The sequence below is a fragment of the Glycine soja genome, chromosome 12 (assembly GCF_004193775.1).
Source record: "Glycine soja cultivar W05 chromosome 12, ASM419377v2, whole genome shotgun sequence".
In the NCBI taxonomy this organism is placed as follows: domain Eukaryota; kingdom Viridiplantae; phylum Streptophyta; class Magnoliopsida; order Fabales; family Fabaceae; genus Glycine; species Glycine soja.
The window spans coordinates 5,230,544-5,301,042 of NC_041013.1; the positions used below are offsets into that span (position 1 = coordinate 5,230,544).

At 35.0% G+C, this 70,499-nt stretch overlaps 7 protein-coding genes and 1 pseudogene across 14 annotated transcripts in view; 3 read left to right on the top strand and 5 right to left on the bottom strand.

The window, feature by feature from the left end:
* The first annotated feature begins 2,832 nt into the window (after positions 1-2,832).
* LOC114378148 (auxin response factor 4-like) lies at positions 2,833-10,624 on the top strand. Of its 2 annotated transcripts, none has more exons than XM_028336690.1 (12): positions 2,833-3,763; positions 3,896-3,952; positions 4,155-4,340; positions 4,667-4,751; positions 4,980-5,070; positions 5,866-6,030; positions 7,858-7,977; positions 8,070-8,148; positions 8,491-8,653; positions 8,964-9,679; positions 9,770-9,960; positions 10,169-10,624. In XM_028336690.1, exons 1-12 carry the CDS (start codon positions 3,422-3,424, stop codon positions 10,350-10,352), a joined length of 2,379 nt encoding a protein of 792 aa, XP_028192491.1. In that variant the 5' UTR covers positions 2,833-3,421; the 3' UTR covers positions 10,353-10,624. The 2 variants fall into 2 exon arrangements, with proteins under 2 accessions (XP_028192491.1, XP_028192492.1); XM_028336691.1 differs by having other exon boundaries at positions 8,967-9,679; positions 10,169-10,352.
* Positions 10,625-10,914: 290 nt separating this feature from the next.
* On the bottom strand, positions 10,915-24,010 carry LOC114378150 (isovaleryl-CoA dehydrogenase, mitochondrial-like). The gene is made up of 15 exons (XM_028336692.1): positions 23,607-24,010; positions 22,613-22,696; positions 22,468-22,525; positions 21,862-21,986; positions 21,729-21,773; positions 21,462-21,510; positions 21,269-21,378; positions 18,260-18,336; positions 12,980-13,030; positions 12,821-12,885; positions 12,429-12,583; positions 12,287-12,327; positions 12,151-12,205; positions 11,442-11,498; positions 10,915-11,348 (listed from the first exon to the last, which is right to left on the bottom strand). The coding sequence occupies exons 1-15, from the start codon at positions 23,718-23,720 to the stop codon at positions 11,205-11,207; spliced, it is 1,230 nt and encodes a 409-aa protein (XP_028192493.1). The 5' UTR covers positions 23,721-24,010; the 3' UTR covers positions 10,915-11,204.
* Positions 24,011-26,782: 2,772 nt separating this feature from the next.
* On the top strand, positions 26,783-30,681 carry LOC114380295 (annotated as a pseudogene).
* Positions 30,682-33,056: 2,375 nt separating this feature from the next.
* Positions 33,057-42,049, bottom strand: LOC114379205 (E3 SUMO-protein ligase SIZ1-like). 4 transcript variants are annotated; one of them, XR_003659442.1, is made up of 18 exons: positions 41,889-42,049; positions 41,658-41,781; positions 40,886-40,966; positions 40,415-40,457; positions 40,111-40,186; positions 39,727-39,889; positions 39,399-39,529; positions 38,704-38,772; positions 38,044-38,131; positions 37,883-37,958; positions 37,634-37,707; positions 37,406-37,513; positions 36,573-36,734; positions 36,384-36,488; positions 36,214-36,294; positions 34,904-36,125; positions 34,248-34,357; positions 33,057-33,840 (listed from the first exon to the last, which is right to left on the bottom strand). XR_003659442.1 is itself a non-coding variant. In XM_028337806.1 (17 exons), exons 2-17 carry the CDS (start codon positions 41,679-41,681, stop codon positions 33,701-33,703), a joined length of 2,643 nt encoding a protein of 880 aa, XP_028193607.1. In that variant the 5' UTR covers positions 41,682-41,781; positions 41,889-42,047; the 3' UTR covers positions 33,057-33,700. The 4 variants fall into 4 exon arrangements, 3 of the variants coding, with proteins under 3 accessions (XP_028193607.1, XP_028193609.1, XP_028193608.1); XM_028337806.1 differs by lacking the exon at positions 34,248-34,357 and having other exon boundaries at positions 41,889-42,047; XM_028337808.1 differs by lacking the exon at positions 34,248-34,357 and having other exon boundaries at positions 40,004-40,186; positions 41,889-42,047.
* Positions 42,050-43,298: 1,249 nt separating this feature from the next.
* On the top strand, positions 43,299-47,476 carry LOC114379206 (pentatricopeptide repeat-containing protein At2g27800, mitochondrial-like). Of its 3 annotated transcripts, none has more exons than XM_028337809.1 (4): positions 43,299-43,800; positions 44,396-44,583; positions 44,805-46,248; positions 46,438-47,476. In XM_028337809.1, exons 3-4 carry the CDS (start codon positions 44,916-44,918, stop codon positions 46,500-46,502), a joined length of 1,398 nt encoding a protein of 465 aa, XP_028193610.1. In that variant the 5' UTR covers positions 43,299-43,800; positions 44,396-44,583; positions 44,805-44,915; the 3' UTR covers positions 46,503-47,476. The 3 variants fall into 3 exon arrangements, with proteins under 3 accessions (XP_028193610.1, XP_028193612.1, XP_028193613.1); XM_028337811.1 differs by having other exon boundaries at positions 46,934-47,476; XM_028337812.1 differs by having other exon boundaries at positions 43,300-43,800; positions 46,406-47,476.
* Positions 47,477-51,535: 4,059 nt separating this feature from the next.
* On the bottom strand, positions 51,536-52,299 carry LOC114379254. Its single transcript, XM_028337882.1, has 2 exons — positions 52,121-52,299; positions 51,536-52,026 (listed from the first exon to the last, which is right to left on the bottom strand). Exons 1-2 carry the CDS (start codon positions 52,204-52,206, stop codon positions 51,840-51,842), a joined length of 273 nt encoding a protein of 90 aa, XP_028193683.1. The 5' UTR covers positions 52,207-52,299; the 3' UTR covers positions 51,536-51,839.
* Positions 52,300-55,596: 3,297 nt separating this feature from the next.
* On the bottom strand, positions 55,597-64,974 carry LOC114379180. Its single transcript, XM_028337781.1, has 3 exons — positions 64,797-64,974; positions 64,414-64,628; positions 55,597-56,318 (listed from the first exon to the last, which is right to left on the bottom strand). Exons 2-3 carry the CDS (start codon positions 64,608-64,610, stop codon positions 55,808-55,810), a joined length of 708 nt encoding a protein of 235 aa, XP_028193582.1. The 5' UTR covers positions 64,611-64,628; positions 64,797-64,974; the 3' UTR covers positions 55,597-55,807.
* A 1,481-nt stretch (positions 64,975-66,455) lies between these two features.
* The window catches only part of LOC114379178, a 4,424-nt gene continuing 380 nt past the window's right edge, over positions 66,456-70,499 (bottom strand). Inside the window, exons 1-7 of one of the 2 annotated variants that reach the window (XM_028337779.1) lie at positions 70,441-70,499; positions 70,103-70,300; positions 69,730-69,966; positions 69,151-69,368; positions 68,272-68,523; positions 67,594-67,710; positions 66,456-67,029 (exon numbers count right to left, since the gene is read on the bottom strand). The exon at positions 70,441-70,499 is cut by the window's right edge and continues 380 nt beyond it. In XM_028337779.1, the coding sequence (XP_028193580.1) occupies positions 66,799-67,029; positions 67,594-67,710; positions 68,272-68,523; positions 69,151-69,368; positions 69,730-69,966; positions 70,103-70,300; positions 70,441-70,499 (1,312 nt within the window). In that variant the 3' untranslated portion in view covers positions 66,456-66,798. The remainder of the gene's footprint in view (positions 67,030-67,593; positions 67,711-68,271; positions 68,524-69,150; positions 69,369-69,729; positions 69,967-70,102; positions 70,301-70,440) is intronic. The other variant, XM_028337780.1, reaches the window with a different exon arrangement.

Genomic DNA, 70,499 nt, shown 5'->3' on the forward strand with positions numbered 1-70,499 from the left:
GCCTGTAAATATATCTGTATTGGATTGCATCTTAGCTTATAAATAAACTTTTAATGCTCCACAAAGGTTGTTATATATAAAATATTAGACTCGCTTCTTTTTTTTTATATAACAAAAAAAATTATTGAGTGCCTCAACTTTAATCTAGCCAATTAAGGGCATTAAGTTTAATTTTTAAAAACTTAAAATAAACTGATAATATATAGGACCTTTTATACCTTTACTTTTTCGGAAGTTCGTATTTCTTAGTGGTTGGTGAGTGCTATATTTCACTCTTATGAGATATAATATAAATGTACAAAGAATAATATATTTTAAACAAAAGACACATGAAATCATTAGTTGTTAAATGTTTTGTTACTTTCTTAATAATAAAGTACCAATGAACCACTTAATATTAATCAATTAAAAAATTTAGATCATATATATCATGATTTAGACTTATGTGTATTTAGTTACTATAAATATAACTAAATTTTTTTTTTTAAATGTTGATGTTTTTCTTTTTGTACAATGCAAAAGATAGAAAAGAAAATAAGTAACTATATGTTTTTTATTTAAATACTCATAATTTTTTTTAAATAGTCTCTATCAGTAATAATATGAAGAGTTTAATATGTATATAATGCCGATGTTAAAAAAATTATGATTTCAATCAATAAAAAATTATTATTAGTATAATTTTTATAATAATTATCATAAAAATTAATAAATTTATTATATTTGATGATTTATAATTAAATAATAATATAAAATTTGTTTATCCTGTCAACACATATTTATTATCTACTTTAATATGAATATTTTACATCAAACACCATTTTACATCAAACACCATTATAAGGTGACATGTGACATGATATATATCTAAATACATGTCAAATTTTCAATAAATTAATTGAGATAGGAATTATTTTTAAAAGTTAAAAATTATGAGACTAAAACTAAAAAAAAAAATTGAGAGATTACAATCAAATCTAATCACATTTACGTGAATTAAAAAAATATTTTTATCCCCCTAATAAAAAAACATTTTTATCCTTTTGATTTATTATAAAGGTTTTAATCTCCGCGTAATTTCCCTCTACTTAATAATGTATCTAAGCAAATAGTTTTTTAAACAATGTAAGTATACATTTAATCTTAATCGTTTACAGGTAAACTTGTCCTATTTGATAAGAGGTAATCTTCTTACTCGTTCGTATTTTTTGGAACATTTTATATTTGTTTTTTTTAAGTGCAAAGTAGCTAATATCTTAAGTTAACTATTCATTTTGGGGTCACGTTAGAGTCAAGGTCAAAGAACTTGGACTCAAGATCAGACTGACGAAAGAAAAGACTCGATTTGTTTTACCAGCAATGATATTTTTAAACCTAATTCCACAAAACATAAGTTCAATATTAGAATTAAACTTTAAATGTTTATTTTTTAAATATAATTTAAACTTTTGGTCAAGATCAAATAAAGGAACTCAAAAATTAATTTGTTTATATAAGCTTATGCTATAAAGCATACAAACAATTTCTTAAAGGGGCCAAATTATTTTGTACACCTTTATAATTTTACTGAATTTTAAATCTTTGTAAGTTAAATATATATATTGAATCATTATACTTTTTGAATTTTTCAAATAAATTACTACTCTTCAATAATGGTTATTTTTTGTTAGATTATAAAATTTTAATTAAAACATAAATAAATTACATAAAAACTACTCAATTGTGTTTTTCGTCAAATACTTAAGCTCCTAATTTATCTGAATATTCGAATAAACCATACGATTAACAACATCAACAAAATGTTTTTTTTTTTTGTAAATGTGAGATTAACAGAACATTAACAGTTATTTTTTAGTAAAGACTTACTAGTATTTTTTCAAAAAAAAGTATCAGGGTTCATTTACTTCTTTTTAATGATTGAGACTTATTTAAAAATTCAATAAAATTATAAGAGATTTATTATAGTACCCCAAAAAATGAATAATTTTAGTATAATCTTTTTTCTAGGCCAATAATTGAATAAACTTGAACTCACTAAAAAAAAGTATCCTAGTAACAATATCAAATCTCTTAAATTTCCTAATCTAACCTTTTTAAAGATTATATATATTAACTAATTGTTTCAAAGTTGGAGATACTTGTGAAGGTTCAAAGAAGGAAAGAGTGATAAGACTGAAGAATTGAGGTGTGTTGTAAAGGAGTGCAGTGCTGAGTGGAAAGGGATTTTGTGAGTCCATGACAACTAAACTAAGTCCAGGACAGTTACTGCCAAAACCCACACCACACTGCATTTTTCACAGTCCCAAAACCCTCACTTTCTTCTTTTTTAATTAAATGAAGCCCTGTAGCTATAGCTCTATTTGTCGGATATTCATGTTACACGCCTCCAAATCATATCAAATCAACTGAAAACCATTACTAACTTATTAATGCTTATTTTATGTATATAATACTACTACTATAACAATATACTAGAATATAGACCATAGAATACTATACATATATGTATTTTTACCTTAGCATTATCCTGTTACTCATGCCTTGAAATTCACCAACCTATATTGTAGGTTGGGTTGTCAGATTATGTTTTCCTTGGAATTGTCTTTTTTTGAGAAAGATATGATATACAAATTCAAAGGAGGAGGTAAAGAAAGAAACCTTGTTAATGATTGTTTGGTTTATTTATCTTATCTTATACATTAACTTTTGCTGTCTACTAGGGGGAGGGCCTTAATCAATAATCCCCACAAACAACCACAGTGAAAGAAATTATAAATAAAAAAATTAAAAGATAAAAATAAAAAGCTAAGGCAAACAAAGCAAAGGAGACTGAGAGTGGGGAAGTGTGGGTTCTGTACTGTCTTAGCCTGTCCCCCCCACCCAACACAGACACACACTCTTTCTCTCTCTCTCTCTCTTTCTTTCTCTCTCTATCTCTATGAGCTTAACAGTCTAAATCCAAAAGGCACTACCACATTGGCTTTTCTTGCCTTTTGTTTATGTGCTTCCTATGCAATTGTCTATGTCTGCTGCTTCTGCTCCCTCTTCTCAGTACCTGCAAATGGGGGTGGAATCATACGTTGAATTTCTTGTTATTATTTAATATATATTCTTCTCTCTTCTTTTCTTATCTTTTAAAAAAATCCTGTCTTGGTATCCTTCTCAACATGACTTTCTTGTTCTTTTCTGTTCATCCAGTTCCACTTGATTTAACACTTCTCCAAATATGAATTCTTTCTCACAATCTAACCTCTTTTTCCATGGTATTTATACTTTCCACTTTCTGGGGTTTCCTTTTCTCAACTCCACTTGGTGACACACTCTTTGTTGCCTCCCTTCAAGTTGTGAATTTTCTCGTGGGGTGTTTTTGTTGCTTCCTTGTTCTTTTGGCTTCCATTTGAGCCTACACCACTAGGTGTTCATGGAAATTGATCTGAACCATGAAGTGACTGAGGCTGAGAAGAATGCATTCTGTGATAGGGAATGTGAGAAAGGTGCTGGTGCTGGTGCTGGTATTACTTGTTGGTCCTCTTCCACTTGTTCGTCCTCTTCAGCAGCTTGTGTGTCCTCTTCTTACCTTGAGCTTTGGCATGCTTGTGCTGGCCCTCTCACTTCTCTTCTCAAGAAAGGAAATGTGGTTGTCTATTTTCCACAAGGTCACTTAGAACAGGTTGCATCTTTCTCTCCTTTCACACCGTTGGAGATTCCCACCTATGATCTTCAGCCACAGATCTTTTGCAGGGTTGTCAATGTCCAACTACTTGTGAGTACTGAATACTTTTCTTAGATTCACTCGTGGTTACTGAGTTTCATTTGAAATCTCACTATTTACTTGACCCCTTGCATTGCCTCTATTGTTCACTTGGTTTTGCTAAATTGTCACTTCCTGGAACAGGCCAACAAGGAGAATGATGAGGTTTATACACAGGTTACTTTGCTTCCTCAGCCGGAGGTTGGTTTTCATTTTTGTTTTGGTGTGTCCTTAATTTTGTCCCTTCCAACTAAATAGACAAATTTTGAGAGCTTCTTTCATTGTTCAATTAGTACTTGGAATATTTGTTTCTATGAGCTGAAAATGTTAAATGATGTACCAATTGTTCCTTTGCTGCATTACATTAAGTAATTCTGAATACACTGAATTCTTTTCTTTTCAGTTGGAAGGGATGTATTCAGAGGGCAAAGAACTTGAGGAATTGGGAGCAGAAGAGGATGGAGATGAAAGATCACCAACTAAATCAACCCCTCACATGTTCTGCAAAACACTAACTGCCTCTGATACCAGCACACATGGGGGCTTTTCTGTTCCTCGTAGAGCTGCTGAAGACTGTTTTCCTCCTTTGGTGTGACATCTTTCACAGCATAATATTTGTTATAAACACTTACAAAGAAGAAAGTGAAAAGTGTATTCCACAAGTTAAAATCAACTTATGCACCTCAGCTTTTGGAAAAGTTAGATAAGAGAGATTCTTTAAAAGTTAAAGTGCATAAGTTGTTTTTAACTTCCTTTAAAAAAAAGAAGTTGATTTTAACTTATGAGAGAAACTTAACTCATTTTGTCCTTTTAGTTTTTTTCTCCTGTAAGTGCTTAAGTTTATTCAAACAGAACTAAAATCTGATTTTCTAGCCTTGCTTAAATTGCTGAACCCTTTTACTTTGACTACTACAGGACTATAAGCAGCAGAGGCCATCACAAGAGCTTGTTGCCAAAGACCTGCATGGTGTGGAGTGGAAATTTCGTCACATTTACAGAGGTACTAGAAAAACTAGGTGTGAGGTGTTGTGAGTGTGTGACTTCAAATATTGACTAAGGCCCCATTTGGTTTACATTGAGAATCAAATTATCACACTGTACAATATTCGAATATAAAATCTGTGGCTACAACTCTAAATCGTGTCCAACTGTTCAATTTCAATTCTACTTAAAATCTAATCCAAACAGACACTAATTGGTACACAAAATCAATGTGGTAACATGTCAGGTCAGCCAAGGCGGCATCTACTCACTACTGGCTGGAGCATTTTTGTAAGCCAAAAGAATCTTGTCTCTGGTGATGCAGTGCTCTTCCTAAGGTAGTGTGTTTTAGCCAAGTGTACGTTTATGTACAGAAAAAGTTTTAGCTACTCTCGAAGCATGTTTTTTCTTTTTGTATACATCTCTATCACCTCAGCTATGTGATTCATGATTGTCTCCTATTTTATTTATCCTTGCTTAATACCAATACATATATATTATTGTACCATAAAGTCTCTTGCTGCACCTATATAAGAATCCTTTGTGTGTACGTGTGTTGAACTGGACGTTTTAATTGACATTAATTCTTATATTGTTGAATACGAGGAGCAACCAACCCCTCAAGTCTCAAGCTCCTAAACGTGGATTAATCTCACCTACAATTACGAATTATTAATAATGGTCTTCCAATAATTTAGTAGAAAGTGATTATCAATTCAAATGGCAAACAGAAACGCATGGATGTTATTAGTTTTGTCTTTTTATTTGGATAATTAATAGTTTTTCTATATTGTATTATCAATATTAAGTGGTAGTTTTTTTTTATGTTGTATTATTAATATTGAGGAGCTTCATTGTCTTGGAGACCGTACAGTGCCAAAAAGGGAGTTGGAAGAAAATATGTACTTGCAAAAACATACCTCATAAAGTCAAAACAGATGGCCTTTTTTTCTTGAGAATCAAGAATTTAAGTCTTACCTAACTTTGGAAGCATGAAATATGAGTAATAATAATCATTTGGAAGCCAATTAAATCAAACTTGAGATTCTAACTACCCAGTCTCAGAAAAAAGAAGGGTCTATCATTCATTATAGTACCTTTCAGATCCTTACTGCTTATTAATGCCTTTGTAGGGGTGAAAATGGTGAACTGAGATTGGGAATCAGAAGAGCTGTTAGACCTAGAAATGATCTTCCTGAATCGGTTATCGGTAGCCAGAACTGCTATTCCAATGTCCTTTCTTCTGTGGCAAATGCAATATCCACCAAAAGCAAGTTTCATGTTTTCTACAGTCCAAGGTACTAATACTGATTGATCATGCCTTCCTGCTTTGCAAGATGAATGAAATTCACACTGTAATTGTTTGTCTTAGATTTTAGTTCTGGCCTGGCAACGTAAGGGCATGTTTTTAAACAGATGTAACTTTTAATAAATAAATAAGTAAAAGTAAATAGGTCATAATTTCTCAAGTCAAAGTCAAATGTTAATCTAGAGCAGTTTTTAGAAAACACATTCTGTCCCTATCCACCAGAACCCTAGCAGAGCAACCGGAGGAGAAGTTCTAGAGAGAATCAGAGACGTCACAAATTGTTAAATGAGAATGTTTGATAGACTACATCGAGGTAAGGATGAGTTATTTATGCTTGGGGATTAGAATGAACATATATAGGGATCCCTATAAGATTAATTTTTGGATATTTTGAGTTGTTTTTATAAAATTTAATTCATGAACCCTTTCAAATTGAATTTTTATCATTGAAATGAAAAATTTGATCTAAATAATTGTATTCCTTTTTGTTTCTAATCAAATTTTATGAACCACGCTTACGTACTCGGCTTTGTTGAGAATATTATATATATATAAAGTAGATATTAAGTTTTTTTGGGGTGAAAGTGTCTGTACGTTATTCCTTGTGGTATCGTTTTGCTGTTTGAGATTTCTATAAACGGTACCATGAGGAATCACGTTTGTATATGTACAAAACCAATGTACGCGTGGTTCATAAAATTCGATTTCAAAAACAAGGAATACAATTATTTGGATCAAATTTTTCATTCCAATGATAACAATTCAGAGACACATTCTAAAAAATGGTAAATTACAAGCGCCAAACAACGAAAATCATACACGTTAATATACAAAATAAATCAAGTAATAACAATTGACAATTTAAAAAAATTCTGATATACACTAAACAATGTCATATCAATATGCGCTAAACAGGATCATAGAATTTCATAATAATAGATATTACATTCAATTTAGTGTATGAAAAATTCAATTTGAAAGGGTTCATGAATTAAAATTTTATAAAAACAACCCAAGATACCCAAAAATTAATCCTTTAGGGATCCCTATACATGTTCATCATTCTAATCCCCAAGTGTGAATAACTCATCCTTACCTTGATGTAGTCGCTCAAACATTCTCCGTTAGCAATTGTGACGTCTCTGGTACTCTCTAGAGCTCCTCCTCCGGTTGCTCTTTTAGAATGCGTGTGTAGGAATAGAATGTGTTTTCTATTAATTAATTTTATTTATTTATTAAAAGTTACAGAAATGACACTATTTTTTTATTGTTTTTTCCTCTTTATTTTTTTATAAATGTTTGAAACCAAAAACAGAATAAACTAAGGTGGTCTTCTCATATTAAAAGTGAAAAAACTGGAAACATTTTCTTAAACCAAATATGTGGTTTTTATGGTGGCACAACCAAAGTGTGAATGTGCAAAAAAATGATGCGGAACACCAACCGTAATCATACGGTAAAAACTATAGATGTTAGGATATATGTCTGTAAGCGTGTAGGTAGCAGCACTATGTCTATGAAACACTTTGAATAATGGATTGCCAAACACTCCAATGATGTTGATTGGATGGAAGAATAGGAAACCCTCTGATTTGGACAGAAATGGCTCATGTCCTTTATAGAAACTCCAATGATAATATCTTTGCACCTTACTTAACTAGCTTTGATCCTCTGATAGGCCTTCTTAGAAATGAAACCTTTTACCCTAATCTTTAATTTCCTATGGATGTAATTTCTTCCTTCTTTGGTTGCTAACTCTTGATTGGTAGGAGACTAGCAATAAATTTATAATGTGTTTGAATTTGATATAATACAGAGCAAGTCACGCAGACTTTGTTGTTCCCTACCAAAAGTATGTTAAAAGCATCAAGAATCCAGTGAGCATTGGAACAAGATTTAAAATGAGATTTGAAATGGACGAATCTCAAGAGAGAAGGTAGACTAGAACATAATTATAAATCTTCACTCTTATGTCTTCCTTCAAAAAGCTTTTTGCTTGTGTCATGATACTATCTTCCTATCTTGCAGGTGTAGTAGTGGGACGTTGATTGCAACGAGTGATTTGGATCCTTATAGATGGGCCAAATCAAAATGGAGGTGTTTGATGGTACATCTTCAATTGCTTTGTTACTGATGCAGTACTCTTGTACCATATTTATACGTTTAGCATTGCTTAAGGACAGAAATTGTGTTTTTAACATCAAACTGAATTATTGTGAAGCAACTTTCTTTGTGAACATCACAGAAATCTAATTCCATTTCTCCAATTTTTCTACGTAATATTTGCTCGTACAATTTTCGTGTCTCTCTCTAAATAGTTTTACATATCATCACATCAATTTATATGAAGGTTGCATTAGCAAGCCACCTAGAAAGCTCATTTATGAACTGAGTGAAGGACCACATGATGATCTCTGCATTAATGTAAGCCTGCTGTGATATGCAACAGGTCAGATGGGATGAGGATATTGAAACTAATCATCAAGACCGAGTATCTCCATGGGAGATTGATCCTTCTGCTCCTCTGCCCCCCTTGAGCATTCAGTCTTCTCCAAGACTGAAGAAACTGCGGACAGGTCTACAGGTTGCCTCACCTAGTCACCTCATCACTGGTATGAGTCCTAACACTAAAGTAGAATAAGACTTTGTTTAGATAAAGTTCTCCATAAATACTTGTAAAATACATCGATCTTCTCCCAGAAGTGAAAATCAATTTACGCACCTTAGTTTTTGAAGTTAAATGAAAGAGCTTCTATAAAAGTTTAGTGCATAAATTCATTTTAGCTAGTGGTAGAAGCTGAATTCATTTTACCTTCTTATTTTCTTCTATAAATGTTTGTGGAGAAATTTATCCGAACAAGACTTACGTCAATAGTGTATGTTAACTTCATATATCCCTATTATCCTCTTTGTTCCATGTAGCAGCACGAGGCAGTGGATTGGTAGGCTTTGAGGAGTCTGTAAGATCACCCAAGGTCTTGCAAGGTCAAGAAAATGCAGGTTTTGTGTCATTCTACTACGGATGCGACACAGTAACCAAGCCACCAGGTTTTGAGATGAGCTCTCCGAGTCATCCAAATCTTGGATCAGCTGAAGTAAGAAAGGTTTCCTCTTCTGAGCTGAGTAGTGCCCACCCTTTCAGTTATGCAGGCTTTGTGGAAACTAACAGGTTTCCGAGGGTCTTGCAAGGTCAAGAAATATGTTCATTGAAATCCCTGACAGGAAAGGTTGATTTGAACCTTGGTGCTTGGGGAATGCCCAATCTAAGTTGCACAACTTTCAACCTCCACCAGGCAACCAAACCAAACTTTCAACCTTCATTGTTTCCTTACGGGGATATTCACCAAGCCGGTCAAGCTAGCTTGTTTTGCTCAAAATCCACCACTTTCCAGAGAGAAAATGTCCCATTTAACAAGCCATCCACTCAGGCAGGGATCATTGTAAATGAAGTTGGAAGATCAGATCTCCCAAATGAGCATAAGCTGCAGGACAATATTTCTTCTGCTGCAAATATGGGGGTTTCTAATGACAACAATGTCCAGGGAAAGGTAAATGCCTGCAAACTATTCGGGTTTTCTTTGTCTGGGGAAACTACTGCCCAAAATTTACAGAACTCTGCTAAAAGGAGCTGCACCAAGGTGAGGGATGATAACAACAAAATTATGTTATGATATGCCTTTTTCTCTCTCAAGTTTTACCCACCTATATATAACATACACTAAATGAAGGTTCATAAGCAAGGCAGCTTAGTTGGAAGAGCTATTGATCTTTCAAGACTTAGCGGCTACAATGATCTGCTAAGTGAACTAGAGAGACTGTTTAGCATGGAAGGCCTTCTAAAAGATCCTGATAAGGGATGGAGGATTCTCTACACTGACAGTGAGAATGACATAATGGTTGTGGGGGATGATCCTTGGCAGTAAGTTTTCTTCTTTCTGAACTCAAATCAACACTTTAAAGAATGCTTCTTTTCCACCTTTTAATTAGTTATCAATGATCAACACATGTCTCAATATAAACTGATATATCTTGTAATCTAATCATATTTAAGCTATCTAGTGTCAAATTAATGTAATATACTTTCTAGGTGACACTAAAAAGTTTTGCATGTTTCCTTATGGCTGCAGTGAGTTTTGTGATGTGGTGTCCAAGATCCACATATACACCCAAGAAGAAGTGGAAAAGATGACAATTGGGATGATCAGTGATGATACTCATAGCTGTTTGGAAGAGGCACCAGTGATTATGGAGGCTTCAAAGTCTTCCTCGGTGGGTCAGCCAGATTATTCTCCAACGGCTGTTAGAGTCTAATAGTTTCAGGGTTGTCTTAAATATTTTATATGTTGGTCCTGTCTCTGTACAAGATTAATCTACAAATGTTTTTATGCTGTGTTTGGTTGCTACCCTGACCTTTGAGGTTGTAGGCCCAGCAAAAATTGCATGGTCAGAGCATGAAAGACTGACAAATGAGTGCATTAAATTAGCTAAATAAGGGCTAGCCTTGACATCATATAATACGCCATTATGGCTTACGTACTATGGAATAATGCTGATGGTGATGGGTTTCCAGATCTTCCATTCCACCATGGTTGCGTATTATTGCTACGGCTGTTAGGAACCTCTTTGAGGTGTGATGCGGGTTTAGAGGTCCAAAAATGTGGCCATAGAATAACGTGCAAAATATACTTTGGTAAAAACTTGAGAAATGCACTCTAGTTCTGAATCAATCAAATATAAATTTTCACAGAAACCGCAAAAGATAAAACATTCAATATCTATTACGTTATTTCAGCGTTGAATGTTTTTGTATCGGGTCGAATCAAGTTCGTGAGCTCTCATTGTAAGCCTTACCATAGGGATTGGGGTCCCGATGTGATTTGTAACGCATCTACACACATTACTTTTGGCATCAAATTATCGAATGTCAGACCTAAATTTTTCTTTTTCCAACATTGTTTTCCAAGATGAATGATTGCTTTGAAGATTTTCAAAGCATATAAAAATGTAATATGGGAAAAATTTTATTCCTTGGACCAAATGATCAATTCTCGTGACTATAGTTCTATCAGTTTGATGAATGTAGCATTTGTTTCACAAACATCTGCAAGGGAATTCCCCAAGTGGCTCAGCACCATCCAATATGTAAGGTATCGTGGCATGTTATTACTCCTTGAAGAGCTCACGTCCAATAATCATTCTTCTGATCTCACTAGTTCCTGCACCAATCTCGTAGAGTTTGGCATCTCTCAAGAGACGACCAGTGGGATATTCATTTACATAACCATTCCCACCTAAACATTGTATAGCCTGAAAATTTGGTGGGGGTAAAAGCACTAAAAAATGTGAATAAAAGAACAACAGTAACAACTATAACCGATGCGAGCAACTTTGTTTATTTACCTGCAAAGCAACCTGGGTTGCTCTTTCAGCTGCACAAAGTATAGCTCCAGCACAATCCTGAAAATAGTAGTCTCAGCATGCTTTAGAACTCAATGAATAGGGAAACAACCATGGCGCGAAACAGAAAAATAGAAGTTCGTAGGAATGTAGGATTGAGGACGAGGCTAAAACTGAGGCGAGTAAAATTGTAATGAACCAACATCTTAGCTTATGTTTATGATTAAGTTTTAAAACAATTGCAGAAAACATGAACATATCAAGAATTATAATGTTACACTTTTAATTGCATGTCACGACAGCATCATAATATTACTACTAACAGATGTCAATGCACATTGTATTCATGTTATACCAAGCAAAATAGACCCAAAACAAATAAACAGAGTGAAAAAACAAAACAAACATACAAAAAACAAAAACAGAACCAATGTTAATCCTTTCTGCAATACATGTAATATGTGAAAAAAAAGGAAGGTAGTTTTTTTTTTTGAAAGGCCAATGTTAGTTGTTAATTCATTAGTGGGAGGGATTCAAAACCACGACCTCTCGCTACCCCCTTCTCCCTTCAACTACCAAGTCAACCTTATAGCTCATAAAATAAAGTAGTTTTGTAAATAGAAAAAAAAAATCCATTTAAAGAACCCAATGATTAAGCTAAATAGTACTATTTCAACCACAAGATAAAACTGATAAAGACACCTGGATGCACCTTTGGGTCAATTTTTCCGTTGTCGCAGTCCCGAGCTACTGAATACACATAAGACCTGAAACGAAGACTGTTTATCTACTGCCATGCAAACTTATATTGAAAGAGAAAAGAGCACCATGACATTAGAATCTTCTACCTTGAGGACTGTAATGAAGTATACATGTCAGCAATTTTCCCCTGTAACCAAAGATCAAATGAAAATGTGATGGCTAAGATTCACGTACACATAAAATACACACGCAGGATAATTGCAAAAAACAATGTTGTGCATAAGAAACCTGTATAAACTGAAACTCCCCAATAGGACGACCAAACTGCTCTCGTTGTCGAACATAAGGAAGGACAACATCAAGACATGCCTGCATAATACCAAGAGGACCAGCTGCCAAAACAAGTCTCTCCAGATCCAGCCCAGACATCATGACATAGACTCCTGAAACAAAAGAATAAGTGGTAATAAATGACACTTGACATGCAACAATAACAAAATGTCCTTCTCTTTATCAGTATTTGCATGGAAAAAAGAGAAAGGAAAACTAGTGGCCCTACTTTGGAGAAGCTTCTTTTAACTTACACAAATAGTGCCACTAAAAACAAAATTCTGGCACCAAAGTAACAAAAATAAGAACATTATTTTGCAAACAATAAAGAAGACTACAAAAGCAAATACCTTTCCCTTCTTTCCCAAGAACATTTTCGTCTGGAACAAAGCAATTCTCAAAGACAAGCTCACACCTGCCCGCAGAATTCCATTTTATCAGTTAAAGTGAGGGAAAGTGGTTAGGAATGGATTATAAATAGAAATTTCTCACAGAACATGCATACATACGTATCACTTCCTCGCATCCCAAGTTTATCCAATTTCTGGGCAGTATTGAATCTGTAGTCAAACATAAATAATGTTAGATTTTCATCTTTCATCTCTATTTTTCTCACGGTTAGATTTGCATGTTATTTATGAGTGATCATGACTCTTTCTTTCTCCATCATTTTCGGAGAAGGATTTTTTGCAAGCTATTGGAGTATACTTACTCGATACTGTATTTTCTTTTTAGCTAAATCAGTAAGTCTAACTATAGTTAGTAGTTAGACTGCTGTTAGTTGTTAGTTAGGACAGATGTGTACAGCTGTCACTAACTAACTCAGCTTAGTTGACAGTTACATAACTATAACTGTTATATAAACAGAGTTGTAAACTGTTTTCAGTTGGGTTGAATTCCTTAATACAAATCTCTTACTCCTCTCTTCTCTCTAAATTCCTTTATGGTATACAGAGCTAGGTTGATCCTAAGTTAATTTTCATGCTTCCGTGTTACATGACTCTATTGGTGGTTCGCCACCTCCTCATCCTCTGCAAGGTATCTTCTTCTCCGGCTACGTTCTCACACTCCATCTTTGAGAAGCTTACGACTTCCAATTATCTTTTATGGTAAAGTCAAGTGCAACCAGTTGTTAAAGGTCATGGTTTATCTCACTTTCTTGTTGCTCCAATCATTCTGTCACGATTTGCGACTATTGCCAATTGTGATGCAGGCATAGTGTCACCGGAGTATCTCAGCTAGGAGAAGCAAGATCAGCTTCTTCTTTCCTGGTTACAATCGACGATCTCTGGATCTGTTCTTCCTCTTCTTGTAGGATGCACTACTTCATGGCATCTCTAGGAGAAACTTCACTCACATTTCCATTCGATTGCTCGCACAAGGAAGCATCAATTTCAACGGAGCTTTGAAACCTCTCTCTCGACAATCGCAAAATCACTGACTATCTCCTTCATGTTCAAACGCTGGTTGATGCGCTTACTTCCATTGGTGATTCTGTTTTGCAAAGCGAGCAAGTTGATGTCATTCTTGGAGGATTCCGACAGAGTATGAGACCACAGTATCCTATATCTACAACAAATCTAAGCCTATGTCTGTGGATGATGTAGAATCACTTCTTGCTCATGAATCACGACTTGACAAACTCAGCAAGAAGTCTCTAGGTGCTGGAAATCGTACTGAATGAAACCCTAATTCTACCCCCAATTTTCAGTCTCAGATCAGTGCTGGAGTTAATTCTAATCCTCAAGCGTATGTAAATCAAGTTTCTAATGATGCTGCTAACAATTACAACAATTTTGGCAGCAATTCCGGCAGAGGTGGTGGCCTATCGTGGCAGCCATGATGGAGGTCGCAGCCGTGGTGGGGGTCATGGCAAATTTGCAGATGTTCGGTGTCAAGTCTGCCATAAATTAGGTCATGAAGCATCTTTTTGCTATCATAGGTATGATGAAAATTATTTTGCTTCACAACCTACGAATTACACCAATAATCAGACATCAACTCAGCCTTCACAGCCATATGATCAAACACCTACCCAAACCTCACAGTGATCTTCTGTCACTTCATCATCCTCTAATCAAACCCCAAACAGTACCTATCCACCACCACCACCACCACCACCTTTTAATCCCTATAATCCTTATCCCTTTTTCCCTTATCCACCTCAATACATGCCACCTCAATATCAGTCTCAGCCCATGAACCCTACTTCATCATCACCATCTCCACAGGCCCATGTTGCTAGTGTTCAACCAGTGCAGTCTGCAAACTGGTATCCTGATTCTGGTTCTTCTAACCATGTGACTAATGTGTCAAAATATTCAGCAAGCTACCCCCTTTGAAGGTCCAGATCAAATCACCATAGGTAATGGTCAGGGCTTGAACATTAATGCCTCAGGTGTTTCATCTTTTTATTCTCCCTTTAACTCAAAGATTTTTCCTACTCGTAAGAATCTTTTATTTGTGGCTTCTATCACTAAAATCTTAGTGTCAGTCAATTTTGCAAAGATAACTTAGTTTTCTTTGAATTTCATCCCTCCTATTGTGTGGTTAAATCTCAGGTTTCTAAAGAAGTTCTCCTTCATGGACTGGTGGGTCATGATGGGCTATACCATTTTCCTGACTTGCTTCAGTCTTCAAGACAATCTTCTTCATCAAGTGATTTTGTGCAATCCAATTCTTCCTTTGTAAATATGCAGAATAATTTTTCATTTGTAAGTGTTGCTTCCACATGTAAAGATTCCTATGCCATTTGGCATTCTAGACTTGATCATCCAAGTACTGAAGTTCTGAAACTAGTACTCAAATTGTGTATTATTCCACTCATTAATAAAACAAGTTCAGATTTCTGTTCATCTTGTTGTGTTGGCAAGTCTCACAGACTGCCTTCTTCTCCTTCTCTTACTGTTTACTCAACCATTTGAGTTAGTTTATACTGATCTTTGAGGTCCTGCACCCTTTACTTCTCATTCTGGTTTTAAATACTATGTCACATTTGTAGATGCTCATTCTAGATTTACCTGGATGTATCTGTTGAAAAACAAGTCAGAAACTGAGTGTTTTCAAACAGTTTCATACTATGGTTAAAACTCAATTTAATTTTCCTATTAAAGCAGTTTCATACTGTCACATTTGTCACATTTTGTTTTTCAAACAGTGTTATTCGTAGACTAATCCTTCCACATACTCATCACCAAAATGGAGTTGTGGAAAGAAAGCAAAGACATATAGTTGAAATGGCTCTAACTATGCTTTCTCAAGCTAGTTTACCTCTAGAATATTGGGATAATGTTGTTGTTTCAAGTGTTTACTTGATCAATAGGCTTCCTTCATCTGCCATTCAGAATGAAGTTCCTTATCAAAATCTTTTTGACAAGCTGCCAGACTACAAGTTTCTAGTTTTTGGAAGTGCTAGTTTTCCTTTATTTAGACCCTATAACTAACACAAGTTTCAGCCCAGATCTCAGGAATGTGTATTCCTAGGATATTCCTTATCTCATAAAGGCTACAGGTGTCTCTCATCTGATGGCAGAATCTATATTTCTAAAGATGTTATATTCAAGGAGGCTAAGTTTCCTTATCCTCAACTCTTTGCTGAGCCAGTTACTTCTTCAACACAAGCATCAAACAGCACTTTATCTGTTCTGCCTTCTGTTTTGAATCCTGTAGCTCCTGCTATGTCTCAGTCTACAGGAAATAATTCCACACATGAAGTTTCATCTACTTCAGGGACTAATTCCACAAATGAAGTTTCATCTTCTTCAATTAGTCCTGAACCAGCAGCAACTAGTTATCTATCAGCATCTACTGATCACTTACCATCTCCTCAACCAGAGGTATCTTCTAATCCTGTGATATCTGCCCCAGTACCTCCTACTTCAGTGCACTCCCCTGCAGAATCTCCTCCTTTGCTGGTCAGACCTGATAATACTCATCCAATGTGTACAAGGGCAAAAGCCGGAATTATAAAACCAAGGCTGCAACCAACTTTGCTTCTCACTCATGCTGAACCTAAGTCCACCAAGTCAGCTCTATCTAATCCTACTTGGCATGCAGCTATGAAGACAGAATATGATGCTCTTCTTCATAACAACACTTAGACACTTGTTGATCTCCCCTCCTCAAGGTCTCCTATTGGTTGCAAATGGGTCTTTAGGGTCAAGGAAAACCCTGATGGTACAGCCAGCAAATATAAAGCTAGGCTTATTGCCAAAGGCTTTCATCAAAGACTAGGTTATGATTACAATGAGACCTTCTCACCTGTAATCAAACCAATTACAGTCAGAATTCTTTTGACTCTTGCTGTTACTAACAAATGGAAACTTCAGCAACTAGATGCCAACAATGCTTTTCTAAATGGCATTCTTGAAGAGGAAGTCTACAAGACTCAACCTCCTGGATTTGAGGACTCCAACAAACATCTAGTTTGCAAACTAAACAAAGCTATTTATGGCCTAAAACAAGCTCCTAGGGCTTGGTTTGAGAAACTCAGAAATACTCTTTTTACCTAGAGTTTCAAATCCAGCAAGTGTGATCCTTCTTTATTAGTGTATTCAGACACTAGTACTGTGGTTTATATGCTGGTCTATGTAGATGATATTATTGTCACAGGCAATAATCACACCTTTATTAAATCTCTGGTTTCTAAACTCCACTCTGAGTTTTCTCTCAAAGATTTGGGTGATCTTGACTATTTTCTGGGAATTGAAGTCAGCTCTCAACCTAATGGATCTCTTCTACTCACTCAGTCCAAATACATTAGAGATTTATTGGCAAAGACTACTATGGATGAGGCTAATTCTATCTCTTCTCCTATGGTTGGTGGCTGCAAACTAACTCAAACAGGGTATGAATATTTTTCAGACCCCTCTCTTTATAGATCAGTTCTGGGTGCTCTTCAGTATGCTACAATAGCAAGGCCAGAAATCAGTTTTTCTGTCAACAAAGGTTGCCAGTTTATGAGTAAACCTACTGACCAGCATTGGATAGCTGTGAAGAGGATACTTAGGTATCTCAAAGGGACTATCAATTTTGGACTAGTATGCAGCCTAATTTCTCTTTCTCTCACTATTCTGTTCATGCCTATTGTGATGCTGACTGGGCATCAGATCCTGATGATAGAAGGTCCACCTTAGGTGCAGCAATTTTCCTAGGACCCAATTTGGTCTCTTGGTGGTCCAAAAAGCAATCAGTAGTGGCTAGGTCCAGTACTGAAGCAGAATACCGAAGTTTAGCTAAGTCAGTAAGTCTAACTATGGTCAGTAGTTAGTTAGGACAGCTATGTTACAGATGTCACTAACTCACTCAGGTTAGTTGACAGTTACATAACTGTAACTGTCATATAAACAGAGTTGTAAACTGTTTTTAGTTGGGTTGAATTCCTCAATACAAATCTCTTCCTCTCTGCTCTCTAAATTCCTTAACAAGACTCACTCAGGAATCAAATATGAACTATTTGATGTTAAAAGGTTCCAGCACTTTTTTATTTTTTTATTAAAACTATTTTGCATTACTTCTACAGCACATGATAAGTCCCACTGAACGAGTCTAGCATTAAATGATACATGAGAGCAACTTGGTTTAACATACAATTTAATATCCATTAGTTGGAGAAGCATCACTTGTCAAAGTGAAATTGCAGCTTAAAATCATGTGATGCCAGTAAAGATTAACAACCTATGGTGGCATGGCAAGTGGTCACATTATTGCCTAAAAATTAACTAAGTTGAAATATAGAGGTTTGTCCACTTAATATTGTATAACTTGTTGTCAAGATTTAGAGCAATTACCCAGGCATTCCCTTCTCAATGATGAATGCAGTAATGCCTTTTGACCCAGCAGTTATGTCTGTTTTAGCATAGACAACCTGATTCAATTCAACACAATCAAATACGTGTTATGCATTCTCAGCATATGTCTGAACTATAATAAAATATAGTTTTATATTACATGAGCATCCTGTTTCTTGATATAAGTCATAAAGATATTGGTCACAAATACAAAAATTCTCTTGGATCTGTGGATATTAAATTGAAAAATATGTTATCCCGTTTAAATATCAATTCCAATGGTTTACTTGGAACCCAGGCATTACTTTTTTTTATCAACTAAAATATGTATACATATTATTAATAATGAATAATAATTGTTAGCAGCACCAGAGGTACTATTTTCTGTACATACTACCACACTATTACCATCACTGTTCCGGTTGGGGATTCTAATATATTCTGAATGCAGTGTATATTAGAGTGCCAAAACGCTGTGATGTAAAGCATGATATATCCCACCTACAAAAGACCTTATCCCCCTCCACACAAAAGCCCAGCTTTAATATTGCTGGTTCATACATGAGAAGGTGTTTCAAAATCATTTTCCATGTTTTTCAGCCACAACCAACAAAAGAAAATCACCTCCTCCATCACTTTCTGATCATCAAATTCTTCATTGGAGAAAATCAACCCGTTCCTATGGTGCCATATACACCATGTCAAAGCTACCCACAGTGTTTGCCACCTATTCTGAATCACACCATCCATACAGCAGTATGAGTGCTGTAAGAAGTGTTCCTTTGGTGTCTGTGGCAATATTGTAGACACTCTCAGCCATGAGAGACACTCCCACCACATTGGTATTATCCTATCACAGTTAAGGAATAAGTGTGGAGCATCTTCATCCACAAACAAACACAGCAGACATCTAGACTCCTGCAGATCCACATTTCTTCCTAAAAGATTAATCCTTGTTGGAATTCTGTCCTTCAACAACCTCCAACTGAAATGCATGACCTTGCTTGCAACCTTCAACTTCCACAACCTGCTGTACACCCCATTGTTGTCCTCAGCCTCTTCCCAATCACCCCCATCTTCACAAAGAATTTTATATGCGCTGCTAGCTGAATACTCCCCACCTATGTCCCCCAACCACACCCAACTGTCCTTCTGCAAAGGCCAAATACAAAGAGCCTCCACTTCCGCCATGAAATTTGATGCCAAGGCCAGCTCACTTTCCATCAGATTCCTTCTCCATAATAGATTCCAATCCCAAGTACCATCTACCACTCGCCCCATCTGATAAATGAACTGCTGTCTTCGTTCTGAGATACAAAAAAGGCACTGATATTTATCCATCATACAGATTCCTTCACCAGGCCAACCATCCTCCCAAAATCTTTTGATCCACACCCTATACTCTATTTTATATTCTCATTAAACCATCTTCCCTCCACATTAAAGCCACATCCTGCATTTAGATCATGCACCATATGGATTCTTTGTTACTTCTCCTCTCGCTAACTAGATTCCTCCATCCACCGTACATCGACTCCAGTATTTTCCCCCATAACTCACCTTGGTAGTGGAATAAATTCCAGCGCCACTTTCCAAGTAAAGCGCAATTAAACTTTGTCAGTTCCCGAATGCCCAGTCCTCCCCTCGCCTTTGGAAGACAAATTGTGTCCCAACTGATCCATGGGATCTTCCTATGCTCCACATCGCCACCCCAAAGAAACCTTCGCTGCAAACCCTCTAGCTTTGACACTACCTTCTTAGGAACCCTGAAAAAAGAAAAATAAAAGATAGGAATTGAGTTCATGACTGACTTTATCAAAGTCACCCTTCCCCCAAAAAGAGATGTCTTTGTCTCCACTTATTTAATCTCTTTTCACACTTCACAATGATTGTTTCCCATGTTTCGCTCCGCCTTGGGTTAGCCCCGATGGGAATCCCCAAGTAAGAAAAGGGCAGCGACAGCAATCTGCAATTCAACGTGTCTGCAGCATTTTTCACCCACTCCTTGGACACCCCGAAGGCCCCAAAGCAGCTCTTGGCAAAGTTGATCTTCAGACCTGAAACTAGCTCAAAGCTCCATAGCATAGTCTTGATGGCAGCCACATTAGACATGGAGGCGTCACTGAAAAAGATAGTATCGTCTGTGTATTGCAGTATACTGCTTCAACTTTATCACTTCCCACCTCAAAAGCATCATACAAATTCTTCTTCTGAGCCTCCCTCATCAATCCCAATAGCATTTTCTTCCTTACATTTTTACCCATTCATGGTGTAATAATGGTTTCTCTTCATTTTAGCATTATGGGAAAAAGTGATTGAGCATAGATTAAGAAAACAAACAAGGATTGCAGAGAATCAATTTGGATTTGTACAGCCAATTATACTCTATGGTAGTCAATGTTGCGCTTTAAAACAACATGAGAGAAAAGTAGGAGTAGGGGAAATTATAATGTTAAGGTGGATGTGTAGTCACACAAAAAAAGACATTATACAGTATTGCATACAAGGAGATATTAATATGGCACCTATCAAGGAGAAGATGATAGAAAATCAGTTTAATTAGTTTGGATATGTGCAAAGCGGGTTATTGGAGGCACAAACAAGGAGTAGATTGCATTGCTTTTAGCCCTACAAAAAGGGTAGAGGGAGACTAAGAAAGACATTGGAAGATAATATTAAAAGAAACTCATGGTGAATATATCCTGGAGAATTTGGCTTTTGACCAAGGCCTGTGACATTGTGTGATTCATGTATCTAACCTCACCTAATGGGATAAGGCAGTTGTTGTTGTATGGTGCAATAAATCCTTAAGACATTGATATTTTTCATCATTATTTTGCAATAAGGTCCTCAAATTATGATAAAGATATGCTGTTACAGTGAAAAATAATCCATTGAATTTACCAATTAGGGAAACACTGCCCTTTTAGTTTTCCAAAGGCATATCAAGCACGAATAAAGTCAATGCAAAGAGCATGGGAAAATGCAATGAAATTTAAAGAATCATACTAATGTTTGAGCAACTGGCCCATTAGTACACCACATCTTGTTCCCATTAAGTACATAGCCCCCATCTACACGATCAGCCTTGCATTTCATGCTGACAACATCAGAACCAGCTGCAGAAAAGTTCATTCACTTTGTAAATTCCTTGGAATATCTCAAAATGCAAGATATTATAATTCAAGTTCACACATCTTACAATTGGGCTCGCTCATTGCCAATGCTCCCACATGATCCCCAGAAATAAGCTTCAAAATTGAAGAGAAAAAAACAACTTAGCCTATAAATAGAGAGATAAATAGACACAGAAAAGTTGAGAAAGACTACTAATCAGCACAAGAAATGGGTAGAAAGCTAAGAGCATTTTTGGCTGATAAAGTCCATCTTTTACGCATCATCGGCAAGAGGGCTAGGCAGCAAACATTTCACTGAAAATAAATAAGATTAAATTGCACAGAACTAGAACCTTTGGTAAATATTTCTCTTTCTGAACAGGGCTTCCATTCCTCACCTAAACAAAACAGGAGGTAGCAATCCTGAAGACTCATTAGAAGATCATAAAGCATATAAAGAAAGAGACTTAAGTTCTCTTCAATTACCAGCTGATTGATACACAAGTTTGAATGAGCACCATAAGAAAGACCAACAGAACCTGAAGCACGGCTAATCTCTTCCATTGCTATACAGTGATACAAGTAACCTAGGCCAAGCCCTCCATATTCCTCTGCAAATAAGCAGAAATAGAATTGGAAAAGTTTGTTGACATACAAGACATGGCCATATTGTAAAGATTCCAAGTATACTACCAATCTTTAAGAACACCCAAAGAAGAAGAATTTCATAAAAAATGATTGTCCATATGACTCCATTTATAAAATAATACCGAAGAATGATGATTTGAGAATATATGAATAATTTGATTAATTTCTACTCAGCCTGCAAAATGAAATAGTATCTGGTACCTACCCTTTCTTTGGGGAGGTATATCAGACACCTTTTTCAGTGATTGGATGTTATGTGCAGAAAGAATTGTGCTTTGTTAGCATTTATTATCTTCACAATTGTATCACAAGATATACAGGGAGAATAACAACTGTCAAATGGAAGTCACGGTAACAGATAACACCAACAGCTTACAAATCTAAAAAGGAAATTTTTTCGACAAATCAGAAAATGGAAGCAGTGAAGCAAGAAAAACAAACTACCTGGTGCAGTAATCCCAAGGAGATTAAATTCTCCCATGCTTTTCCATAAGTTCACCTCCTAAAATTACATCAAAATGTAATCAGAATGTGTAATATACTATGAGTTATGTTCATTGGCATGATAACAAAAGATCCTCATACTGACCTTTGGGAAATAATTTGTGTGGTCTATTTTGGAAGCATGAGGGGCAATATTTTCTGTTGCAAATTGAGCAACACTTTCCTTAAACTGCACCATGCAATAAAACCTTCCAATCATTACAAGCATGACATAGCTCAACTTTTTAGAAGCTAGTACACAATACCATCTTAAGCAATAAACACATTCTGTAAAGCGTCTTGATGCAGAAAACAACCTTTAAAATGAAAGAGGATCTTAAGATTTTTCTCTCACTAAAAAATTCCAAAACCAAACAATTAAAGTTGTGTTTGGCTACCCATTGGGAAGCTGTTGCATGCATTACAAGTGAGAAAACATCAAAGGAAAATAAATTCAATGGGCCAAACATCACTTAGTCTCTATTGACGGAAAACACATGTGGGCACGTGCACACACACACACTCTAATTTGTTGTTATTACAAAATAAACAATTTGATGCAGATAGGGCTTTAGGTGTGGGGGGCTTGTCAATATTTTCAACGCAGTTGAACATAGTGTGAACTAAAGGGATATGCTTCAGCCAACCAAAATTCTCAAGCTAGCTTCTGTAGGTTGCCAAAGTACAGTAACTTATGGCAATGACATACATTCCAACCAAATAGCAGATACCAAGGTCAAACATCATGCTAAAAGTCATTGGATTTTCCTTTTCTACATCCTTGACAGACCAAGTGAAATGAGTTAAAGAGAAAATGAATAATTAGCCAGAGCTATCCACATTTAGTGCTCAACCATGTATCCAGCAGAATTGTCTCCTACAGAAGATACGCCTAAGTAAGACCATCCCCCCCCCAAAAAAAAAACTTCCTATCCAGTAAAATAGTTCATTTATCTCATTTTATTGATCATATAATAATTTCAATCAAGACTCCATTTTTCACGCACCAGTTTATAATAACAGTGGTTTCAAGACAACCCAGATGAAAAGGTCATACATTTTGACTAAGCTTTTCAAACAAACACTGAATATGAAGGAACCTGTATCTGAGTTTCGTCGAAGAGCAAGGAGGTGGAGAAAGCAGCAGAGTGAGGCTGAGATTTCCTTCTGAAAACTGCAGAAAAAATGTACCCTGCGGTGCTGATCCTATGCATGGTGGCAATAACAAAGATGGGTCACAGTTGAAAAATGAAAATTGATCGATTATTGCCACTAATACTTAGCTAGTGTTACCACTCTGACACTCTCCATCGGTATGGCTTAATTATATATTCATTTTTGGTGCTAAGTAAAAATGATGATAATATAAATAAATAAATTCTAAAGAAAGTACTAATATATTAGTGGCAGTTTCAGATAAGGATGGAGGTTGTAGCCACCGTGGATCATCTTCAGAGTGAGAGAAAGTTATTTCATTAAGAAGCGTTTCTCAGTAAAGTGTCTAGCTACTTTCCTTGTCCGAGTCAGGAAATATATGAATTGTCTGAGAGATAACTGCACATGTACTGTTCATATACTCACAAGAGATATATGAATTCTCTATAATGTTCATTTATCGATCCAATTGAATGTGAAACGAAAAAACATTTATTGGATCAGATTTTAAATTTGATTTTAAAAATCAATTCAAACCAAAATCATACATACTATATATTTTTATTCATAATGATTAAAAAAATGTTTCAAAAGGATATTAATAGTTAAGATTTGAAGAAAAAATTATATTTTTTACGAATACACATAAATTTATAAATAATTAATATCCTTTTGAAAATAAAATTATCATATAATTTATAATGAAAAAAATATTTAATTAAAGATAGTTTGCTAATTATTTGAGTTAAAATGTTTAAATATTCTATTATTAATTATATATTGATAAATAAATAAAATATTTTATATTTTATATTATTTTTTATTATATATCTTATCTTTTATTTTTTTTAAAGTTAAAATTAAGATTAAAATAAAAAAAATTGATCCAATTCAAATCATTTTAAATTGAATTGAATTTGATTAAAAATTTAAATTAAATAATTGGATGATAACTTAACAAAATTGATCTAATCTAATACATGAACACTCCCAATTATACCCACTATTCTCCGGACTGATGTCCTTAAATGGGACCCATCATTCAATCGATTTTCCATGCTCAATTGTTTAATATAACAGCAATTAAATCAGTAATGAATAAATAATATTTTAAATTTTTTTAATATGATAGTAATATATCATATAATATTAAAAAGTTTTTTTTTATAATAACTCACATTTTATTCATCATCGGACTTGAATTGAACTTCATTGGTATATTAAAAAGTGATATAATATTTATTTTATAGGATTGAAAAAATTAAAAAAAAATAATATATACATCATTTATAAATTATTGTTTATAAGTTTTGATAATCAGTGTTTTTACGGAAGAGATATTTTGTTTTTTAATAACAAATATTTTCAGCTTGGTAAGAAGATATGGTCTTTTAAGTTTTAATAATAAAGAAAGTGTAAGCCAAATATATTTAGATGTTAATTAATATACGAAGGTTAGGAATAAGATGTTATTCAGTACCTTTGAGATAACTTTACTAATTGTAATCCATATAAAGTTAGGGATAAGTTGTTTTAATTTCTATAAAGAAAGAAAACAATTATATATATATATATATATATATATATATATTACTGGTGATATATGTAAATCTTCAATTCATACAGTAGTTAATATAATTTTCATATTACCGATGATATGATAGATTAATGATGTATTTGGTTGAGAGGATGAAAATAAATATCAAAATAAGGGATAAATATTTAAATCAAAATAAAGTAGGAAAAGTATAAGACCTACATGGAATCTATCATATTTCTTCTCTACTTATCTCCTTCCCCCTCAATCAAACAGGGCAAGTCCAACCATTTTAAAACTTATTTTTCCTCCACCAAACATGCAAATTTTATTTTCATCCTTCCAAAAACCAAACACAACCAGATTAATATTGCAATGGTAAAATGGCATCATTTTGATTATTGAGCTGTTATTTTTTTTTTCTAAAATTATTAATGTTGTTTTGGTGCCTCCTTTTTTTTCCTAAAGACATGTCACCTTTTTCCTTACCTAAAGTTCAACTAATGATTTATTTTGTTTCTTTTGTAATTTTTTGGTTGAATTTGTGTGTTGCTCCAGTTTATGTGGAAACGATACGTTACTTGCGATTTTTTTTTTCTAAAGACATGTCACCCTTTTCCTTACCTAATGTTCAATTTGTTTTGCTTCTTTTATAATTTCTTGGTTGAATTTGTGTTGCTCCAATTTATCTAAAAACGATACATGATTTAGGATTTATTATTTGTTCGACCAATATATTTGTTGTACTTAAATTGTATATTTTGAAATATACATTTCTATGAGCACACTTGCATTTTTAACAAAAGATTTTGACATTATATTAATTTGAAGAAATATCATCTTTGAAATTTGAGGAATGACTTGTAAAATGTTGTGTTTTGATTATAATAAATACACCTACTTCAATCGCAGTGTATGTTATATCTGTTTTTTTTTTTCAGCTGTCGTATGTGAAAGACAAACAAACGATGACGTCATTGAGGAAGGAGTGCGACAACTCTTTGACAACAACAATAATGAGAGAGGAAGAGAGGCGAAGGAAATGATCAGATAAGAGGAAGAGGTTGTGAAGGCAATGAGGGAAGGAAGTGACATAGAGGAAGAGTGATTGGAGTCAACTAGGAGGAGTAGTTGTCAAAGTCTAGTGAAAGGAAGATAAATTAATATCCAATTGAGCAGGTATAAGAAAGGTGCTTGCAAGCCATGAAACTAGAAAATGAGAGAATAAAGATATAAATGTCCAAATTTTATTGAACAATCATACATGTAGGTTTCAATTCATTCAAATCTAATTCTTGACAAAAAAAAAAATAACACATTATAATTTTATAAGAAAAAAAACAAACAAGTTTTTTTACATAGACGAATTTGGAACTTTACCAATTTTCCAAAACGAAAAACATAATTTAACCTAGTTTTTTCTTAATTAGATTTTATTTTTAATTTTAATTTAATTTAAATTATTATTGTTGCTGTGTGATTTCATACTCTTCTCTCTCTTTTAATTATCCTCTTGTAAAAACCACAATAAAAATTAATTACATAAATTAGATCACTCTTCACTCCAACTCTTGTTATTATTATCAGACGAGGAGTAAAAAATTCAAAAATAAAAGAAAGGAGTGAGGTGAGGGAAGAACTGAGTATGTAAATTGAAATGTGAAAGCTTAAACCCCCAAAACCAAAACCCTAGCGAGGTTGGTTCCCAATTCCCATGGTTTCTCACCCGAAATCGAAGTTCAGTGTCTATCAAAACCCTTCCTTTTCGGCGGTTCTCACTTCCAACAGTCTTCAACCTTCCAAGTTCACCATCCTCTCCTTCTTCTCTGCCTCCGCATTCGCTTTTCTCGCTGTCTTCTTCAGGTAATTCACTCTCACACACTCTTCTCTTCACAAAAATTCACTCTGTATAATATTCACACATTGCAGGGAAAACGGCTTCGTCCACATTTTGAGCTTCGCAGCTTTTTCCCCTGTCACAGCTTGTAAGTTTCCAACCTCAATTTTTTTAATTAGGGTAATTTCTGATCCCTTTATTGAACTTCAGATTGGCTTGCCAAGACGCTACAAGCTATAGTGGGTTTTATCTTCATTGTTTCTGCACTCTTCAAAGTTGTGTTTCTGCGTAGAGTTAGGTATGCTGGTGGAGGTGTTGTTGCGGCTAAGTCTCTGTCTGATGCTAACAGCGTTCATAGGAATGAGATTTTGCTAACAAAACATCAATTAGGGCTTTTAGGAGTGAAGCCAAAGGTTGATTTGGCTCAACCTGATTCAGCAAAGAAGCCCCCCAAGTCTAAACTTCAACTGCCTTCTTCAGATTTGCTTGTTCCCCTTCACCGGCCAATTCCCAGTCCCACTCAGGGTTCTTCGTCTAGCATTGATGCCGATGGTTCAAATTCTAATAGGGGTGGTGCTGCTCGTTCTATTGGTACTCCATCGAGGTAGTCAGGTTCGGTGTCATTCTATCTTTCGCCAGGTTCGGTTTCGCCTCCAAGGGGTTCGGCTGGAGTGGATTCAGCAGTTTCGAGTCCTTGGTCTAACAGGCAAGCCTCCTCTGTTACTAAGATAACGGCTGAAGAAAAGCTGGAGAAATTCATAGCTGAAGTGGATGAAAGGATCAATGAGTCTGCTGGGAAGATGTCTACCCCGCCTCCTATTGTTTCTGGTTTTGGCATAGTGAGCCCTATTACAGTTACAGGCTCAACCAATACCTCTGGAACTGCTAGGCGTACGTCATTGAGGCTTGTGAGGATGTCTCCGGGCTCGCAAAAGTTTAACACTCCCCCTAAGAAGGGTGAGGGCAAGTTTCCTGCACCAATGTCCATGGAAGAATCTGTTCAAGCTTTTGAACATCTTGGCATCTATCCTCAAATTGAACAGTGGCATGATCAACTCAGGCAATGGTTTTCTTTGCTTCTGCTCAATCCTTTGCTTAACAAGATTGAGACAAGTCACATTAAGGTTTCTTTTATTCTTCATTTCTTCTCTTATGTTCAAAGCAAGGTTAAACAAACAAGAAAAATATTGACTTTGGAAGTCAATATATGTGATGGCAACAATAATTTTCAATGACAGACAAAGTAGTATTTGATGTAAAATTTTCGTGGAGGGTTTCAGGACCTCTCATTCATGTGCTATGATAAGTGTGTAGAGCTGGTTTTGGAGAGAATTAATTTTGGGTCAAGTTTCTTTTTAGAGTGTGTTTATCTATTCATGTTATAAGAAGAATGAGTCTTGTTTGGTTAATTCGGAAAAATTACTTAAGGTTTGCTATGTAATTAATCACCAAGAAAAATGGATATCACTATAAAGTGCACTTTGCATTATTTGACTAATATAGATTATGGCTGGTAATACTACTGCAAAAGGTTGAACTTTCAAAGAGTTTTTCTTTTGCTGAAATATCAATTTTTGAAGTCTAAGCAGCTCAAATTAATGTGTGGCTGAGCCACCCAAACTAAGCAAAAGCAGTCAAAAACTCATTTTGGTACTGTATTCAAACGAGCTCTTGTTAATTTAAGTTAGAAGCCCTGAACATCCACAACATGATTGGGGCATCAACTAATTTAATTCATTTTCTCTGGCTCTAAGATTTCCATATTGATAGGTTATGCAAGCAGCTGCTAAACTTGGTATTTCAATCACGATTAGTCAAGTGGGCAGTGATATGCTGTCTACTGGCACCCCTTCTGCTTTGCCAACAATTAATAAGAATCAAGAGTGGCAACCTGCAATGTCTCTCAATGAAGATGGATTACTTCATCAGTTACATTCTACTCTTGTGCAGGCCATAGATTCTTCCAAATGTATGTTGCTTCACAATAATCAATTAAATGTGATTTTCTGACCTCCCAATTGTATTATATTTGCTGATAGCTTCTGATTTTTACAAATTCCTCTTGGTTTATATTTATATACAGCCTTGCTTGTATCTAATATGCAGCAGTCTCCACAGCAGATTCTCTAGTTCCTGTTATGCAGGATTGTGTGGATGCTATCACTGAACACCAAAGGCTTCAACCATTGGTTAAAGGAGAGTGGTTAAAGGTTTGCTACCTCAAAGCAGTGTCCGTGCTGATTACAACGTCCAAAGGATCTGAGGTTGATAGAATTATGGATATATTGCTCTTATTTGTCATTAACCTTCATCGGATTTCCTAAATAAATTGAAGCAGAAATTAATCTAAGATTGGTTTCATGGCCGGCATACACCAATGTAATCTAACTTTAGTTGCCTTGTCTTAATTTTTAGAGCTCGCAGAACGAACATGCTTGAAGAATTATGAGTACCTGGGAAGTGGTGAGGTTTATGATAAAAAGAATAAAAAGTGGACACTTGAGTTACCTTCTGATTCTTACTTGCTGTTGTATCTGTTCTGTGCTTTCCTAGAACATCCAAAATGGATGTTACATGAGGATGCCATGTCATATGCTGGAGCTCAATCTGGCAAAAACCGGCTATTCTTGGGAGTCCTTCCCCCAAAGGAAAGGTTTCCAGTGAAATACATTGCTGTAGTGTCTACTGTCCCTTCTGTGCTTCACCCAGGAGCATGTATACTAGCAGTTGGAAAGCAGGGTCCCCCAATTTTTGCCTTGTACTGGGATAAGAAGTCGCAGTTTTCTCTTCAGGTCAGTAATGCCTGTGTAGCCCCAACTCATGAACTAACATCAAATACTTTTGAGCTTTCTTTGATGCTACTATTATTTAACTCATAATGCTGTTATTTTCCAATACATATTTTGTCCATTGTGAGCAAGAATGCTACTAGCCTACTGTTATTCTTTTATGTTGGTTTGCTAACAGCCATGGATTTATGTCAGGGAAGAACGGCACTTTGGGATTCCATCTTGCTTCTGTGCCATAAAATTAAGATTGTGTATGGAGGTGTTATTAGGGGCATGCATTTAGGCGCTTCAGCTTTAAGCATTCTCCCCGTTATGGAAGCAGAATATGAAAGATAAAGTCTGTATGATTGACAAACCACTCTGCTTCTATCAACATTCAGCAGGCGGACGACAACTTCTGCAGTAAATTGCATTTCTCAAAGCCAGACATTGCAGGAAAGAACACGCTGGAGTTGACCTCCTGATTGAGTGTTGATTTGAATTATGCTGTATCCTGTATTGTAGAGGCCTTTACAATTCCCGGCTCAACCATTTTACTGTACCTGGGAATATTGCACTTTGTCAGAAATGAAATTTGGATAGCTCATGACCAAAAGATTTACAGAATCTTTGTATACCCTTCCTTTCCAAATGCAGTTCGCTACATACTCGATGCTTTCCTTGGGGAAAACTTGTCCCGTGCCATGTGATATGGTCGATAAAACTAAAACAAACAGCAACTAAACCGGAGCATATTTTAATGTATTTATTTGCATTTTTCTGTTTGTAAACATGATATAGACACCTTATTTTTTAGGCAAATGCTAACAAGTGCCCCAAGGATACTAGTTAAGGAATTAAAAGTAGAAAGTTTTTGACTGGAAGGTGCAAAATTGCGTTTTCTACTCCTATGATTTACATATTAAAATTTTTCTTCGTTTAATTTTTTAACGAATGTCCTTAAGGTGCTGGTTACTAAGATCTTATTATTTGGGTAGCAAAGTAAATGTTTCACTTGCCATAATAACTGAATTAAATTATACTAGTTGTAAGCTTGGAATGTGGATGGCCATAGGAAAAGAAAACCATAGGTTGGGTGGATTTTTTTGTGTGCAAGAAACAAAGATTTAAAACAACTCATGCACCCGGTCATGGGTTGGGATTTTGAGTTTATTAACAAGTACATAGTATGAGAAATGAAATTATGATTAGTGTAACTAGAAATGAAATAATTGGTTAGGTGCTTTAGTTTAAATGGAACTAGGAATTTCAAAGCAAATCTCTGACTTCTTAGTTATGTGCAAGATCAGTCATGATATTTTATGGGTCCAAGACATAATAATAATAATAATAATAATAATAATAATAATAATAATAATAATAATAATAATAATAATGACGACGGTCCCTTATATACAAGTAGTAAAAAATATAAACATGTATTCCTTTAAAAATAGATACAAAATTTCATTAAAATGATGTTTCATTACATTAACTGATTAACATGATTTTAATAAATCTCAAGAAATTTCAATTTATTCATGTTATCATCTATCATTTGATTTACACCTCCAAAAACAATTATACACAAAAAAAAATTGTACAAGTTATCCTCTAAAAGAAAAAAAAAATACAAAATATGTATATATAATTTTTAATAATGATTTTATGCAATTTTTTTTATAATTTCTTCTCTTTTTTATTTTCTTTCTATGTCCATCTTTTTTCTCGTCACATCTACTTGATCTCATTTTTTTATCTCTTCCACAATATGGATACGCCTCCTAAAAAATATATATAATCATCATGTTCAATAAGTTTTAACACCTCTATTTTTTTTCTCTAAATGTTTCTTAACAAAAAAATATTATTCCATTGTTTAAAGTAGAGAATATATTATTCTTATTATTATCAAGTTAAAAATTAAATTTTGCTTTAATAAGAATTGAAGGTCAATTATGTTTATAAAACTTTAAATGTGACATCTAAATATAATAAAATAAAGTTTTTTTATCATTAGAATTGTTATCTTGAATTTTAAAACAATCTCCGTTATCCCTTTGTAGCGCTATGATCTTACACCTTTTGTTTAATTTATGTAAATTTGTTTTTGTGATGTGGTTAATTATTATAATTTTTTAGTTGTTAGCTAAATTTAATATATTAATTTTAAAATTAGAATTTAATTTTTCTATTTGATCCCCTCAAAGAAAATGTTCTAGCTGTCTGTTGACAAAATATCATCATTTTTAAATTAAAACTTATATTTATGTTCCTTATTAATAATATATTAACTTCTAGTTTAATTCTTTATAATTTAAGTTTTGATTTGTGTTTTTTATTTTGTTAAAAAAGTAAACAATTTAAGTTTATTATTATAGATTCATTATATGTTGATATCATAATTAGTTAAAAATTATTTAACATGAATTTTTTAATATAATCATTAGAGGAAAAACTAATGATGAGAAGAATAATACTATTTAATAACTTGTCTTACTTTAGTTTGAATAAAAAAATATTTCTTTTAGATGATAAATAAAAAAATCAATATATTAATGAAAACAACATAAAATATTATTACATAACTTTTTTTAAAATGTTGATCCCTTTTAATCGTGGACACTGGTTGTGTGTTTGAACATGTAACATATAATCAAAGAAATAACTCATTCTACTCAATAAACTGAACTAGACCCTTTGATCAATTTAATTTAGTGATAAGTAACAACACAAATTAAGTTTAAAAAATATTCTCAAGATATAAGGAATTTAACGAAAAACGAGTATGCTAAATTTTGATGACAGGGTAATGTTTAATGAGTTTGCAACTCATTAAAAATGTCCCAGGAGGTCTTTGGAATATCTATGAGAAGCTTAGAAAATTTTCTCTTACTCAGCATACACCCCTATTTTAAAAAAAAAAAATCAATTACTTATTCAGACGTGCCTCTAGTGTGTCTCAGCGTCTTTTTCATAGCTTATCCATCATCCTTTCCTTACTACGTATCAAAAAGTTACAAAAACTTGAATTTAATATAAATTGAATTCACTACATAAACAACCAGCACTAAATGAACAGAAATGGCAATGGTGACCATAACCAAACGATGTTCCTCCAGTGTCTACTTTTTTATACAGCAGATATCAACCTATATTGATCCGCCAAACGAGCTTAAAATAATAGCTTAATCAATTACGTTTAGGGGGCTCTTTTCTCTTTACTCAACTATGCAAACAAAGAAAGCTCATCTGAAATCAAATATAGATCCTTACGGGGAGGCATCACAGATGCCTACACATGTTAAACAAATATCAACGTCCAGGTGTCATGAAATAGGCGTTTATCATTCTTGGCCAATCATGAGGCATGATACTGACACAACAGAGTATTCTAGAAAAATGACCAGAAACAATATCTTTGATTTCACTGTTGGATCTGATATGGCTAAACATTTACAGGTTATTGCTCTTAGCAGAGACAAAAATGCAGATATAATGTTCCACCCAACTTTTTTGAAAGTTTGAACTACCAGATTTGAATGATTAACTATACAATAAACCAGCACTATAACCCCGGCATACACCCTCATAAAAAATTGACGGGAATAATAGCTCGAGCTTGATCTATCAACATCTGCCACAAGGACAATTTAGATATCAAGCATAAAGAATCATTACGGCCACAACATCTTTGCCAATGGGGGTGGGTGCAAGCATTTTGGCACAGGGTAATTTGTAGCTCTGTTCCACCAGAGATGCCTCAGACCCATTATCATTATGTATTAATTGCCATTTCATGAGGACCAAAAATGCCTCTCAACTTTCTTCAATTTTTCTAAATTCGAAATCTGGTGTTAAGAGTACCTAAAATTCTTGAGACACAAGGTATGACCTTTACTCTGAATCTGAATCAATGGAAAGGTACAAGCGGGGCCTTACTGAACGTTTTTGGCGAGGAAAGGAGAAAGGGCTATCTGATCTTTGCCTTCTTGCCCTGTCAGATCTAACATCATTCATCCCAAGGAGTAAAGAAGCTGCATAAAGAGGAATAACTAATCAAGAAAAGTAATGGAAAAGTAGAATTTCAAAACAGCATTAATGATCATTAACTCAGGTCAAAATGCAATTATCTGATAGGGAGGCAAACAAAATGAAGGTGAGAAGAATGGAGGAAGGTGCAAAATGCATATAGATGTAGAGAACACCAACCTCCTCAACTTTATTTAGAGATTAACATCCTCCACATTTTCAAGTAATAAAAATAACCATTTATACTTTCTAATTTCTATGTAAGTAAACAAATTATGGGCATTTGGGTGATTTTAGGAATAGAGTTCTAAAATTTCTTTTTCTGACACAAGGATATGATGCATCAGCAGATTAACACAGCCATATAGTGTATCTTGACAAATCCACAACTAAACATTTGAAGGTTTCTAACCATTTAACAGAAGGTATAGCAGTGCTCGATGCAAAGAAACTGAATACCCAGCTTCCAATCCTCCTTCATAGCCCCTCTCAAATAAACTTGATATGAAGCTTAGGGATGTACTAAAAATCACGCATGAAAGAATTAAAAACTCTCCATCTCAGAAGAATTAAAATCTACGGTAGAGACACATAGATAGCAGAGACAGGTGTCCAAGAAAAAAAATTAACATGCTTTTAAGAATGCATACATTTTCAAGTGTTAAAAGGATGCTAATAAATATTCTTGTCCCAAAACTCAATTGTTAAGGCCAATATGTTCTATTTAGCAGAGTATGTATTTTATCAAACTACTTTATAATTTTTTATTATAAATTACATCTATCTAAACTAAAATACATTATGATGTATTACATATATAACAAGGACATACTTTTATTTTATAAAAAATCTGCTATTTATTTCTTTTTACTTTTATTAATTTAAAGGATATGGTCAATTTTGCTTCATTAAATATATTTTATTATTCTCTCCGTTGAAAAAATGCTCCACTTCCTAGCTATAGTCACACTCAACTGCACACTGCCATGAAATAAAAACTAGTTTCCAACAAGAGTAACTTCCACTAAAAAATAAGGAACATTTCAGCAAGGTCAGAGAGCAACAAACCAGTATCATCCAAAGTATTCGTGGCACCTTCTCTGGTTGGGATTTGATGTCTAGAATTCAACCCATTTTGAGTGGAAGCATCACCATTGTTACCACCAGTCCCACCTCCAAGACTGAGGGATATCCAATCCTCCTCAGTGCAGACACCATTAGCCACACTTGCTTGATCTCTCAATTCATTGTGCATGGATGAATCTGCTGGTCTTGTGGGGAGAAAAATCTGAAGTGAGGGATCATCTCCACCAAAGGCCAAAGGATTGTCCACCAAACCACCATTCAAATCAGCATCTGACCGACCAGCAGAGGACTCTTGCAAGATACTACCAGATCCCAAAGCAGTATTGGGAGCCAATGCATAACCATTTAGTGACGAGGAGCAATTCATAGGACCATGCTGCAGATGGACCAACGCATCAGACACATCCGCATCAGAACCAAATAACTGGAATCCAGGACCAGCCTGACTTCCAGAAGGCAATGACCACAGGGAAGACATCCCAAATTCATCATCATTAGGAAAGAGTCCTAAGCATGAATTTCCACCAAGATTATGCTCTTCAGTATATGAATCAACAATTACAGGTGGTGGTACAGAGTAACCATCTGTAGCATCATTTCTGTTGTTCTTATAAGCAATTGCAGGAGATACCAACAAATCATTGTCTTCTTCAGAATCACTAAGAACAATAACTTCTGCACCACCCACCTGAGCAGAAGTGTTGGGTTCATTATATTCATATGCTAAATCAACATTATTGAGACACAAAGAATCCATCTCAATCCCATTTGTAGTGGAATGGTCAATATGCCCACCACCACCCTGATTTACACTAGGGTCGTCACCATCCCGACCACTTCCAGTGGCACTGCTGCTCATTGGAATAACAACCTGTTCGGGATTTCCAAAAGCCCCTTTCAATTTATTACCAGAAGAGGTGTTTGTGCCCTCAGGTTTACTGACTTCCCAAACTCCATTGCGATTCTTCCTTATGCCAAGTTTTAAACCAGCCGGACAGTCTGAAACACCTTCCTGTTTAACCTGCTTCAATGTATCCACTCTCTTGACATCTCCAGCAGTTGACACACAGAGGGTTCCATCAGGAAGGCGCCACTGTGCTAGATTCCCTAATTCCAGGCGTTCACTTTCACTCTTTACCTTAACACGCCAAGAACCATCAGGCTTCACCTCAATCTCTGCAATTTCTTCACCACAATTCATCATCTGTACCACCAATATAATTTAAATAACTACAGAATTTTGTCGAATGGAAGATTTATGAACATAAGAAATTAAATTTTCAAGTAACTACCATAGAAGTGATGCGATTGAAATAAGGGTCAATGATGATATTCTCCAACGCATAGTTTTTGAGACATATAGGACATTGCCACTGAACAAACAATTCAATTCATCAGACTTAAAAATCACAACTTTGGGGAGTGGACACTTCATGCAATATAACATTTGTTAGAACCTTACCTTCCTTGATCGTTGGTTCATTTCCACAAACACTTCAAGATCAAAGCAACCCATGTGAATACAGGGTTTAAATCTTCCAGCAATCTTCATTCTTGAACCACTCATCTAAAATTTTCACCAAAAAAAAAAAACTGATTAGTAGGACTTCATGAATTGCTAAAATAATTCATCTATTGATGAAAGCCATACAGGACAACGAAGGTTGACAGTGAAAGTATCTGAAACCACTTCCAAATCACTGTCACTATCAGCATCATCAACTGCATTTCCACCCCCAACACAACGGCAGACACGTGCAAGGGCGTCTTCAAATTTCTCGCCATCAGACTCCTTTGGGATTGAGTTTAGGATCTAGATAACAAAGACTCAACTATTTAACAATTTACAAGAGTAACGGAAGGGAAGAAGTTGTATGTAAGCATATTCACAACAAAGTAGGAACAAAAAATTCAACACCAACATTTAAAAACAGACTGATAGGACAGTTCAACAATAGACAACCAGGCTTCCAGTCTGTCTCAATAACAAAAAACAAAAAGTTGAGCCAAAAGCAAGTCAACCAATTAAAACCAGAAAACTTGGTCAAAACCCAAACCAGATCTAGTTATCATTATGTGAAAAATTCAACATTTTTTATTCAAAAAAGTCTCATAAGCCAGACAACTTAAGCCAAAATAATGCTCAAGAAACTACAAGACAAAAATCAATACAAAATAACACTTTCTGAAGCCCATACACATGCTTTCCAATTTATAGTGGAAGAAGAAACATCTTCCAAGGTTGAGTGTGGTTAGGTGTTATTCAAAATTGTCAATAAAGATAATTGCAAAAACATGTCATGATTTGTCAAGTTTCAAATTTTAAGAAATCAATCAAAAGGGACCACATCAGGAACTTTGCCCAACATCATACAGGGAAATACTTCAAACTTGATTATTCAATATCACAAGGATGGATTAAGGAACCAACAGTAATTCAAAATAGTTTGCTTATAAATTTATCAAGCCAAGAGAACAATCTACCTGCTGCATACTGCGCCTTTTAACAATACGAACCCCTAAACAAAAAATGCGAGCATCACATCCTGTTAAGGAAATCTTATTAATTCCATCTTTTGTATATGGCGTGATCTGACAAAGGAGAAATACAAATAAGAAAGTGAATAAAACAAATACAAATAGTAAATGAACTAGTGTCTCACAATTTTAAATAGTTGTACAATTCATAACTGTATATGACAACAAACTTACAATTGGACCGTCATCCCGACCATTAGCCCCAAGCAACTGTGAACCAGGTCTGTTAGTTGCACGAACAGGAACACCTATATAATCATAATGGTCAAATCAAGGAAAATAGATTTCATCACAAACAGATATTTGGTATTTTACTTTAAAATTATGTGCTTCTAGTCCCATAACATACCATGAAAAATAAACTAGACTTCCAACATGAAATCTAACTCCAAATTAGTAAGGAGAGCATGACTTAAAACATACCATTGACCTGCAGGTCTGTATACTGTGGCCATTGCATCCTGAATGGAACCTTGTCGTTCAGGAGCATACACCAAGCCTACAAGTCATTTGTTCAATAAGTAAGCAAACCAATGCATAGAAGAATATGCATTAATATACATGCACTGAAAATCCAAACCAACCTCAACATCAAATTCTGGTTTTGATACCAAGTCCTTGTCAGCTCTAGTCAGTTGAAATGTTCTCTCCACACTCTGCACTGGGTTGTTTCTGAAAAATTCAGAAAGGAATATGGTTAACTTAAGTCATTCAGGAAGAAAGCCACATTGAAAATTTGGTTTTAAACATCAATGCAGATAATTATTTGCACGGGGTTGTGTCTTGGAAACAAAATGAAGTTTAATAGCCAAACTCCACCTAATAAAGATTTAAGGAAACATTGAGATAGAGATAAAAGAAAAGGAGAAAATGTACAATAGGTTATTTTCCTGAGTAAATTCCACCACAGAAAAGCAAATTCAACACCTAGAGAATTTTAATTAACAAAACATACAGTGCACTGCATCAACATAACTCAAAAGCAATTAAAAAGCTTATCATCAAGCCAAGGAACTTGCACTCGTGCTCAAAAAGAATTAGACAATTCCCCCCACTGCACTCCCCCCCCCCCCAAAAAAAAAGAGGAAGAATTCAAGCCAGAATGAAGGACATTTTAGTCTCTTATATGCAAATTAGATAACAAACAGTATATTTAAAATCCAAGATATATATTAACAAGGCATTCAGAAATAAACCCAATTACACCAAATTAATTTCAACAAACCCACACCACGTGTACTCACCCATCAGTTGGATTACTGGTTGTGGTCAACTTCACAGGATGCAAAGGGTGCGCCACTGAAACCCAAAATCTGTAACAGAAAAGAGCAGAAGATACAAAAGTTGAGTGGAAAAAATATGAAAAATAGTAAATAATATGTTCTTTGTCCATTAGGCTATTTTTTCCTCCAGGGGGTTGCACTTGTTTTAGGCTAATTGAAAAATAGTAAATTACAGCAACACCCCTTGAACTTCCAGCTTTTATTCAAAAACATGGTGGGGTTATGAGTAACAGAAATCACAAACAGAAGCCCAAAACGAGCGTCGATAAGGCTATTTTTTCCTCCACCACTGAACTCGCTGACTAGCCCACAAACTCACGAGTTTAAGCAATTCTACTCAAGTCTGCACGAATCCACCAAAAAACAAGTTTGCTTGCGAGTTCACCCGGTTGGTGGTTGTGCACTCGTAAACTCGTGCAATTCTACGAGTCAACTCATGAATTTGATAACCATGCTCACAACTACAGAAGCCCAGTTCATCATGTAATCATAAGGAAATGTAAACCATGCAACCAAAGAAGAAAAATGGCATGCTAAAACCCTTTAACATGAAATTCAAAAATAAAAATTCATCACAAGGAAAACCCTGTAGACAAATCATTATTGCTCACTCCGCATATAGCTATTAGCTAAAGTAAGAAAGAAATTTGACATACGGATCTGCACGAGTGAGACGACAGAGTTCACAATAAAATTTATCAGGAACTAGTGGGATGCCTTCAGTAGGTTTCTCTGGAATAATAACGCAACTGATGTGTTGCCACACATGGCATCTTGCATCATCACACTGCAATACGACAAGGAAAATTAAAATTCCAAAATTATCATAGTAAGCAACATATAGGAGCTATAATGAAAAGTGCATCTGAACACCAAAAAAGCGGATGGGATTATAAATTGACTGAATAAATAGTATCTGCATGTACTGATGCAAAGTGTTTCTCTTTATCATAAAGAAAGAAGAAACCATATTTAATGGTACACCTTGACCAAATTCTCTGTTTCCAATCTACTTCCACATAGACAGCGAATCTTCACATCTGGTTGAAAGGCATCATCAAATTCACTTTTAACCTTTACACTACTGCTATCTGATGCACCCTGTCCCTTAGAAGCTAGATCAGTGGCCCCTGATATCTGCATTTTCCTGCATAAAAGGAAATACAAGAATGTGAATAAAAGATAACAAAGTCAAAGACAATAAATTACAGCATATATGGAGCACTATAATCGACTTAAACCAGACCTAATAGTAAGGTACCAGATCATTTATGTGAACTCAGCCAAGTATGTTACGTCACTGCATGCATCTGAAGCATACAAAAGCTAGAGGAAAATATTATCAAGAGTGTTGTTGCTAAGACTGACCTATATGTATCATCCACTAATTTTGCTACCTGTTCTTTTCCACCACCAGCATTCTTCTTAGCCCAGATTTTTGAAACTGGGAAAAGAGCAACAAGTTGCTTAGTTAACAGGAAAAAGGAGGAAGGAGAGAGAGAATGAGGCATGTGAGCAAACTGTAATTGGACACACTACAAAGTAAAGTGAGCCTCATATTTATTCCAATGTATAGGCACAATCACAACTCAAACAGAAGAATTGTGAAAATAAAACAGAATTAGACCAAAGGTTGACTCCTGTGGGTCTGTGCATGTGTGTATAATTGTACCTTGTTCATCTGAGAGAACAGATAATATGCGATCAACAAGATCCTACAAAAAAAGACAAAACACAGCATCAGTATATCATCCAAAAACTGAAAGACAGCATATTAAATTTAGGATTAAAAAGGAAATAATCCATGGAGTCCAAACCAAAGATACTACAACAATATAATGAAAACTAATGTCATAAATTGACAATATCCATATATTTTATGAGTTATGAAATCACATTATTAACCATTAAGTATGATGTCTAACCATACAGTCCAAATACAATGATCCATATATTGCATGTAACATGTTGAGAAAATGCAAAAGAAAAGAAAATTATAAACAAAAGAACTCATTATAAACAGCAATCAGGGAATAAATGATATTCAACAGGGTGTCAGTCAGTACAAGCGTTCAAGGTTTCATCATAGAAAAAGCCTCACAATAACAAAGGCAGACTAGGTAATAGTATTTTATTATCTCACCTGCTTCTTTCCCTGCTTTGAAAGGTGTAACTGAGTGAGCACATCTTTGAGCTCTTTTATACGAAAATAGTTTAATTTTTCCTACAAAGAGATGTCAATAAATCAGGAAAATGAATAGTATACCCCAATGATTAATACAACAGTACACAAAATCCAATACTCAAATAGAAAACATTAAAAGCAAAAGAAGAAAACAAAAATACCACCGTTTGCAGAAGTAATGCAAATGAAATTCAAGTGTAGCTAAAAAGTAGTGCAGGATCAAAATTGAATAACTAAAAAGTATCTAACCATGGAATCACATTGTCCACAGAGTATCCAATAATATCATTATCAATCACAACATAAATAATGTCAAAATAGTAAGTACTGAGTAGTTAAAATCGCAGGAAAAAATAAAATCAGTTACAGGATACAAAACCAAAAACTATATAAAGAACAAAAAAAAAAGAGCTAGAAGTCCAACCAATCAACAAGGCTCATGTATAATTTTCCAGTAAGAAAAGCCCCTTCATCATCCGTGCAAATCCAATTTTAATAACCTACACAATTTGCTTCATCGTGTACTTCTGATTACCAAATAAATCATAAGTGTTTATTTTTATGAAAAGTACAAAGCAAAGTTAATTAGCAACACATGCAAAATCAACGCGTTACAAAGAATCCCCCAGCGGAGGGAAAGTGCTTAATTGTTCATCTATAAGTCAATTCAGAACGAGCGTGCGTAAGAGACACTAAACTTAAAAAATCAAGGATGTATCGAATCGTATACCTTGACGCTCGGTACCAAATCCATGCCGTCAAACCCAAAAATTCTGCCCGAAAAGAATCACGAGAATCACCAACCAAAAAATCGACGACGAAGCTAGCGCATGCTGACCCCAACAGCACTCGGTCTAATTAAAAAAAAAAAAAAAAGAGGAGAGAGAGAGAAGCGAATTATGGAACAGAGCGAATTGAAAATGGAACGGTGAATGATCGATGGAAGGGAATGAGTTGCTACCATAGAAACGAAGGATTGGAGGTGGTGGCGATTAGGGTTTGGGGGTTCACACCGACTATTGTTTGCACACGGCTTGTCTCGTGTTTGTTGGGGGTGACTGGGTTTGCTTTGCGTGTTCTTTTGACCGAGGATCAAAACAATACCAGAACAAATCTCTCTCTCCCCACTTGTAAAATTCGGACCTATCGCCAGATTATCCAATCCGGTTTTTCTACGGCAACACGTCCGGGTTGGGTTTCGGTGCGCTCACGTGTACGACCACACCTATGTCAATGTTATTATTTTAAAATAATAAATATTACTAATACGCTTCCAAACATATTCTTTTATTAGTTAAAATTTATTGAAAATTAAAAAAAAATTATTGGATCTTATATTATACTTAATGATTCTTTTTTCTAATTTTATAATTTTCAATGAATTTTAGTCTATTGAGAATAATGTATTCAAAAAAGTAAGTAAAAAATGTGTAACTAACACTTCTCTTTTCAATAAAAAATATTGACCAAGATAAAAATGTAGAAATTAATAAAAATTTGAAAATGATTGGTTAAGTGGAACAATACATAACTCTGTACTTTTAAGGTTATAGAGAGGAGTGTTGGCATATTGGATTAGATTGAATTAGTCTTAGAAAAAAAATCATCTAGTCCAATCATTTTAGTTTTTTTTTGGGTAGTAAGTAGGGGTGTTTTTATATTAGATTCGATTGAATTAAACTTGGATGAAAAAAAATCATTTAATCCAATTATTTTAGTTTTTTTTAATTCATCATCCAATCAATTTTGTTTAAAATTTTGTTTTTAATTTGTTTTTGATTGGATTGATTTCCTATTTTAATCATGTTTTTTTAAAAAATATATTAAATCATGATAAAAATTAATTTAAAATATCAAATATTTCATTTATGAATCTTTATGTAACTAAATTTATTTATAATTAAATATATTTTATAAATAGGTATTAGTTATGTGATAATTCTATAACTATACAAGAAATAAAATAATATAAACATGAGTGATATTATCAAATTATGAATAAAAATATATGCATATATATGCAAATTTGGTTTGTTGAATTGGGTTGGATTTAAAAATTAAATTTGATTCCATCCAATAAAAAATTTCATTCGATTTACAGTTTTTGGATTAATTTTTTCGATTCTTATTATATTGGACCGGTTCATGAACAGTCCCTGGTTGCAAGTTCAAGTCCTTACCTGGCTCTCCGGGATGACTTGCTTTTACGTTTTCATGTTCATTGAACAGTGTTGTCTTCATTTCTTCTATTTATTCATATTGGGCTAATTTTCATTTCTTCTATTTATTCATATTGGGCTAATTTGTGATCGTGTCTCATATTTGAGTTGTTTTTTATTTCATTATGGACCATTAATAGATGATGGGCGTACAGAGAATTGGACGCAACTATTGGCACTACCAAATTGACTAGTGACACTACCAAATGGAGTAAAAAGACATCCCTGCCCATGCCTATTTATCATCCACCCCTCCATCCTTCTCTTTCCCTTCACCTTCCTCGGACCTCCTATTCTTCTTCCCTCACGCAACTCACGTCATCCACACCAACACATCCCACCGGCGAGCTCCAAACAGAGTCACCTCCTCCAAGTTGCCCCCAAAGACAAAATCGCACTTGTGTCACACCCCATCGTTGAGTTCGAAGCAACCATTGAAACGTTCCCATCAAATCAACATCGCCCCACACCGACCATCACCCAACAAGATCGGTGTCACGCCGCATCGACCTCCTCGCCCCCACCATATCTATGTTGTGGTGCATCAAGATCTAGGTCAAGCCACCTACGCCATCAAGATCCGCTTAGCACCACACACCACTTGCCCTGTCGAGATTCAGCACCCGTGCTTCTCGTTTTGGGATTTTATTAAAGGTTTTGTTGTTATTCAATTTATGTTGTTGTCAATGGTTTTGGGATGATGCTTGAGTTTATGATGTTAAGGTAATTAGAGATGTTGAGTCAACAATAAAAATATGATTTCATTATCATATAACAAAATTTATATTTTCATTGCACACATAGAAATGGAAAAATAAAATAACAAAAATACGATTATGCTATACATTGAATAACAAAATTGTATTTTCAATATTGTTTTCCACCCCACTCAACAACCAAAACCAAGAAATTGTTTCGAACAAAGACAAACTAAAGGGAGAATTTTTATTTAGATATATTTATATATTTATGTCATTTTATAAATATATTATTTTCTTGTTCTCTCATTCTTTTCTCTCTTTTCTTGATCATCCATTTCTTTCTCCCTTTGAAGTTAAAACAAATAAAAATGGTCAAATAATTTTTATTTTATTTTAAATTTGCCAAATAAATCTTCCGTATTTATTTTCTTTGTTATACGTAATTTTTTTTCATCAAATATTGGTACCAAATTGTTAGTTTATCAATTATTAATTAATTAATTTCAATGAAAAAAGAAATACCAACTGGACTTTTTTGTTTCTCCCAGTCCCATGCAACTCAACTCGGGTGCTAATTTGGTGTGGCGGGTTGGGCCGGGTATGAAGAAGCTTGCCCAAATACGGTGCCGTTTCAGCCCAGGTTTCATTCCTTCCCTTCTTTTCCCGTCCAAAGACCCTCCCAAGTGACGGTGACGGCGCTCGACGGCGACGGCACTCTGTTTCAGCGTTCTAACTTGTAAATTTGTTCTCTCCTATTCTTTTTATTGATCCTTTTGCTTCCTCGTTTCCATTTCACGCTATTATTGAAGCTGTTCAAATAACCGAAATTTAAAATTTCGTTAATCGAAAACATTCTCGTGCAATCCTCGTATAATGATGTCTATGCATATTGCTTTTTTTCTCTTAGCTCATACTCATTTTTCCTAATAATAATTTAATTGCATCCTTTCACTGCAGACTGCACAAATCCTAATCCCCTCTGTTTTCGTTTGGATTGATTAAGGTTGTCACAGCAATCAAGTAAGCACTACACAACCACACTCACTTTTCCTGCTAAACTAAACAAAAATGTTATCCTTTGGTAGAAATTGCTGCTTCAAATATCCTGGTACCTACTTCAGGAGGAGGAATGCCTCAAATCATACTAATACTATACTCTCCACAAACTCATTTTGCCCCAAATTTCCTGACCCCAATTACCCTTTTGGAAAAAATCCACGGAGTACTCATTTCTTTCACCATGCCCACAAACTTGACCTCTTTTTATTCCAAATCAACACTAGTTACACTCAATTTCCCATCCCATTTGCACCCTTTAATTCTCACTATTCAACGAAGGCTCCTTCAAGATCTTACCAAAGACGAGCTCGAAAGAGGTTGTTAAAGTCCTCCAAGCCTACACTAGACCAAGCCCAATTTCAGCTGGCTCTGTCCCAACTTCCCCCGAGGTTCACTCCTGAAGAACTCTGCAATGTGATTGCTCGACAAAATGACCCTTTAGTTTGCTTAGAATTGTTTCACTGGGCGTCTCAGCAGCCCCGCTTTCGACACGATGTGTCCACGTTTCATATCACCATAAAGAAGCTTGGCGCTGCAAAGATGTACCAAGAAATGGATGATATTGTGAACCAACTGCTTGCAGTTCCTTTAATTGGTTCAGAGGCATTGTTCAACATGGTTATATATTATTTCACTCAGGCACGGAAATTGACTAGAGCTGTCAATGTGTTTAAGCACATGAAAAGTAGAAGAAATTTGAATTGCTTTTTTAGGCCTTCTATCAGGACATATAATATTCTTTTTGCCGCATTTTTGGGTAGAGGGAGCAACTCTTATATAAACCATGTGTATATGGAAACAATTAGGTGTTTGTTCAGGCAAATGGTCAAGGATGGCATTAAGCCTGATATTTTTTCATTGAATTCTATGATCAAAGGATATGTGCTATCTCTTCATGTTAATGATGCGTTGAGGATATTTCATCAGATGGGTGTGATCTATGATTGCCCGCCCAACGCACTAACATACGATTGCTTGATTCACGGTTTGTGTGCCCAAGGCAGAACAAATAATGCTAAAGAATTGTATTCTGAAATGAAGACGAAAGGTTTTGTTCCTAGTAGTAAATCTTATAATTCGCTTGTCAATTCTTTGGCACTTGGTGGAGAGATTGAGGAGGCAGTAAATTATCTGTGGGAGATGACTGATAAGCAAAGGTCAGCTGATTTTATTACATATAAGACTGTACTGGATGAGATATGTAGACGAGGAACAGTTCAGGAGGGCACGAGGTTTTTGCAGGAGTTGCAAGAAAAGGACCTTGTAGACGGGCATGCTTATAGGAAGCTTCTATATGTGCTTGAAGATGACTATGGGAATTCAGTGAGCAGAATTGATTCAGGTACTGTAATCTTCCATTCTTTTACTATAGTTGGCTTTTTCTTTAGTTTGAAAGCCAGGAGTTATATTTACAATTTTGCATGCTATGTGCCAAGTTCATATTGTCTTTTTGATATCACATGTATAGTAAGGCACATCCTAATTTGTGTGGCTAACAGTGGGTTTATAACTTCTTGGGCTGTTTGACTAGCTTCCTTCCTATCATCCCTCTTCCCGTCTGCAAACACCTTGCCCTCTTCTTGGGCTGTTGGATGATGGGCTAGTCAGGCTGCCCAATAAGCTGAACATGCTGAGGCTAATGTTGACAATCAAGTCCTGGATCAGATCAAATGCCTCAGAATGGAGTCAAATGAAATAGGTTCAAACCTTAATGGATGAAGGATTATGAATATGAAGTACTTTAGCCTGTTTTAGTGGTGAATTTGGAATAAAAGATATGGTCTGCGAGGAGTTGTTGGAGTGAGTCCTGAAAGGAGTTTGTTAGGGTGGTTATTTTGTATTGTTGTATTGTGTTGTTTGCTTGCCTGTAGGTTGTATTTTTCATTAGAGGGGTTATTCTTATGTAGGTGATGCAATATATGGAGAAGCTAGTGAATGAAAATATTCATTTTCTCCCATTATTGTTTCACTTTTGTTGTGAGGAGTCTCCTCCCCTCAGAGAGTTAGTTCCCTTTTTTTCCTATCAGATGCCGCCTTCTTGGTCAGCACAGAAAATTGACCTTACACGTGCTTTTCATGGAAGCAGTATTGTTGAAGAACACAAAGGTTGTATAGGATGGTTCATGCCTTATATTCTGTGCTACACCAATATGCACACCCACACACCCACACAATGAAGGACAATGCCTGAAATGTACAGCTTGTAAAAGTTCATTTACTGATTTAGTTGTTTTCATTATGCTTAGAGCAAATGCAGTTTTGAGAAAACTTTCTTAGCATTTGGCCTTGTTGAACATTTACACCTTGCTTTGACTCTCATCCTATCAGCAAAGATGTTGAGCTAATCCAAAGCATTAACTCGGGAGAGTGTAATATTTTCCTCAGTCATTTCTGCTAGTAGTTGTTTTGTTATGGATGAACTGTTAGTTAGTGAATCTGTCAGCTTCTCTAATTCTGTTATAGTAGTAATTCTCTCGAGTTAGGGGCTCAAATGTAAAAAAATATGAGCATCTCAACTTCTATTGTATCTGATTTTTCAATTCAGAAATACATTTTCTCAGTTTTGCTTACAAAATATCTCTATTTTCTCTGAACTCAAGATCTGTAGTATAGCTCAAATCTATTCCTCACACCACCCTTGCCAAGAAAATATGCATTCCTTTTACTTTAACTCAACGTTTATGGAAAAATGAGGTTCCCAATGCCTTGCCAAATGACTATTACGTAGATGATCACATTCTAGAGTGTGGAAAATTAACATCACAACTGTATCATGAATACAGCTTAATTAAATATTCAGTTTATGTTTTTTTATTGAGTGGGATTTTTATTCACAGCTTATATGTGAACTTTACTGAAATCAGTTAAAAACAAATTATTTTTGTAAGTTTTCTAGTGAAGTTTATTAAAATAAACAAAAAAGAGTTTATAAAAAGAAGTACTTGTTTCTAGCAATCGGAGGACCACTTTAGAGTTAGATGATTAGATCACTCGAGTTCAATCATGGCCCTAAGATAGGCCAGGGTTGCCAAAAGCGTTGCTCTCATCATTTATTGGTATTCCTCACTGAAATAACTGAAAACCAACTTAGACAAATGCTATTGTGTGATATGACTTGTCGTAAATTTAACGTGGCAATATCTTAATTGTTCGTGTTAATGAATACCTTGATTTTTAGATAACAATTAAATTCATTCAAGCTAATAAGTAAAATCGTTTATCGGTGTAAGCAATCTTAATTACCATTCAATATATATGAACTAAAGTTAAGAATTTAATTTAAATATATTGATAGTGTAAATATTTTCATCTAACTATCGATTGTTATGTACAGTAATTTTATAGAGTTTTAAGACAATTTTGAAAGTCATACTTCACATAATTTCTGATTAGTTTGTAAGTGTAAATGATTTTCCAGTAATAATGCATGAAAATAAAACTCAAAAGTTAATAAGTAAAAACTTTTATATTGTTAGTATATTAAATCAAATCATTTTGTTATGCTGTGTTTTTTTTAAATTAATAAAATGTATTGACCTAAATAGAAGAGAATAGTATATTCTACACAAGGTTATATTGAAAAGACTTTTCTACCCAAACGGTGTAATTTTTTTTCAAAATTAATAAATTAGTGTATTTTTTTTTAAAAAAATTGGGATAAGTGGTAGTTGATGAGTATAATGTTGGATCGAGTGGCCTTACAATTAAGAAAGGGGGTGAATTAATTATTCCTAAACTTTTACTAATTAAAAAATTACTCTTCTAAGGGTTTTACTAAATTGTTAAGAGAGAGAATGAGGAGTAGAAGAGAAACTTAACAGAAAGTAAAAGCGGAAATTAAATGCACAGCGGAAAGTAAAAGAGTAGAAAAGAAGGAAACAAACACACAAGAGTTTTTATACTAGTTCGGCAACAACCTGTGCCTACATCCAGTCCCCAAGCGACCGGCGGTCCTTGAGATTTCTTTCAACCTTGTAAAAATCCTTTTACAAGCAAAGATCCACAAGGGATGTACCCTCCCTTGTTCTCTTTGAACCTAGTGGATGTACCCTCTACTAGAACTGATCCACAAGAGATGTGTCCTCTCTTGTTCTCAGTCAAACCCAAGTAGATGTACCCTCTACTTGTACCACAAAGGATGTACCCTCCAATGTGTTGAGACAAAGATCTCAGGCTGTTAAACCTTTGATACTTTGTGAATGGGAATACAAAAGAATTCTCAGGCGGTTAGTCCTTTGAATACTTTTGTATTAGGGAAAGAGAAAAATCAAAAGAATTCTCAGACTGTGTCGTTTTGAATTCTTTGACAAGGGAGAAGGGAGACACAAAAGAATTCAGGCGGTTAGTCCTTTGTTCTTTTGGAAAAGGGAGAAGAGAGACACAAAAAGAATTCAGGCGGTTAGTCCTTGATGAATTCTTTTTGGCAAAGGGAAAAGAGAATGAAAAGATGAATAGCACAAGTTTTCAAGATTTGGAAAACCAGAAAACTTCAGAAAGCTTTTGGTACAAAGAAGAAGAAGAAGTTTAAAGAGATTCAAGGCTTGTAAAGGATTGATTGGAAAAGTAAAGTATGAAAGAATGAATTGATTGAATTTCTTAAAAAATGCAAAACAAAGTCTTGCTTTTATAGACTCTTCATGTCAGGTCAAGAAGACCATTTAGAAGAGTTATAAATTTTAGGTTAACTTAAAACCAATTTGAAAAAGTCAAAAACCTTTTTGAAGAGTTACATCTTTTGATTTATCAGAAACAATCACTGGTAATCGATTACCAAATTAGTGTAATCGATTTCACAAGGCTTTTAAGTGAAAGGATATGACTCTTCACATTTGAATTTGAATTTCAACGTTCAAGGGCACTGATAATCGATTACCAAAACATTGTAATCGATTACAGCTTTTTGAAAATAATTGGAACGTTGTAAATTCAATTTGAAAACTTTTTCAAAATAATTTTGCTACTGGTAATCGATTACAACAATATGGTAATCGATTACTAGAGAGTAAAAACTCTTTGGTAAAGGTTTTGTCAAAAACTCATGTGCTATTCAAAGTTTTGAAAAACTTTTTAATACTTATCTTGATTGAGTCTTTTCTTCATTCTTGAATTTTGAGTCTTGAATCTTGATCTTGATACTTGAGATCTTGAATCTTGAATCTTGATTCTTGATTGTAGGCTTTCTTCTTGAGTCTTGAATTCTTCTTGATTCTTGAACTCTTGACTTGTTCTTGATTCACTTGAGATGTTTTTTGATTCACTTGAGTTGTTCTTTGATCTTTTGAGCTTTTTCTTCATCACCTTCGTCATCATCTTTTGTTGTCATCATTGTTATCATCAAAACACCTTTGAATCATTTTTTATTCATCATGAAGCTTTGCTTTCACATATAACTCTGTGTTTGTCATATATATATATATATATATATATATATCAATTTCTTATCAAGCATATAATGTAGTCCGTATGCATATTACAAATTCTCAATTTGTTACATGTGCAAACATTATGAGTTTGACCCCAATTGTTACTAATTGATTGTTAAATCTTACATATTTTTAATTCAGTCCTTATATATGTAGTGCTTTATTGTTATGTCAAAAATCATATTTTGTAATTGAATAAAAACACATCATTGTATATTCAAATAGATATGCTTGATAACGAGTAAAATCAAGTTTATTGTTTCTCTTGGTGCTTGTCATATTCTTCACAACTCAACTTTCTTAATATTTTCTTAAAAATCAGTCATATTTGATTAGGGGTATTCAACAGTTTGACTCAACTTGACAAAAATCTAAAGATGCAAACTGAATCAATTAAATAAGTTCAAATTCTTAAACAATCCAACTTAAACTGAACCACTATAAGCCAATTGTAATTAGTTTAGTTATTAGGTTGGTGTTTTGTCAACCACCCGACTCCAGCGGAATATGTATTCTATTATTAATATTTTTATTACTTTTTGGCTTTTTTTTGCTATTATTTAGTCGTGTAAACCAAATATAGCAAAATATGTTGTTTATACCTCTTTTAATGACATGCTTATTTGTGAATTTTGGATAAAATCATATATATTTTCTTTTTATTCAAAACAGAATTTTGCATTTTGTAAAATAGGGGATTCTGTTGATTTGAAACAACCGAACACATTTTTTTATTAAATTGGTTTAGTTTGGTTTGCATCGAGATTTTTTTTTTTAAATCCAAACTAACCAAAACCAATAAAAAAATGTTTGATTTTAATTTCATTTTCTCCCAAATTCTATCCCATGGAACCTGTAAATCACCCATGTTTGATATAAATGAAACAAGAAATTAAGAGTGTAACTTGAGCCTGAAAATTGAGATTTCAAATATGTAAGCTATATGCTTCACATTTGAGCCATATATCTAAGACCTACAAATGGCATTAGCACTATCAGCCAGACAAATAATCCCCCAATGGAGAAATTTTGACAAAATGAACAAATTTAACATCACAACATTGATCAGGTCAAATTGAACTCCGCCCTCTACTAAGTTACGTTAATGATGTACATATACACATACAATATCTTAATAGGAGAATGGGAATTAATGAATAAAAGGATGAACATTAATTTCACATAGTTAAACAAAATAAAAAGATATAAACATAACAAAGAGAAGCCAACTTAAACTAATAAGATGTACTTATAATTAAACATGGCAACAATAAAAGTTGATAAAAATCAAATTCATATCCTATAAGGATATGTGTTTGAATCACACCAACGATATGATGATTTTGTTGATAGGTTGTGAGTACTCCTAAATATTTTTTTAAACTTGGAGACCTACTATAATTCCAGCAAAATTTCGAAATACAACCCACCCACGACAATAATACAACACAAATAGTAACATAATAGAGTCCAGAAATTAATAGTGGTGAAGAATTAACAGGCTATGGCGCTATGCAGCTTTTGCAGTTAAATCCAGGTAAGTATGAAACAGATCATGCAGGATGACGTCATCAAGATCTCCATATTCCACAAAATCACTTTCAAAGTTGTATCTGTGGATACCCTTTTGTTGATTTGCGTGCATAGCACCTCTTTGCCTCTTCATGGCCTTCCTCCTACGCTCATGATCTGCCATCCTACACCATCAAAGAGCATGAATCAATTAGAGAGAGAAAAAAAAAACATGGAGGAGAGTGAGAGGGAGTTAAAGTTATTAGTAAAATAGTGTACTCTTTAGGGAGAGCAAGAGGGTGAGTAATTCCAGAGAGACAAAGTGGAAGGCCATGAGTTGCACGAAGGTTTAGCATGGACTGCATTTGAGTTTTGAGGGAAGGACATGGACAGAGAGAAAAAGGTAATAAATAATAAGGACAGTCTTTGATTGATTTGTGAGCATTTATTTGTTTGTGTGTGACGTCTCTCTCGTCCTGTCCACCCAGTGTGTTTTTATGGCAAAAGGATCACATTTTACGATAGCTAGTAATTATTATTTCTGTAATTTTGGACCATGGGGCATGGTAAAATTCTTTTACCTTTTTTTATTTGTTAAATAGCAATCAATCAATGACATGTCTGTCGGTTGGTTGGTTGGCTTAACATTCAAACTTCACCACAAAATTGGAAATTCTAGTCTTTTACTTTAGGCAACTTTGTTTAAATTTAAAATAAGTAATTTTAAAATAACAAATTTGCATTGACGTGAAAATTAATTATGACTACCCTGAGCTTGAAGGCAATATTTTTGGTGAAACTATACATGTTGGCATGACACTGATGCCTTGATCAATAGTAACATTATTATTGTTTTTTCAGCAGGAAATTTCTATGCACCTTCTAAAGATAAGGTCTCTGCTCTCTAGAGGCAGCACAAGAGATGGAAGGAAAAAAACACGTGCAGTTTTGGGCATTTAAAATTCACTCTACTCGCATACCAACATTCATGTCAATCCAAAGGGAACGCAGGTATATACCATGCATGCCCCACAAGATTTTTTTAGCTGAATGTGCGTATAACTAGATTACTCTCTTTTTCTCAATTGTCTTCACCTTTCTCATCACATGATTGTGAAACAGGAGCTGCTATGGTAAAGGTACAAGTATTTTTTTCTCTTCAGCAAAGACAATGGTATCCTAAGGTAGGAAAAACAGTGACAAATCTAGAAATTTACTTTAGTGGGCAAAAAAAATAATTTACAAAGAAAAATATTTAATTAAACAATTTTTCAAAAAAATAAAATGAAATCTAACTTAATGAGTCAATTCAACCCTCCCTTAATCCATTGGGTTGATGAGTAATATAGTTTGACGAGTTGAATCACATAAATGACTATTTTGAAAAAGGGATTGACGCGCCAGATTCAACCTATTTTGACATCCTTTCCTAAGATATGCTCATGAATAACAGATTGAACCTTGATCCATAGTAAAGTTACCATATTACATTAAGACAAGATAATTTGCTCCTGAAAGACCTTGGTTCTGTATCAGATAATCTAGACCAACTCAATGCAAGTTTCTATAAATACAATCAACGTTATTATAGTTTGTGAAAATTTATTACATATTATCACTTTGGTGAAATCATTATTGTCTTGAACATGAAATTTATTTCACAAATACTCAACTCTTGCTCACAATGTCTCAGCCGCTCCATGCACAGAATATTATCGTTTTTAACTGGTTCAATTGCTGCCTATTCAACAAAGTGTATAATAAAAAAGAGATAAAAAGAAAAATGACATAAAAATATATAAAAAAAGAGAAGAGAAAAAGGTTATCCAATACCAGTGAATGTCGATAAATAAACATTAAACTAAAAAAATAAGTTACAGGAAAATTTACAAAAAAGTATCGTATAATATCTCTCCTAACACAATCATACTGTCGCTTTTAATTAAATGAAAAGTTAAAGCTTCACTTAATCCATGAGTGCACAAGCATTTAAATAAAAGAATGATTATGCCAAATTCTCTGATGCCAAAGACACAAGAAACATTCATCAATCAAAAGGAAGAACCAAAGTATAATTATTCTTAGAACCCTACCATCAATTCCAGGTTGACTATTACCTATAGAGGATGTCTGCTAATTTATCGTACCACCTTATATATTCTGTACACAAATTGTTCCTTATGCAGAAATGTACAAGTAGATGTTATAAGCAAGCCAGAATCCCGAGTTTCCGAAAAAAACTTGTGTACAAGCATATTTCTCAAAAACCAAAATTCCAAGTCTTTCAATAATCCAGCTGCATCAACAGAAAGCCAAAACTAATTCTTCTTGCCAAGCATAAGAAAAAGATTGTTGGAAAAGATATCTCTCATTTCAATGATTTTTACGTCTCTAAGTCCAAAACTAATTCTTCTGGCCAAGCGTACGAAGAAGACTATTGGAAAAGTTGGAAAACGTATCACTCATTTAGATGATCTCTATGTCACTATGTCTCACTTGTGACTTCCGATTATAAAAATGCCTTGCTTAAAAAAAAAGAAGAAGCAAAACTAGTTCTTTCTAAGAAGAGATCGAGTAGACATAAAATGAATTCAATTGAGATAAATGAATTCAATGCACAAAGAAAGTAGATTTTATTCACAACTCAAGAACACATCACACATCTCAACCAAATAAAAGGAACAAAAAACTCAAAACAGAATTCCACTAGGCACTAGCACTACCAAATAAGCCCTATTCGAAATAAAATGATTAAATTAATAAACATCCATAACCACATCATTGGCAAAGCTTCTAATAGCCTTAGGCAGCATGTGCACCTTCTCTTCTTCCATCTTTATCTTCCCTGCATCTTCTGGTGGTGCAGCCCATGCTGATGGAAGGATCACGGCCACATGCTGAGCATCAACGGCACGCCGCAACGTGCCCTCGCTCATCCCAAACGCCGCCGCAAGCTCAGGCCCCATCATGGTCCTGAGAAGGGACACAGCACCAGCCAGAAACTGTGGCTTGTTCTTCCTGGCAGAGGTGGAGAACCCAAAGAACTCTAAGGGTCCATCCCTTGATGCTATTTGACAGAAGGGGAAGTATCTCGGCACAACAAACACCTCCCCTTGTTTGATTTTAGTGTTCATTGCTTTGCTTCCGTTTGGAAACACTATATGAAGTTCACCATAACCACTCAGCACTATGCTATACTCATCTGCTCTTGGATTAACAATGAACAATGGATGTGACAAATCACAATTAACTTGTATGAATTGTTAGGACAAAATTTCAATATAGTACTTTAAGTATATTTGTGTCATTCTCCAATACAAAAATTGGCATTGTCCAAATTAATGAATGTCCAACGTAATAATATTCAAAGGAAAAAGTGTTTCTAATTGGAGTTTCATCTTATAACCTATGCTAAGATTTAATGTAAACCTTTATTAGGCTGATTAGCTGATTACCAAGATAAAACTTCAATTAACTTCAATTCTGATCGGAGAACACCAAAAGTACCTAAAAGAAATGCATCTAAGTTTTGTACATATTCAAATGCTAAACTAAACCAAAATTGACATTTCATCTTGGTAACTATGATTGGATAATGAAGTACTTGTCCAAGTTTTGTTAAAGTTTTTACTCCTAAATATTGAAGGACTAGTTTGCATACCGCTGTGAGATTGACATGGAAAACACCGATGTCAGGTTTGCTGAGTGGATAATACTCGCCTCCATGAAATACTCCATGTATTGATTTTACCAAGTTGGCATCGGGAAATGCAATCCCCCGCTAGAAATATAGAACTGTATTATTATTTCGACATAATAGATTATGCATTTCACTACACAAAGTCTAAAGCATTAGAACAAAAACCTGAGTGAAGAAACCAACATGGATCCAAAAATCAAATAAAAGATTTTCATACTCTGGGCTAAAAAAGCTTACACCGCCATTATCAATTGCCATAACATAAATTAATTAGAAACAACACTTCCAACTTTGAGCTTGTCAGCAGCCAAGACATACGAGACAGGAACCACCTGTTTTGATGAATCATGCGAGATTTCTCCCTCAATTTTATTGCCTCCCTCGTCAATACATTGATCATCTTTACGTTCTACCTCAATTAGCTTTTGCTTGCTCATCCCAGTGTACATTTTTCTTCTTACCTCCTTTCGTGCTTCCCTTTCAGATAGTTTCAAATCTTCAAACTCCTGCTCAAACTTCACTTCATCCTCGGGTGAAAAGAATACAACCTCCTTATTGCCAAGCTCTTCATACAACTTCTCAATCTTAGCCTTCCAAAGGATGCCCATTTCAGTGTCCATCTTGTGATAAGGAGTTTTCAGCAAGTACTCATCAATCCCACCTGCCTTGTCTATGCATCGTAGGGCATGGGTGGTGACTTTAACACGAACGTGACGATCTAGGATATAACTAAAGAGCCGTTTTTCCTGGACATTAGGTTTCCAAGTTCTCCTTGACCTGTCAAAACCATCAGAGAAAGAACAAATTATCATCAATACTTTCTGTTTCATTCTCTCTTAACATATTTAAAAGGTAAAAGAACTTCCTAACATAAAATTGAGCAACCAACAAACAACATTTAAGTTCTGAACTATTTTGGGATCACTAAACTAAGAGAATCATCCAGTGACTATCATGCATAGGGAAGATCACACAAGAGATATCACACATACTGCAAGCAGAACTTTTGGAATCCATATTCAGTGTAACAAATATAGGCAACTGTTAACAGTACATGTAATTCCAAACATTATTAGTACAAAACATCAACAAATCACTGATTCTATTATTTAACATCTAAGACTAAAGAATTGAGAGGACCAAGTTTCTAACAACGGTAGTAGATATAAACAATGACAGGAACATGTCAATAACAAGTACAGTTTAGAACTCAATCCGAATTATAACCACTGACAAAGGGTCCATCGAAGAAAATTTAGCCAGCGTTGGCCCCACTTGGAGAGTCCAAGAAATTGACAGTTTAAACTAATGATTGCAACCTTCCTCCATGGAAAATGGAATTTCCACAATTCAACATTAAGAGAGTTGAGAGAAATTAAAAGAGAAGAGGAGATTGAGATTGAGATTGAGAAAATCAATATTATTCAAAGCTGTTAGGCACTAACCGACTAAACTATCAACTAATAACAGACTAACTACTAACTACAGTAGTTAGAATATCAGTTAGCTGACAGAAACAAAAAAGAAACACTGCAAGTAATGTATACACTCTTGTACTCCCTCACAAGCTCATGAGGGGTTGGAAGAATGTCTTTCAACTACTCTGAGCTTGAACCTGAATGAAAGAAATGAAGAAGGGGATAGAGCCTTGGTCAGAATATCAGCCAGTTGATCCATGGCAGGAACATGAACAACATTGAATTGTTTGGTGAGAACTTTCTCTCCGACAAAAAGAGATCCAGGTCTATATGCTTGGTTCTTGTGTGAAGAACAGGATGATGAGCTAATGAAACAGTGCTGGTGTTGTCACACAGAATAATAGAAGTAGTGTAAGCTACTGAGAGTTCAGAAAGAAGAGACTGAATCTAGGTAACTTCTGCTGCAATAAGAGCCATGCTTCAATGTTCTACCTCAGTACTAGACCTTGCAACAACTAATTACTTCTTAGACCACCAAGAGATGAGATTAGGTCCAAGAAAAATAGCAACGCCAGAAGTAGCCTGATAACTGCTAAATAAGAGTTGTTTTTTTTTTATGAAAATAGAATTAAAATACCTTTAAAAATAATTATTCAGCAGTTATCCATGCTTAATTGTTAAGAATTGGTATTTTTTTTTTATTTACAGCTTGCAAATATAAAAAATGGAGGGATTAAAAGTAAAAAGATGCAGAAAATACGAAAAAAAATGAAGGTTTGAGCATCAGGCCCATCCCAAGACGCGCTCAACGCGCAGCGCGCGCTAAGCGTGAAAATTGGTACCTGTGCTAAGCGAGCAGAACGCACTAAGCGCGAAAACAGACACCTGCGCTAAGCGAGCAGAGCGCGAGTACACAGGCCCAAATCTACTCTAACAACTATAAAAACGGAGTCAAGCCAAAGGGAAAACACAACCCCGGAGACTCAGAGCTCTCTAATGAATACATCCTAAGCCTGGGTATCTCTAGTAGGGGAAATCCTTCTTTTTATGTCCTTTTTCCATCCCTTCTCCTCCATCAATTTCTATACCCCTTTTCAAGTGTAAGGCCCCTTGTGGTTATGAGAGGCTAAACCCCTAGTTAGGGTCTGGCAGGCCTAAAAAGCCAAAAGATGTATTGTACATTTCATATTTATCAATGCAAACAGATGTTTTCTTTCCTATTATCCTTTCTTATTTTAATTTCATGTATCATTATCCTTGCATCATCTTTAAGGGTTAGGTGCTTGACAGAGGGTAATCCTTAATAGAAAAACAAGGAAGGTTTTGCATGCATCTGTTTTAGGAATTAGTCGCTCGACAGAGGATAATTTCTAATAGAACTAAAAGGAAGGGGCATCTTAATAAAACCATTGCTAGACATAGAGTGATTGCATTATGCCCATGCATCAAAGCAAACATCTAGAATTAGAACTTCATGCATTTTATCTATTGAGTCTTTGCAAAGACATTTGGGAGATAGATAGGTAAGATAGGCTTGTTATCGTGAGACATCAGGGACAAGTATTCTAACAGATGTGGGTAGGAAAAAATTCACCAAATTGATAAAAAAATATAAAATAATACATCTTAGGCAAATAAGACAGGCTAGGTTCCAACATTATCACATTCTAAATTTGTCTTTCTTTATCTTCATCTAAATCTTTTATTTTTTTCTTGTCTCTTACTTTTCTTATCTTATCTTTTTTTATCTTTATCATCTTTTAATTTAAATCTTTTATCTTTTTTATCTTCTATTTTTATCTTTAAATTTTTATCTTATCTACTATCTTTTTGCATCTTTTATTTTAAATTCCTTATCTATTGCTTGTAATTTGGGTTTGCATCAATCTAAGTACAAACAAAGTCCTTGTGAATTCGACACTCGGACTTCCGAGTACTTTACTACTTGTGAGAAATTTGGTGTACTTGTCAACGAGTTAACAAGACCTCCTATCATCAGGATCAGAGGCCCAATCTGCATCACAATAGGCATGAAGAGGAAAGGGATGCCTAAGAGAAGCAGACTCTGAAAGTGTAGACTAGACCCCAAGAAACAATACCCTTAAGATACCTTAGAATCTTTTTCACAGCCAACCAGTGTTGCTCAGAAGGTTTAGACATGAACTGACAAACCCTGTTGACAAAGAAACTAATCTCTGGTCTTGTAATAGTGGCATTCTGCAAAGCACCAACTATGGACCTATATAAGGTAGGATCAGAAAAATCTTCAGAACCAAACTTGGTCAATTTACAACCCCCAACCATAGGAGAAGAGATAGGATTTGATTCATTCATTTAAGTCTTGGGCCCATAAATCTTTGATATACTTTCATTGAGCTAAATTGAGAGAACCATCATTCTATCTTTGAACTTCAATACCCAAAAAATAGTCCAAGTCACCAAGATCTTTGAGGGAGAAAACAGAATTCAGTTTTGAAACAACAAATGAATCAAAGTGGTGTTGTTTCCCGTTATAACGATGTCATCTACATAAACTAAGATGTAGACAACAAACTGATTCTCAGAAAAAACAAAGAGAAAAGGATCACATTTGCTTGAAGAAAACTTGAAGCTGAGAAGAGTAGCTTTTAGTTTGTCAAACCAGGCTCTAGGAGCCTGCTTTAGGCCATAAATAGCTTTATGTAGTCTGCATACTTGAGGCTTATTGGAAGACACAAATCCAGGAGGTTGAGTCATGTAAACCTCTTCCTCAAGAATGCCATTAAGAAAGGCATTGTTGAAGGGGCCAATTGTGAGAAATAGCAAGAGAAAGAATCAACCTAACAGTCACAGGTTTGATTACAGGAGAGAAGGTCTCCTTGTAATCAAATCCCAACTGTTAGTGAAAACCCTTAGCAACAAGCCTAGATTTATACTTGTTGACTGAGCCATCTGGATTTTCCTTTACTGTAAACATCCACTTACACCCAATTGCTGTTCTAGTAGGACGAAGATCAACCAAAGTACAAGTACCATTCCTTATTAAAGCATCATATTCAGATTGCATAGCTGAGTACCAAGAAGGATCGGCAATAACAGCTTGGGTTGATTTGGGTTCAAGATGAGCTAGTAAAAGAGTAGGAATAATTCTGGGTTTAACAATGCCAGACTTTGCACGGGTACAGATAGGATGGGTATTAAGAGGTCTGTTTGGTCTTGTGGTATAGTAGTATTGGTCTGGTCTTGTGATAAAATGGGATTTTGGTCTTGAGGTAAGTCAATATTAGTGACATTCAAGGGTTGTGAATGAGAAGTGCTAGGAAGTTGTTCACTGTGAGAAGCATGCTGTTCACTGTGATCAGGTGAAACAGATGAAGGAAGTGAGGATAAGGTGTTATTTTTGTTACTAGATGATGATGCAGGCTGAGATGAAGGTAACACAGTAAGGGTGGATGTAGTATCAGGAACTTCAGAAGTTATTGAAGATGGCTCAGGAAATAGGGTAGGATAAGGGAAGCTATTTTCATTGAAAATGACATCTTTAGAAATATACAATCTGCCATCAGCAGCTAGGCACTTGTAACCTTTGTGCGAAGGAGAATAACCCAAGAATACACACTCTTAAGATCTGAATTGAAGCTTGTGCTTGTTGTATGACCTTACCAAAGGAACTTCATTATTGATAGCAGATGAGGGCAATCTGTTGATGAGTTAGATGCCTGAGACAAAAGCATGATCCCAATAATGAAGAGGTAGCTTGGCTTGAGATAAAAGAGTGAGACCCAGCTCCACTACATGTCTATGCTTCCATTTTGGTGATGAGTATAAGGACATATTAGTCTATGCTGAATACCATGCTCTGTCAAGAATTTGGTAAAAGGTCTGAACTCCCCTCCCCAATCAGATTGAACAGCCTTGATAGACATATTAAACTGATTTGAAACCATAGTTTTAAACAGTTTGAAGATTTCTAAAGTGTCAGATTTATTCTTAAGTACATCCAAGTGAACCTAGTATTAGCATCAACAAAAGTAACATAATACCAAAAACCAGAAGGAGATGGGGTAGGTCCCCAAAGATCAGTAAAGATAAGATCAAAAGGTTTTGCATAGACAGTATGAGAAAGAGAAGAAGGAAGTCTATATGACTTTCCAATACAACAGTGATTACAAAAATCTGTTGGTTCTTTATTAATATTTGGAATATTACAAAGTCGAAATACAATTTTCCTAGCAGCAACACTAGGGTGACCAAGCCTAGAGTGCCATGTTGCCAAAGAAGTAGCACTACTAGTAGCTGTATTTACAACATTCTTATCTACAACAACTTTATTGGATGAAACATTGAAAATCAGAGTCACTAGTGATTGTATTTACAACAGGACTTTGTACAGAAGCTTTAACAGAATTGCAAACATTTGAAGGAAGTTTGCACTTGGGCATAGAATCAAGAAGTTGAGGGAACTGATAGAGACCATCACTCCCCACAAATCCTTTTAGTAGAACAAGTTTAGAATCCTGTGATTTAACAAGACAAAATGATGAGTGAAACTCAAAAACACATTATCTTCGCAAAACTAACTGACACTAATGAGATTCTTAGTAATAGAAGGAACAAATAATAAATTAATAAGAGTAAGAGAAAACTGAGGATTAAAGGGAGAGGAAAAGGTGGAAACATCTGAGGAGTTAATGGTGAGGCCCTGACCATTACCAATAGTGATTTGGTCAGGCCCCTCAAAAGGTGTCACCTATTGTATGTTCTGTGACATATTAGTCACATGATGGGAAGCACCAGAATCAGGATACCAAGTCTGAGTCTGAGTGGGAGCAAATGATGGACTGGTCAGATAAATCTGAGGATTGGACTGCTGTTTAGAAGATTGCTGATTAGTCTGCTGTGGCTGCAGATACACATACTAAGGTTGAGCAGATGCCATGAGTGGCTGCTGAGGTGAAGCAAGCACATACTGAATGGGTTGAGAATACTGAACTTCCTGAGAAGTCTGAGCATTGGAAGCTTAAGTAGATTGAGTAGGAGCAAGTGAAGTTGGTGGAGGAAGAGTAGGAACATAATTCTCCTCTAGTCTGTGATAGCATTAAGAAGCACCATGACCAAATTTGTAACAAATTTGACATTTTACATCAGCAAACTACCTCTATCACCACCACAGCCTGAACCACAACCACCACGGTTGTTCCAGCCAAAATTCCGACCACCACAACCACTGAAAAATCAATTTCCATTGTAATCATTTGCAGAATTGTCCTCAGAAGAGGTCTGAGTGGTCAAATTAACTTGAACTTGAGAGTTAGTGTTCATAGACTGTGGATGAACAGAATTATCAAGAGAAGAACTTCCAGAGTTGAGATTAAAAGATCCTAAACCTTTAGTAAGATTAATAGAACCTAAAGCTCGCTTACGAGATCGACCAATGCGCACTTCACGCGCGAGCAACAAAGTTTCAACTTCATCAACAGTAAACAGATCATAACGACTAGTAACAAGAGAAATATATGATTCATACTCATTAGGAAGACCATCGAGACTTAGGTCAAGATGTTCAGAATTGGAAACAATTTTACCAATCGTAGTCAACTCATTAACAAGCATCTAAACATGCAAAAAATAATCCAAAATAGATCGATGATCGAGAGATTTCAAAGCTCATTACGAACTTGACGATCCTTAGCTTGTGTTAGGGATTGAAAGTGAGATTGAATCTGATCCCCAAGTTGCCACAACGATTGGCATCCAATGACTCACAGAAGAATGTCACTGGAGATGGTGGATTGCAACCATGCAAGAAGAAATTGGTCTTGTTCGTACCAAACACTATACTCACTGGTGACTTTATCAGCATTGCGATCTTCAATCGAAGCATACTTTTGTGGAATTTTTGGACTAACAATGTAGCCTTCAAGATGATGACTACAAATAACAGGTTCAACCTGTAGAATCCAAAGAAGATAATTCTTCATGTTCAACTTTTGAGAAATGGAATGTGCAAAGTTCTTCGAAGAAGCATTCATAGCACTCATTGACGGAGTTGGCTGCGGCAGTGGGGAGGAAGGAGGAGAAACCAGAGAAGGAATTGATGTGGAAGCCATGAACACAAGTTTGGGTTTTGACCTAAGCTTTGAATACCAAAAGAGTTGAGAGAAGAGGAGATTGAGATTGAGATTGAGAAAATCAATATTATTCAACCCCAACTGACTCATTACGAAGATGAATATACAACAAGTGCAAAGGCAACATGCAAATCAATCATCTCCCTTCACCAACAAAAGCAGCCACCCACTGAGCTGGGGGATGCATGTCAAGTAGGCCACCCATGCAAAAGATAGAGGATTTAGAAAAGAAAGGGGGAAACAAAGAAAGAATCAAAGAACTGAGTTAGTACCTACTGCAGGCAAAGCCATGAAAACAGGTAAAGTCCCCATGCAAGCAATATAGCTTGCAATTAATAACAATGACCATCATGCTACTTAAGAACTATACACAACAGGTCTGTGTTCCACACTCCATAATCATGGGCATCTTACGATTGACAAGATGCTCATCATGATAGAAGCAAATAACTTTACTAACCAGTTACAGAAATGCACAATAAGTTTTACATTGCACAGCAGCTAAATATGTTTCTGAACACACTTTTAGGGAGTTTCTGGGGGAACATTGATTTGCTGACAGTTCTTGGAGCAATTCTTCTAGTTCAGCTCCAGGTGATTTGCCAGGAACAAGTTGAGCAAAATGTTACAACAGTGTACTTTATACACTGTTCTATGGTGCCCTAGTCAGAGAGAAAATCATGGTCTTTTGGGGAAATTTTTTAGCCTGAGACATTTTTAGCGACAATTGTTTTCATGGCGCTCCACTTTGTTGTACTTTCTGAGGATCTTACCTCCTTTGAAACACAAAAGGATTGAAAGACACTGGAAAGCTGCATCTGTATCAATGCTTTAGCTTTGGTTATGTTATATAATTAGGATACCTTATCCTTTTTTTAATCCTTGAATCTCTTCCCTTCAAAGTTCAAACTATTTATTCTTTTATCTAGAAACAGCTTCTTCCAAAACATCCCCCCTAGGGCAACTGTTTTGACTTCTTCAACCCGAGCTGTTCCCTCCCCCATAGATGAAATGTCGAATTTATTACTTCAATGGAAGAAAAAAAATACTATTTTCAGAATTTGATAAGAGTCAGAAAACTTAACTAGAACTCTAGAAGCTGGCCTTTGAGCTGAAACAAATTGAGACCATCATCAATTCACCACCATTCAATCCGTGTTTAAACGTTATTTAGATAAATCCATTTCAAAAAGTAACTAAACACACAGTTACTAAACATCAGAAGCTGTAAAAATAGATATAATAGAGTAACACCAGAGGCCACAACATGAAACATTCCACCATTACTCATAAGAGAAGCAACAAACACCAAAACGAAAAATGAATGAAGAATTGGATACAAACTTGTTACCGCCATCTTCACTGACACGATTCCCAAACTGAATGTGTTTCCCGGCGAAGAGACCGCGTTTGGCGCGATTCATCACAATCTTGCTTCGAGGCAAGCATCTCTCCAACGATTCCTTTTCTCTTCGACTCAGACCGTTCTCTCCCACCGTCTTCAGAACTTTCTTCATCATCTCTTTCCCTCTGAACGCCATTTTCCTTATCTCTTTACACTGAGGAAAAAACACTTTAGTCAGATTGCGTGAGAGTGTTTTCGATTAACGGAATTTGAAATTTCGGTTATTTGAAAATCTTCGAGAATAGCGTGTGTATCGAAATGAGAAAGCACGCAAAGTGATAATAGAATGGGAGAGGAAGCGAGAACGAGAGAACGGATTTACATATCAGGTCGCTGAACAGAGTGCCGCCGCCGTCACCACCGAGCGCCGCCGCCGTCAGTCGGTCACTTGGAGTGTTTTTGGACAGAGGAAAAGAAGAAGGGAAAGAATGTAACCTGGACTGAAACGGCACCCTATTTGGGCAAGCTTCTTCATACCCAGCCCAACCCGCCACACAGAGGAAAACTAAAGTGGTCCTGTTGGTATTTCTTTTGAAGGAAAAAAAATTATGCATGCCATTCCATCATTAATTATTTTTCTTAACTTTCATATCAATTATCTTAAGATTCATATTAACGATATATTAACGATGACTTGTGATTGAAAAAAAATATTAATGTATTATCATTAATCTCATTTTTTATTGAAATTAATAATAATTTGATACACATTATTTGATAAAAAAAAATTACCTACAACAAGGAAAATAAATATCTAAGGTTATATTTGACCCAATATTTTATTTAAAATTACAGTTTAAAATAAAATTGATCAAACCTATGGAGTGGCATTATCAACTTTAAATAATTAGTTCATAATTATAATCGGCAACAATTTGGTAAAAGTGAGTCATAAGAACATCGAGAGTGGTGCAACTCATTTTTGTTGCTTCCATTGGTTTTTAAGTGTACACATCACTCATTCTCATTTTTTTAATACAATCACCTTTTAAGCTTTAAATCTTTATAATGGTACACTTTCTTTTAAATGCTTCTAATGAGTCTCACAAAAAACTTACTTCATTATATGTTATTAATAACTTATTTAATAGTTTATAGTTACCTTTTTTTTATTGATCACACTATTATCCAACTCAATTTGGATAAAAAATATTAGAATTTGAAACTTGGGTACAAAGTCAGATGGTGTGTCATTTTTTTTCATCACATTTGTCACCACTAATACCTATTGAAGATCCTTGATCCATGAAAAGTGATTGAAACATATGGAATTCATATGGATGAGATGGGATAAATACTGAAAATAGGTCATGTTAGGATTATTTTTTGGGTTGAATAAATTTGAAGAATTTTGAAAATTTTATTGATAATTTGACCTCAAATTTAACCACTGAATCGTATGGAATGAATTTTGGTTTTGATCCATTGAATGAAAACAAACCAAAGTAGAAGTTGAGAATTTTTCAAGAATGAAAATGAGATAAATTATAGAGATTTTGATTGTGTAAAAATAATTGAATTGCACTCTATTTATGTTGTAAAAGAATATATTTGTTGCTCAACAGTATATCCGTTGCCAATACATCCATTGCCAACAATATTTGTGTACTAATTATTATTAATATAGCCGTTGGAATGAAATAACATTGTAATAATAATCACATGATTTAACTATTATATTGATAAATTTTACTTTTTTAAAAAAACTTATTATTAAGTGTCATTTACAAAATTTAGTACCTGATGTCAATCAATTTATACATACACATTCTCACGCACACGTCCAAAATGGTTGCAACCTCCTTGAGTAGCTTCGCAAAGAATTGATTACAAGAGTTTAGAAAAGTGCTTTACCCGAATTCATATCCGGTTTCAGCAGTTATTTGAGACAAATATCTTCTGCACAATTGCTCTCGTTGTTTTATCAAGAACAGAAAAATATAAGCATTATATCATCAAATCACATTGTTTGGAAATCAGATGAACTAATTGTATCATATCTCACTATTAGCAAACGCATGTTTTGTATTTCAATAGTGAAGAAGGGGGAGGGAATGAGGTCGTGAGACTGTGGGAGTTGTTCAGTAAAGGACTCTAAATACAACATTTGTAGGACAGACATGTTCAACGGCCCAAAGAAGGGGCAGAAACACTTATTTTATTTTCTTTCCTATACCGCTGCATTGGAGATGAAGCAAAACTATACGGTATTTACATCATAAAATTGTGATGTTTCGCCCAGAAGAATGGAAAAAGAAAAGGGCATTTTTATCCTATTATGTGTACTACTAGTTTGTGGCATAATCACCATCTTTTACTACTTATTACTGTTCAATATTGGTTTCTTCTAGGGTAGCTTGATCTACTTCTATAGAAATGCTGAGTGGGCCTTGTGGGGTTCCAAAAAGTGTGGTAAATATCTGTCTGTGGCATTCATGACAAAAGTAGATATAGGTGAAATGACCTTCATATGGGAGTTTATGTACAGCAGCTCCGGGCAGCAAGCGGTGCACAAAATCAGTCATCGATGGAGGAACCACTTTATCATCCATTCCCTGTAACATTGCACTACAAGTCATATTTCACCTAAAAAAGAGTCAAATGTTGGTGAATATAGAATTAGAGCATGCAAATAAAAATATAGTTTTCTTTTTTCATTTTCGTTTAGTTGAAATGTAAGTCTCTTGATGAAAACACAAGAAACGTGTAAAGAATTTAAATTTAGTTATCATCTACTCCAAGGGAAACATCTACCAGATGGAACGATCTCTACTTCACAAGATGAAAATGCTATCTTAAATTCTGTCTAGCAGAAGGTACAGTAAGACAACAGCAGAAGTGAAACCCAACAGCATCAAATGGGACTGTTACGAAACAAAAGTGAAAACTTGTTTCCTGATTTCACTGTATGCAACAGTTAAATGTTTTCCTTTGATGTGCTCAATAGAGTAATATGCTCGGCTATTAGGAACTTAAAACAGATCAGGTGTCAAGGAATGTAGTAAAAGTAATGATAACTGAAAAAGAAGTGGACTTATGACAAGGAATGGGAAAGATAAGCAAAAGAAGAAAGTCATAACGAGTTGCTGTAATAGAAGATAAAATGGAAGAAAATGTACCTTATATGGTCTGAGCATTAAAGGAAAACTAAGAATAATTAAAGTTAAAACTCTGATACTCAAAATTTTCCCCTGGAAAAAACATCCAAATTGATTTCTAGAACACTTGAAATGAATCTGAAAAACAAGAAAACATCTCAGTGCTGAAAATTGGCTTGAATTGTCTATAAAATAGACTAAAGCAAGTCTGAACTCTGAAACCATTCAATAGTTGCATAGTAAATTTTTTGAATATTTGCATAGCATACTTTTTAGAGAAAAAGGGTTATACACTGACAATGTAAAAAATTTTACACTGTCATCCAATCACAACTCACCATATATGATAAGTTTGTTGACTTTTAAAATAATTATCTTAAAGTAATTCAAACGGTGATTTGTGACCGGATGACAGTGTAAAACTGTTTTACACTGTCAGCGCATAGGCATTAAACTCTATTTTTTATGCATATAATTACATTCATAATCTTTTTATTTAACATACTCTACTGTACCTGTATCCTATATTATCAAATATTTTTTATATCTGCATATTGCGACATTGCTGTTATGTGTTTTTGTTAAAATTGGTTGGATAGAATAATGCATGCAAGTGATTCTGATAATATCATGGATGATTTATGTGAATGAACACACAAGGGAGGAGGAGTCAGGGAATTAAAACATAGATGTACTCACTTGCCATATATGTATAGGGCCAAGAAATCCCATATATTCCTCAGTTTCAGTGAACATTGACTTAAGCCAACTGAGCAAATTACTGCTCTGTTTTCTCTTCTGCAACTTGAGGTCTGAAAGGCTGAAACCCCAATTTGCGACCTGCAAAGCAGCTTCCTCCATGAAGGGTTTCACATTTCTTTGTCTGATTGATTCTTCCACATCCCTTTGCCAGAATTCCCCATAGATTGGATCTTCCATCAGTGCTTTATCCTGAAAGGGACATTGAGATCTTCCATGAGAGGATGTACAAGTAATATAAATATACATATAAAGGAAAAAGAAAAAACTCTTGATAAAACATGAGCCCTCAGAACCTGCCTTTTGGATGTCTAAAATGCCCTCTTGCTATCAATTTTCCATGTTCAACCAATTGCTATCAATCTCTAATAATCCATGCTTTAGATTTGGGTATTTTAGCGATGTCCAAGCAGAGCTAAATCATATTTGAATATGCCAAGAATTTACTTAATACATCTAACTGGGATATAGGTGACAGATATAAAGTGGACATCAATAGAAATGTTGAATACTTGAAATCGTATATGGATGTCAGTCAAATATTAGGATTTGCCTCCGCTCAAGTGAATGATACAGTTTAGAGTACGAAGTATGGAATTATAACCATTGATTTGGAAAACCAGTGGTTGATTGTGATAAAATATATGCATACACATGACAAACTATGAAGTTAAAATCTATCCCCTTGACTTTCTAATCGAGAGTTATAACTCTTACTTTATCTTTAAAACTGCATCCCTTTTACTTTAAAGGAGTCAAATTCCAAATATTAGACATGTTGACTCAAAGACAAAAAGAGATAAGTAAAACTTCCCTTACCCTATTTCCCAGAGATAATGACAGCCACCTATCAATCTGACCATGCTTTCCTGACAAAAAGCTCCGCCGATAGAAGAAAGCAAGAAGTCTAGGAAACCTCCGAGCTAAGAAGTACATGAATTTTCTTTTTCGTGTCCATTTTTTCCAAGTTCTTCGTCTCTCTTCCTTTGTCATTATAGGATCATATGGGTTCACCATGGGAGCAAACATGGCTGCACCTGGAGAGTTAACAAACAACAGATTCATTTCATAATGCATGGCATGGTACTTACTTTCTCAGAAAAAACTCGGTTCTATTGATGTGACACACATATGACATGTAACATTTTTTCAAAAGGCAGTACTTCATCACTAAAAGATGCAAAACTTATAACAACTCACTTTAAACAAGTCATTCAAGTGTTTTTAGACGAGGCAAAAGAACAAAAGGCCTAAAACATTAAGTAATGACTGTTGTAATTTAAAAAGTAGATGTACAAGAGAGTAACTAAAAAAAAAGCTCCAAATTCCGTCAAACTAAACAGATTGAAAATTTGCATGAAAATAAAAAGATAAAAACACAGAACAAACAAATAATACCAGCAAGCCTATCAGGAATGTATCTAAGCGCAGCCCAAGCATGCATGCTGCCACTTGAGTAACCAACCACCCAAAACTTGTCCACATCAAGAGCATTTGCTAAAAACGCCATATCAGTCGCCGAGGATTCCAGATTCCGGTTGGGATGAGGATCACTCTCACCAAAACCAGGAAGATCATACGTCAACAAACGAATACCAAACTCTTCCAACAACGAATCTTTCACTCCAGGAATCCCTAATTTCAAACATAATTCCAAAAAAAACCATTAATTAAAAAAAACAAAAAAAAAAACTATGCTCCAACTACAGGTAAACACAAAAAAAATTAACTGCAAAAAAAGTTAATAACAACACTTAGAAGAAAAAACAACCTGCAAGCCTGGAAGAAAGAAAACTGTGGGGAGCAATCACCGAAAACCTAGCTTTGTGAGAAGAAACGCCTTGCTCCTTATACGCCATGTACCTTCCATCAGGAAGCACTACGCGAGTGGCACTAGGAGGATGCACGAACACTTGCTTCACCGGCGCCGCGGCGGCGTACGGATCACATTCAAAATTCGCGTACAAAGCTTAAAAAAAAACAAAAACAAATCAATGACATCCACACTCACGCACACACCATTAATTAAAGCTATTCCTATTCCCTAACCTGATCTAATGCGAACTTCAAATATTAAAACTATTTCCTAAATTCGAAGTCTGTTGTTACCTAAGAAGGCGAGTATGGAAACGAAGAAAATAACGGACCAAGCGTGGAGAGGATCCTTG

Coding starts and splice junctions, on each gene's coding strand:
- LOC114378148 (XM_028336690.1), top strand. CDS start 3,422: ATGGAAATTGATCTGAACCATGAAGTGACTGAGGCTGAGAAGAATGCA. Junction 3,953..4,154: donor CTTTGCTTCCTCAGCCGGAG/GTTGGTTTTCAT, acceptor TTTTCTTTTCAG/TTGGAAGGGATGTATTCAGA. Junction 6,031..7,857: donor CATGTTTTCTACAGTCCAAG/GTACTAATACTG, acceptor GATATAATACAG/AGCAAGTCACGCAGACTTTG.
- LOC114378150 (XM_028336692.1), bottom strand. CDS start 23,720: ATGCATAGGATCAGCACCGCAGGGTACATTTTTTCTGCAGTTTTCAGA. Junction 22,697..23,606: donor TCGACGAAACTCAGATACAG/GTTCCTTCATAT, acceptor TGCATGGTGCAG/TTTAAGGAAAGTGTTGCTCA. Junction 21,379..21,461: donor GGCAATGAGCGAGCCCAATT/GTAAGATGTGTG, acceptor ACTTTTCTGCAG/CTGGTTCTGATGTTGTCAGC.
- LOC114379205 (XM_028337806.1), bottom strand. CDS start 41,681: ATGGATTTGGTACCGAGCGTCAAG. Junction 37,708..37,882: donor TACAGACCTGCAGGTCAATG/GTATGTTTTAAG, acceptor ATGATTATATAG/GTGTTCCTGTTCGTGCAACT. Junction 33,841..34,903: donor GAATACTTTGGATGATACTG/GTTTGTTGCTCT, acceptor CTCTTTATGCAG/CTTCTTTACTCCTTGGGATG.
- LOC114379206 (XM_028337809.1), top strand. CDS start 44,916: ATGTTATCCTTTGGTAGAAATTGCTGCTTCAAATATCCTGGTACCTAC. Junction 46,249..46,437: donor AGTGAGCAGAATTGATTCAG/GTACTGTAATCT, acceptor CTGTTTGACTAG/CTTCCTTCCTATCATCCCTC.
- LOC114379254 (XM_028337882.1), bottom strand. CDS start 52,206: ATGCAGTCCATGCTAAACCTTCGTGCAACTCATGGCCTTCCACTTTGT. Junction 52,027..52,120: donor CCTCTTGCTCTCCCTAAAGA/GTACACTATTTT, acceptor TTGATGGTGTAG/GATGGCAGATCATGAGCGTA.
- LOC114379180 (XM_028337781.1), bottom strand. CDS start 64,610: ATGGCGTTCAGAGGGAAAGAGATGATGAAGAAAGTTCTGAAGACGGTG. Junction 56,319..64,413: donor AGTGAAGATGGCGGTAACAA/GTTTGTATCCAA, acceptor TGGTTTTGACAG/GTCAAGGAGAACTTGGAAAC.